Below are 72089 nucleotides of genomic sequence, written 5' to 3' on the forward strand. Positions count from 1 at the left end.
CATAAATAGAAACGCTCTTAAACCTAACACTGATTCCTAAAAATAGCATTTGACCTTGTGGGGACCAACAATGTCCCCATTTTGTCAAGTTGTTGGTTTAATGTTCCTGTGGGGAAACTATATATAGAAAATAATGTGGACACCTCAAATGAGTAGATTCAGCTGTTTAATCCACTGCCGTTGCTGACTGGTGTATAACATCAAGCACACAGCCATGCCATCTCCATAGACAAACATTGTCAGTAGAATGGCCTTACTGAAGACTTCAGTGACTTTCAATGTGGCACCTTCAAAGGATGACACCTTTCCAGTTTGAGACATTTCTGCCCTGCTAGAACAGGGTTAACATGGCGGATCAGCCGGACACAAGCCTAAGATCACCATGCGCAATGCCAACCGTCGGCTGGAGTGGTGTAAAACTCATCGCCATTGGACTCTGGAGCAGTGGAAACGTGTTGTCTGGAGTGATGAATCACGATTCACCATCTGGCAGTTCGACGGACGTTTCTGGGTTTGGTGGATGACAGGAAAACACTACCAGCCCCCCACAAAAAAGTGTCAACTCAAAAGTTTGGTGGAGGAGGAATAATGGTCTGGGGCTGTTTTTCATGGTTCAGGCTAGGCCCCTTAGTTCCAGTGATAGGAAATCTTAACGATACAGTATACAATGACATTCTAGACAATTATGTGCTTCCAAGTTTGTGGCAACAGTTTTGGGGAAGGCACTTTCCTGTTACAGCACGACAATGCCCCCGTGGATAAAGCGAGGTCCATACAGAAATGGTTTGTCGAGGAGGAAGAACTGACAGAGCCCTGACCTCAACCACATTGAACACCTTTGTGATGAATTGGAACGCCGACTGCAAGCCAACCCAATTCCCCAAACATCAGTGCCCAACCTCACTAATTCTCTTGTGGCTGAATGGAAGCAAGTCCAAGCAGCAATGTTTGAACATCTAGTGGAAAGCCTTCCCAAAATAGTGTAGGCTGTTATAGCAGGGACCAACTCCATATTAATGCCCATGATTTTTTAATTAGTTGTTTGATGAGCAGTTGTCCACATACTTTTGGTCATGTAGTGTAGCTACCCTGCATCTGTAGTGAAGATCCATAAGGCCAATGGAGTCTGTATCAAAGTCTAGAGAGCTGGTTGTTATGGATGTAGAAAAGTTAAAACACACATCCTACACAGTATAGATGTCAACTCTACTCCCTATCAGTCTGGTCTTGAAGAGCTCTCAGATAAACCCACTGTGTCACACGCAGACACACACACAGGCCCACGTGCAGTGTTACAATGTTTGTTTGCATGTCTTTTTACCCTAGTTAATCATCTCATCCCTGTGTAGATCAGCACTCCGACACTGAGACACTTTATGAATACTTGCCCTGGTGTAACAACCAAAACACAGCTCAAAACATAACAATAAGTAAAATGATACATTACCCTCAAGAATATGACTAATGACTAAAATCCAATAACCCAAAACTATATTTCAAGATATTGTCAAGAGTACTTAGAGTGAAGGGGAGAGGTCTTGTACAGTGAGTCAGTGTGAATTCTGTGGTTGACACACATTTAACTGTCCTCTCCTTCCTCTTTAAGTCATTAACACGCATGATAACCAAACCAGCATGTCAGAAAAGGGATGTTACTGCATTTCAATAGAAATTGTGCAACAGACTGCATATCTAGTTGCCTTTCTTCATTTGAGGAGTGGGACTACATTTTTTAAATAAGCTAAATGTGTCATTTTTTTCAATGTGATATTTTGACTACACAGAGAATCATTTAAACAATGTGTCGACTACAGAGGGCTTGGTGTGGTTTCTAGGTGATTTCTGACACAACGGTAAGCCCTCTTTACTATTTAGAATGTTAACCATTTCTTAGAATGTGCTGCCTTGCCCTTCTGAGTTCTGTATATACAGGTCAAAGTTCCATGATGTCATTCAATTAGAACCCATTCCATTTAAAACCCATGACCATCACTCCTCATCAGATGAATCAAAGTAGTACTGAAGGTTCCAGTGTTCTAGACTAGAGATCTCCCTACTGGCATCTCAACATTACTACAATCTCCTAAAAAAAAATTCTAAGTAATGATGGGCTAATAAAACATAACAAACTGACAATAAATCTGAATAGTGAAACAGAACACTGTCTACTACTTCACACATTCACATTTAAGCAAAAAAACACTGTACAACATGGCACTGTCATATTCTGTTACATTGTTGACCCTTGTGTAAATTGCAGTAGTAGCCTTAGCTAGCAGTATTGAATGCTGCTGTTCATATTGTATAGTCTAATGTAGCCTGTTATCCATATATAGTCTAATGTAGCCTGTTATCCATATATAGTCTAATGTAGCCTGTTATCCATATATAGTCTAATGTAGCCTGTTATCCATATATAGTCTAATGTAGCCTGTTATCTATATATAGTCTAATGTAGCCTGTTGTCCATATATAGACTAATGTAGCCTGTTGTCCATATATAGTCTAATGTAGCCTGTTGTCCATATATAGTCTAATGTAGCCTGTTGTCCATATATAGTCTAATGTAGCCTGTTGTCCATATACACAGTGCATTTGGAAAGTATTCAGACCCCTTGACTTTTTCCACATTTTGCCTTATTCTAAAATGGATTAAATAGTTTTTTTCCCTCATCAATCTGCACACAATACCCTATAATAACAAACTGAAATATCACTTTTACATAAATATTCAGACCCTTTACTCAGTACTTTGTTGAAGCACCTTTGGCAGCAATTACAGCCTTGAGTCTTCTTGGGTATGACACTACAAGCTTGGCATACCTGTATTTGGGCAGTTTCTCACATTCTTCTCTGCAAATGTTTTATTTTACCTTTATTTAACTAGGCACGTGAGTTAAGAACAAATTTTTATATACAATGACAACTTAAGAACAGTGGGTTAACTGCCTTGTTCAGGAGCAAAACGACAGATTTTTACCTTGGCAGCCTTGACAGCTCGGGGATTCAATCTAGCAACCTTTCGGTTACTGGCCTAGCGCTCTAACCACTAGGCTACCTGCCGCCCCAGCAGGTAGCCACTGAAAACAAACCACTAGGCTACCTGCCACATGATGCTGCCACAACGATGCTTCACCGTAGAGATGATGCCAGGTTTCCTTCAGACTTGGTTTCATCAGACCAGAGAATTGTGATCCTCATAGTCTGAGAGTCCTTTAGGTGCCTTTTGGCAAACTACAAGTGGGCTGTCATGTGCCTTTCATGGAGGAGTGACTTCTGTCTGGCCACTCTACCATGAAAGCCTGATTGGTGGACTGCAGAGATGGATGTCCTTCTGAAAGGTTCTCCAATCTCCACAGAGGAACTCTGAAGCTCTGTCAGAGTGAACATCGGGTTCTTGGTCACCTACCTGACCAAGGCCCTTCTCCCCTGATTGCTCAGTTTGGCCGGGCGGCCAGCTCTAGGAAGAAACTTGGTGGTTCCAAACTTGCCTTTCTAAATCATGTCCAATCAATTGAATTTACCACAGGTGGACTCCAATTAAGTTGTAAAAACATCTCAAGCATGATCAATGGAAAGAGGATGCACCTGAGCTAAATTTCGAGTCTCATAGCAAAGGGTCTTAATACTTATGTTAAATAAGGTATTTCTGTTTTTTAATACATTTCTAAAAACCAGTTTTTGCTTTGTCAATATGGGGTATTGAGTGTAGATTGACGAGGAAAACAAATAATATAATCAATTTTGGAATAAGGCTGTAACTTAATAAAATGTGGAAAAAGTCAAGCGGTCTGAATACCTTCCGAATGCACTGTAGTCTAATGTAGCCTGTTGTCCATATATAGTCTAATGTAGCCTGTTGTCCAAATACTATTCTGTGAATGTAAAGTGGTAATGAAGTATAATGTCCATATAAATAACTCTGATATGGTTCAGGCTGTAGAGGTCTATGGATGACAGGAAGGTGATGCTGAGTCAGTTCATCTAAACCAACAACACTTACTGGTAGTGCAGAGAAACAAGAAGTAGCCTACTGTAAGTGTGAGTTCTGTGGTTGATACATCTAAAAGTAGTCTAGTCAGGGTTTTAAGAAATGTAAGACTTCGGCGATCTCATTTACAAAATAATCTCCAATACCCTACTCAATAAATTAGATGCGGTCTCTCACTGTGCCATCCGTTTTGTCACCAAAGCCCCATATACTACCCACCACTGCGACCTGTACGCTCTCGTTGGCTGGCCCTCGCTTCATACTCGTCGCCAAACCCATTGGCTCCAGGTCATCTACAAGACCCTGTTAGGTAAAGTCCCCCTTATCTCAGCTCGCTGGTCACCATAGCAGCACCTACCTGTAGCACGTGCTCCAGCAGGGATATCTCTCTGGTCACCCCCAAAGCCAATTCCTCCTTCGGCTGCCTCTCCTTCTAGTTCTCTGCTGCCAATGACTGGAACGAACTACAAAAATCTCTGAAACTGGAAACGCTTATCTCGCTCACTAGCTTTAAGCACCAGCTGTCAGAGCAGCTCACAAATCACTGCACCTGTACATAGCCCACCTATAATTTAGCCCAAACAACTACCTCTTCCCCTACTGTATTTATTTATTTATTTTGCTCCTTTGCACCCCATTATTTATATTTCTACTTTGTACTTTCTTCCACTGCAAATCTACCATTCCAGTGTTTTACTTGCTATATTGTATTTACTTCGCCACCATGGGCTTTTTTGCCTTTACCTCCCTTATCTCACCTCATTTGCTCACTTTGTATATAGACGTATTTTCCTACTATATTATTGACTGTATGTTTGTGTTACTCCATGTGTAACTCTGTGTTGTATGTGTGAAACTGCTTGCTTTATCTTGGCCAGGTCGCAATTGTAAATGAGAACTTGTTCTCAACTTGCCTACCTGGTTAAATAAAGGTGAAATAAAAAAATGAACATGCATGAACAACATGTCAGAAAATATATTTTTAAAAGAGGCAAGATATGACCCATTCCCATTACTCCTGGTACTGAAGGTTCTAGTGTTCTAGACTAGAGCTCTCCCTACTGGCATCTCAACATTACTGCACTCTCTAGTCCTCATATGAGGTCCTCATTCATTTGTGCAGTAATGGGAACAAAATGAAATGGAGGGTGTTCCTTCGTTCCAGCCAATACCATGAGTCCATCCTCCTATTTATCCGCTCACCAGCCTCCTCTGTTGCACAGTACTGGTAGTAGCTATATCTAGCAGAGGCATCAATGAACATCACCATAGTCTGCTGTATTGACTTACAGCCATGTGCATATATTTTACATATGGGTGGTCCTGGGAATAAAACGCATAACGTTGCATGTGCCACGTTCTACCAACTGAGCTACAGAGAACCATATTCTGTATAGTCTAATGTGTATATACAGATTTCTGATATAATTCAGGAGGCCTGTCAGAGGACAGACAGGAAAGTAGAACAGGGAAGTGACACTGAGTGTGTGCATCTAAACCAACAAAACACAACCCACCATCACTGTGTCTCATGTTAATACTACTCCTAAACACAACCCACCATCACTGTGTCATGTTAATACTACTCCTAAACACAACCCACCATCACTGTGTCTCATGTTAATACTACTCCTAAACACAACCCACCATCACTGTGTCTCATGTTAATACTACTCCTAAACACAACCCACCATCACTGTGTCTCATGTTAATACTACTCCTAAACACAACCCACCATCACTGTGTCTCATGTTAATACTACTCCTAAACACAACCCACCATCACTGTCTCATGTTAACACTACTCCTAAACACAACCCACCATCACTGTGTCTCATGTTAATACTACTCCTAAACACAACCCATCGTCACTGTCTCATGTTAATACTACTCCTAAACAAACAAACCAAAAAATAAATGCACATGAATAAACTAAACTAAACGCATCAACAGAGGCCAGGGCCATATTCAGGAAGTGTCTTAGAGTAGGAGTGCTGTTCCAGGATCAGATTTGCTTTTTAGATCATAATTTTATGGATCCTAGATCACCTCTCCTACTGAGGTTGTTCATGAATATGAACCCTGAAGTAACAGGCAAAACACAGGTCAAATTAAAACAAAAAGTTAAACGATACATTACCCTGAAATACTTGATGTATGACTAAAAACAAATTACCAAAAACAATATTTCAAGATATCTTCAAGTGTACTTACAGAGTGAAGTGAAGGGGAGAGGTCTTGAACAGTAGGTCAACTTCTTGGTAATGGTTGGAAACAAGAAGTAGTCTACTGTAAGTATTAGTAGAAGCAGGCGTAGCCTGTGTGAGTTCTGTGGTTGACACATTTTAAAAGTAGCCTAGTCAGGGCATTAACATGCAGCAACAGCATGTCACATAAGGGATGTTACTGTATCTAAATAGAAAATGGTCTAAAGTCAGCATACTGTAGTTGCATTTCTTTATTTGAGGAGTGGGCCTACATGTTTTACAAGAGACAAAATGTGACCCATTCCCATCACTCTTCATCAGCTGCATCAATGTGCTACTGAAGGTTCCATCACAAATTAACCCTTGTGTAGTCTTAACATTCTGTATACTCCCCTTGTCCTAAGGGTACAAAATTACCTGCCTTCACTAATCCCCTAAAATAAAGCAGCTTAATTGAATTTTAAACCCCAAATCTATTTTGCATTAACCTGTTATGGCTAGGGGGCAGTATTTTCACGGCTGGATAAAAAACGTACCCGATTTAATCTGATTATTAGTCCTGCCCAGAAACTAGAATATGCATATAATTATTAGCTTTGGATAGAAAACACTCAAGTTTCTAAAACTGTTTGAATGGTGTCTGTGAGTATAACAGAACTCATTTGGCAGGCCAAAACGTGAGAAGATTCTGTACAGGAAGTACCCTGTCTGACCATTTCTTGAACTTCTTTGCCATCTCTATCCATTAAAGGATCACTGCTCTAACGTGACACTTCCTACGTCTTCCATAGGCTCTCAGTGCCCGGGAAAAACCTGAATGTCGTCATTCCAGCCCCAGGCTGAAACACATTATCGCCTTTCTCAAGTGGCCGATCAAGGGACTGTGGGCTTAGGCGCGTGCACTGGCCGCCCCCGTCTTTGTGTTTTTTCCTCTGTTTACCGAAAAGGAGATTCCCGGTCGGAATATTATCGCTTTTTTACGAGAGAAATTGCATAAAAATTGATTTTAGACAGCGGTTGACATGCTTCGAAGTACGGTAAGGGAATATTTAGCGCGCGACCCTGATTTACCATTTCGGATAGTTTCTGGAACGCAACGAACAAAAACGCCGCTATTCGGATATAACGATGGATTTTTTGGACCAAACCAACATTTGTTATTGAAGTAGCAGTCCTGGGAGTGCATTCTGACGAAGACAACAAAAGGTAATCAAACTTTTGTAATAGTAAATCTGATTTTGTTGAAGGCTAAACTTGCCGGGTGTCTAAATAGCTAGCCCGTGGCTGGGCTATGTACTTAGAATATTGCAAAATGTGCTTTCACCAAAAAGCTATTTTAAAATCGGACATATCGAGTGCATAGAGGAGTTCTGTATCTATAATTCTTAAAATAATTGGTATTCTTTTTGTGAACGTTTATCGTGAGTAATTTAGTAAATTGTTAGTAAATTCCCTGGAAGTTTGCGGGGGGTATGCTAGTTCTGAACGTCACATGCTAATGTAAAAAGCTGTTTTTTGATATAAATATGAACTTGATTGAACAAAACATGCATGTATTGTATAACATAATGTCCTAGGTGTGTCATCTGATGAAGATCATCAAAGGTTAGTGCTGCATTTAGCTGTCTTCTGGGTTTTTGTGACATTATATGCTAGCTTGAAAAATGGGTGTCTGATTATTTCTGGCTGGGTACTCTGCTGACATAATCTAATGTTTTGCTTTCGCTGTAAAGCCTTTTTGAAATCGGACAGTGTGGTTAGATAAAGGAGAGTCTTGTCTTTAAAATGGTGTAAAATAGTCATATGTTTGAAAAATTGAAGTTTTTGCATTTTTGAGGTATTTGTAATTCGCGCCACTCTATACCATTGGATATTGGTGAGGCGTTCCGCTAGCGGATTACTTTGTTGATAGACCTTTGGCAGCGATTACAGCCTCAAGTCATCTTGGGTATGACATTATAAGCTAGGCACACCTGTATTTGGGGAGTTTCTTCACTGCAGATCCCCTCAAGCTGTGTCAGGTTGAATGGGGGAGCATTGCTGCGCAGCTGTCTCTCCAGAGATGTTCGATCGGGTTCATGTCCGGGCTCTGGCTGGGCCACTCAAGGACATTCAGAGACTTGTCTTGAAGCCAATTCTGCATTGTCTTGGCTGTGTGCTTAGGGTCGTTGACTTGTTGGAAGGTTAACCTTCGCCCCAGTCTGAGGTCCTGAGCTCTCCCGGAGCTGGTTTTCATCAAGGATCTTTCTGTACTTTGCTCCATTCATCTTTGCCTCGATCCTTCCTAAACTCCCAGTCCCTGCGACTGAAAAACATCCCACAGGATGATGCTGCCACCACCATGCTTCACTGTAGGGATGGTGCCAGGTTTCCTCCAGACGTGACGCTTGGCATTCAAGGCCAAAGAGTTCAATCTTGGTTTAATCAGACCAGAGAATCTTGTTTCTCATGGTCTGAGAGTCCTTTAGGTGCCGTTTGGCAAACACCAAGCGGGCTTTCATGTGCCTTTTACTGAGGAGTGGCTTCTGTCTGGCCACTCAACCATAAAGGCCTGATCTGTGGAGTGCTGCAGAGATGGTTGTCCTTCGGGAAGGTTCTTGGTCACCTCCCTGAGGTGCTCCCCCGATTGCTCAGTTTGGCTCAGGGCGGCCAGCTCTAGGAAGAGTCTTGGTGGTTCCAAACTTCTTCCATTTAATAATGATAGATACCACTGTGTTCTTCGGGACCTTCAATGCTGCAGAATGTTTTGGTACCATTCCCCAGATCTGTGCCTCAACACAATCCTGTCTCTAAGCTCTATGGACAATTCCTTCGACTCCTGTCTTGGATTTTGCTCTGACATGCACTGTCAACTGTGGGATCATATATAGACAGATGTGTGTCTTTCCAAATCATGTCCAATCAATTGTATTCACCACAGGTGGACTCCAATCAAGTTGTATAAACATCTCAAGGACGATCAATGGAAACAGGATGCAACTGAGCTCAATTTCAAGTCCGATAGCAAAGGCCCTGAACACTTATGTAAATAAGGTATTTCTGTATTTGTTTTTTATAATTGACAAAACATTTCGCTTTGTGAATATGGGGTATTGTGTGTAAATTGATGAGGGAAATAATCAATTTAATCCGTTTTAGAATGAGTCTGTAATGTAACAAAATTTGGAAAAAGTCCAGAGGTCTGAATACTTTCCGAATGCACTGTAAATGGTTAAACATATTTCTATGTGGTGTTTTCTTTCTGAAATTAAGCGGAGCCAGTTCAGAAAATTAACCTGAGTGCCCGTCTCAGCTGACGCATCAGCAGAGATTGCACCAATTAGAGGCTAGTATCATTTACGTCCACCATATTTGGTGGTCTATTTAGGCTGACCAGGTCTGCTCACTCATCCTGCTGCCACTTGCTGCTACTATGAGCTGGCTTCTAGCTCCTCCCACCACCCCAGCCTCCACCAGTTAGGTTCTGTGTTCCTGCTGGGGGAGTGGTATAGCTTACTGCTACCCTGAAGGAGCAGAGCTAATGAATGGTTCAACATATTTCTACGTGAAATGTAATCAAATCTGGAAATGGCAAAATCTTATAGAAAAAGAGCAGAAGCATAATCTATCCCATTTATCATCTATATACATACTGTATTGATCATCTATATACATACTGTATTTATCATTAGGAGAACAATCTAAATTCCAGCATTTACTCAAAAGTTAAAGCTCATTGTCTGGTAAACCTAATAGATAAGAAAGTATTATGATAGTAAGAGAATAGTATTGTGAAGCCTCGCTTTGGTTTGATGCTGTAGCTCTTCAGGTTATGTGGTGGTTCTCTTCAATCCAGGTTCTGTGATGGTTCTCTTAAGTTATCATAATCAGAGGGCTAAGTATCTATCTGAGGGGCTGTGTCACTGGGGAGTCCCTCACATTCTGAAAGAAGACACATTGAATGAGAACTTGATGAACCAGTCCCTCTAACATTTTTATGTACACGGACACACAAACTGCATTATAACAGACTTACTGCCAGGGTGTCATACTCTTCATGTCCAGAGCTGTGTACGTCTCACTGTTAGGATCAGGATGGAGACACTGTCGAGAGAGAGAGACACAGAAACAGAGAGAGACACAGAAACACAAATACTCATACATACATGTATTTGCTTCCTGCCTGTGTCTGCTGCATTGGTATTGAAATAACTTTGGTTGTTGACATTATTACCTGTGTGTCTGCTGTGGCATCACTTCCTCCTGTGTGTCTCCTGTAATGAGGGACAGAGTGAGCTCTGCTCTCTACTGACCTCTAGTGGAGGTTGATGTGTAACTAACAGTATATCTCAATGAAAGACTCACCTCTTCAGAGTACAGTAGATGGTGAGTAGAAGAGCTCCAGCAGTCAGGACAGCCCCCCACCCCCACCACAGGAACCCAGGGAAACACTGCTGCAGTATCATGGGTTTATAAATGCATGATGTCAGAATGAAATCTGTAAAATTACAGAGCACCAACAATGGACAGAATGTGACATACTTACATATAACATTAACATGGACAGGGATAGTATCTCTCCCTATAATGTTCAGAGCCTCACAGTAGTATCCCTCTCTGTCCTCAGAGCTGATGTTAGTGATGCTGTAACTCTGTCCTGATGGTTTTGGTGAGGCTACATTCTTCTTGTACCAGGTGTATTTGTCCACAGGTGGGTTGGCATCACTGCTGCAGGTCAGAGTCACTGAACTGCCCTCCACTATTTCACCAGAGGGACTGACTGACACTGAGGTGCTCTTTGGGCCGTCTGGTGGACAGTATGTAGCAAAACGGTGTTTTAAAACAGTGTTTAACATGAGGAACATCATGACATTTGGACTTATGATTGTATGAGTGAAATAAAATATAAAATGTGTCAATCTCAGATCAAAAGAGAAGGATTGGTGTACTTACAATGAACATCTACATGCACAGAAGTAGAGTTGAGACGTCCATATTTATTCTCAGCCTCACAGTAGTATTCTCCTCTGTCCTCGGAGATGATGTTAGTGATGCTGTAACTCTGTCCTGATGCTTTTGGTGAGGCTGCATTCTTCTTGTACCAGGTGTATTTGTCCACAAGTGGGTTGGCATCACTGCTGCAGGTCAGAGTCACTGAACTGCCCTCCACTATTTCACCAGAGAGGCTGACTGATGCTGAAGTGTTCTTTGGGCCATCTGATGAAGGACCATTAAAAATACATTTACATCTTGGTTGTATTATATATTATCTTGGCTTTCTGGAGACATTAGATTTAGCAAATAAAGTACATCGGGGCATTTTACAAGATAGATTAAAATAATTACATTGAGAAAAATGAAAAGCACATGCTCTGAGGTTCCAACATGATGTCACTTAATAAAGAATACAACTGGAGATAGATCAAAAATAATTACAATGTTAATGTACCAAACTAATGATTTAAACCCCATGTACTTACATCTGACACAGAGTCTCTTCAGCAGAGGAGAGATCCTCATGGCTTTCTACAGCACAGGAGTATCTGCCTGTATGCTCACTGCTGACTGAGAATAGGATATAGACAGGAGAGTAGGTGTTGCTGTTTGGTATAGGCTGTCCATTCTTATACCAACTGTAGGCTGTGATGGGGTCCAGTGTACATATGGTTCTATATGTCAGTGTGACATTCTCCCTCTCTGACACAGATGTAGGATCCATCTCCAACACAACATCTGGAGTAAAAGGAAACAAGGCATTAATATACTCCGGAATATACAATATATACGAAGGTATGTGGTCACCCCTTCAAATGAGTGGATCCAGCTATTTCAGCCACACCTGTTTCTGACAGGTGTATAAAATCAACCACACCGCCATGCAATCTCCATAGACAAACATTGGAAGTAGAATGGCCTTACTGAGGAGCTCAGTGACTTTCAACATGGCACCGTCATAGGATGCCACCTTTACAACAAGTCAGTTTGTCAAAGTTTTTCCCTGCTAGAGCTGCCCGGTCAACTGTAAGTGCTGTTATTGTGAAGTGGAAACGTCTAGGCGCAACAACGGCTCAGCCGCGAAGTGGTAGGCCACACAAGCTCACAGAACGGGACCGCCGAGTGCTTAAGCGCGTAAAATTTGTCTGTCCTCGGCTGCAACACTCCCTACCGAGTTCGAACTACCTCTGGAAGCAACATCAACACAACAACTGTTCGTCGGGAGCTTCATGAAATGGTTCCCATGACAGAGCAGCCAAGAGTCGGCTGGAGTGGTGTAAAGCTCGCCACCATTGGACTCTGGAGCGGTGTAAACACGTTTTCTGAAGGGATGAATCACGCGTCACCATCTTTCAGTCTGAAGGACGAATCTGGGTTTGGCAGATGCCAGGTGAACGCTACCTGCCCAAATGCATAGTGCCAACTGTAATGTTTGGTGGAGGAGGAATAATGGTCTTGGACTGTTTTTTATGGTTCGGGCTAGGCCCCTTAGTTCCAGTGAAGGGAAAACTTAACACTACAGTGCACAATGACATTCTAGATGATTCTATGCTTCCAACTTTGTGCTAACAGTTTGGGGAAGGCCCTTTCCTGTTTCAGCCTGACAATGCCCCTGTGCACAAAGCGAAGTCCATACAGAAATGGTTTGTCGAAGTTTGTGGAAGAATTTAACTGGCCTGCACAGATTCCTGACCTCAATCTCACCTTTGGGATGAATTGGAACGCACACTGCGAGCCAGGCCTAATTGCCCAACAACAGTGCCGACCTCACTAATGCTGTTGTGGCTGAATGGAAGCAATGTTCCAACATCTAGTGGAAAGTCTTCCCAGAAGACAACCCGTCCTGGCTGGATGGAACTAGTAGCCCTGCACGAGCGGGGTGCTTGTACAGGGCGGACTAGGCTGTGCAGGGGCCTGATGGTAGCCGTGCGTAGAGCGGGAGTTGGGTAGCCTGGTCCTCGGAGGCGTACCGGCGACCAGATGCGCTGCGCAGGCATCCTCCTACCAGGCTGGATGCCCGCTCTAGCACGGCACCTGCGAGGGGCATGTTGTCCATATACTATTCTGTGAATATAAAGTGCTAATGAAGGACATACAGTATAATGTCCATATAAATAACTCTGATATGGTTCAGTCTGTAGAGGTCTATGGATGACAGGAAGGTGATGCTGAGTTAGTTCATCTAAACCAACAACACTTACTGGTAGTGCAGAGAAACAATAAGTTGCTTACTGTAAGTGTGAGTTCTGTGGTTGACACATTTTAAAAGTAGCCTAGTCAAGGCATAAAGACATTAACATACATTAACAGTATGTCAGAACAGGGTTGCCTTTCTTATTCTTCTGAGGAGTGGGCCCTACATTTTTAAAAGAGGCAAAATATGACCCATTCCCATCACTCCTCATCAGCTGCTTCAAAGTGTAACTGAACGTTCCAGTATCTAGACTAGAGTTCTCCCTACTGGCATCTCAACAATTACTGCAGCGTCTCTTCATACGATGGCCAGTTATATAATGCCACTTTCATATTCAGTTACACTGACTGTGTCCCAAATGGCACCCTATGTGCCCTGGTCAATAGCAGTACACTATTAAGGGAAAAGGGTGCCATTTGGGACACAGACACTGTTGGCCATTATGTATAGTACCGGTACCTAATAATAATGTCCTCAATAATGTTGGGCTAATAACAACATAATAACAACATAACAAACTAATGAAACGTGACACTGGCTTGAAAAAGTCACATTTAATAAGCACACAAACATTGATGTCTGTACCTCAGAACATGCCACTATCATATTATGTTACAGTGTTGGCCCTTGTGAACAGCAGATGGAGCTGCAGTGGATGGCAGCTGAATTACAGGCTTTTGACCTACTCTGCTGTTTTGTGTATTTTTACGCTAATCTTAATAACTTTCCTCTGACCGAAAACATCTTCCGGACATCAGCACAGTGATCACTTATCTTGATATGGACAAACATTTCTACTTCAACGAGATGGCAATTATTGACGTTCTGCTTACTCCGGACCAGGCCCTAATCCCCCGGGACTCGAAAGAGGAGATGGGGGCGATAGAGAGGCAAGCGAGCAGGCATCCTGATGAGATTATTCGGCGATCAAATAGAACGCCATTGCCCTCTGTTGTATTGTAAATAAGAATTAGGTTAAAACTGACTTGCCAAGTTAAATAAAGGTTAAATAGAAAATAAATAAATATTGGCAAACGTGCAATCACTGGAGAACAAACTGGATGAGCTATGTTCTATCCTATCACCGGGACCTGGAAAACTGTAATATCATACGTTTTTCTTGAGTTATACATCTTGCTGGTTTGTCTACACAATAAAATTCTGCTTTCTAGAAACTTAAAGGGTTATTTGTCTGCCGCCATCGGAGAACCCTTTCAAGAAACCTTTTGGTTCCAGGAAGAACCTTTTTGAATTACAGGTAGAACCTTTTGGGGTTCCATGTAGAACCCTTTCCACAGAGTGTTCTACATGTAACTGAAAGGGGTTCTACCTGGAACCAAAGAGGGTTCTATCTAGAACTTAAAAGGAACCCTTTTGGAACCCTTTTCTCTAAGAGTGTATGCATCTTCAAGAATGGATGGTAGACTCTGGTAAGTCGAAGGGAGGAGGGGTGTGTCTCTTTGTTAAGGAAGTCTCAAGGTTTTGCTTGCCTGAGTTAGAATACCTTGTGATAAACAGTAGAAAATTCTGTTTACCAAGAGAGTTGTCATCTACACTGAAAAAAACAACAACATTTTACTGACTTACAGTTCATATAAGGAAATCAGTCAATTGAAATGAATGTATTAGGCCCTAATCTATCGATTTCACATGACTGGGAATACACATATGCATCTGTTGGTCACAGATACCATTAAAAATAAGTAGGGGTGTGGATCAGAAAACTAGTGTGACCACCATTTGTCTCATGCAGTGCGACACATCTCCTTCGCATAGAGTTGATCAGGCTGTTGACTGTGGCCTGTCGAATGTTGTCCAACTAATCTATAATGGCTGTGCGAAGTTGCTGAATATTGGCAGGAACTGGAACACGCTGTCGTACTCATCGATCCAGAGCATCCAAAGCATTCTCAAAAGGAGACTGGTGAGTATGCAGGCCATAGAAGAACTGGGACATTTTCAGCTTCCAGGAATTGTTTACAATCCTTGCGACATGGGGCCATGCATTATGATACTGAAACATGAGGTGACAGTGGCGGATGAATAGCACAACAATGAGCCTCAGGATCTCATCACAGTATCTCTCTGTATTCAAATTGACATCGATTGTTGTCTGTAGCTTATGCCTGCCCATACCATAACCCCACCGCAACCATGGGACACTCTGTTCACATGTTGGCATCAGCAAAACGCTTGCCCAGACTACGCCATACACGCTGTCTGCCATCTGCCCAGTACAGTTGAAACCGGAATTAATCCATGAAGAGCACTCTTCTCCAGCATGCCAGTGGCCATCGAAGGTGAGTATTTGCCCACTGAAGTCGATTACGATGCCAAACAGCTGTCAGGTCAAGACCCTAGTGAGGACGAAGAGCATGCAGATGAACTTCCCTGAGACAGTTTATGACAGTTTATGCAGATATTCTTCAGTTGAGGAAAGCAACAGTTAAATCAGCAGTCCAGGTGGCTCTTCTCAGCCCATCCTGCAGGTGAAGAAGCTGAATGTGGAGGTCTTGGGCTGGTGAGGTTTCACGTGGTCTGCGGTTCTGAGGCCGGTTGGACGCACTGCCAAATTCTCTAAAACGGCGTTGGTGGCGGCATATGGTAGAGAAATTAACATTCAATTATCTGGCAACAGTTCTGGTTTACATTCCTAAAGTCAGCATGCCAATTGCACGCTCCCTCAAAACTTGAGACATCTTTGGCATTGTGTTTTGTGACAAAACTGCACAATGTAGAGTGGCCTTTTAATTGTCCCCAGCACAAGTTGCACCTGTGTAATGATCATACTGTTTAATCAGCTTCTTGATATGCCACACCCATCAGGTGGATGGAATATCTTAGCAAAGGAAAAATGCTCACGAACAGGGATGTAAACAAATTTGTGCGGAAATGTTTTTAAGAAATAAGCTTGTTGTGTTTATGGAACATTTCTGGGATCTTTTATTTCAGTTCATGAAACATTGGATCAAAACTTTACATGCTCCGTTTATATTTTTGCTCAGAATATATTTTTCATAATTTTCTATTTACCATCACAAATCCATGCTGTCACTAAGACCTCACTCAACAAGCTATGAAGAGCCATAAGCAAACAAAAATTACACATTTAGAGGCAGAGTTTCTCATGGAAGGTGATTTTAATGCAGGAAAACTGAAAACACTTTTACATAATTTTTACCAGCATGTCACCTGTGAAACTAGGGGCGACAAAACTCTGGATCACTTTTACTCCACACACGTATAAAAGGCCCTCCCTTGCCCTCCCTTTGGCAAAACCGCTTTCAAGTAGTGGGACACTAATCCGGACACTTATACGAAATCTCGCTGCGACCTAGGTTAAGCAATCAAACCGTTAAAGCGTCAATACAGGACTAAGGTTGAATCCTACTATGCTGGCTCTGAAGCTTGAAGGATGTGGCAGGGCTTGCAAACTATCACGGATTCCAAAGGGATATCCAGCCGCGAGCTGCCCAGTTACACAAGCTTATCAGACGAGCTACAGTAAATGCCTTCTATGCTCGCTTCGACGCAAGCAACACTGAACCACGCATGAGAGTACCAGATGTTCCAGACGACTGTGTGATACAATCAGACATATGCCAACACACACATAACATGAGCACACATGTATACTGATACTAACACCACACACACAAAAACACACAGACACACGCACACACACACACACACTTTCACCACATATGCTGCTGCTACTACTCCACATAAGCTGCTGCTACATCTTAATCTATTATCTGTCCTGATGCCTAGCCACTTTGCTCCTACCTATGGGGTGGCAGGTAGCCTAGAGGTTAAGAGCGCTGGTTCGAATCCCTGAACAGGCTAGTTGGAAAAATATGCAGTTCTGTCCTTGAGCAAGGCAGTTAACCCCCAACAACAACTGATCCCTGGCGCCGATGACGTCGATTAAGGCAGCCCCCCCGTGCTGCTCTGTTTCAGAGGGGTTGGGTTAAATGTAGAAGACACATTTCAGTTGAATGCCTTCAGTGGTGCCTTCAGTCATGCAACTGACTAGGTATCCCCCTTGCCCTTATATGTATGTACATAAACACCTCAATTACCTCATATCCCTGCACATCAACTAGGTACTTGATTTGATTTGGTAAATAGACATGTTATTTTTACTTGTTATTCACTGAGTATTTATTCCTTGTGTCACTATTTACATTGTTTTACTCTGCATTGTTGGAAATATACCCATTAGTAAGCATTTCAATCCAGCTTCACAGTAATATTCTCCAATGTCTTCAGATCTGATGTTGGTGTTGCTGTAACTTTGTCCTGATACTATTGGTGAGGCTACATTCTTCTTGTACCAGGTGTATTTGTCTACAGGTGGGTTGGCATCACTGCTGCAGGTCAGAGTCACTGAACTGCCCTCCACTATTTCACCAGAGGGACTGACTGACACTATGGTCTTTGGTTTATCTGATGTAAAATACAGTGGATTTAGTCAACATAATATTAACAATGAGGAAAATAAATATATTTTTTATCTATAATGATGATTGGTAAGTAAGACCTGTCTCTTTTGCTTGAATGTAGAATACTGAACTATTGTACTGTATATCCCCACAGTGTATATACTCACACACTGCAGGAGAGCTGAGATCCTCATGGCGTTTTACAGCACAGGAGTAACTGTCTTCATCCTCACTGCTGATGGAGTACATGGAGTTGCATCTACAGATGTACTATCCAGACCATCCAATTAAAGTGTGACCAAAAAACAATTTCACTGTAAATCCCTTTATCACTGAGTTATCACTGTAATACACAGATGGAATCAAATCAAATCAAATCAAATTTATTTTTATATAGCCCTTCGTACATCAGCTGATATTCTCAAAGTGCTGTACAGAAACCCAGCCTAAAACCCCAAACAGCAAGCAAAGCATGTGAAAGAAGCACGGTGGCTAGGAAAAACTCCCTAGGAAAAACTCCCTAGAAAGGCCAAAAACCTAGGAAGAAACCTAGAGAGGAACCAGGCTATGAGGGGTGGCCAGTCCTCTTCTGGCTGTGCAGGGTGGATATTATAACAGAACATGGTCAAAATGTTAAAATGTTAAAATGTTCATAAATGACCAGCATGGTCAAATAATAATAATCATAGTAGTTGTCGAGGGTGCAACAAGCACGTCCGGTGAACAGGTCAGGGTTCCATAGCCGCAGGCAGAACAGTTGAAACTGGAGCAGCAGCACGGCCAGGTGGACTGGGGACAGCAAGGAGTCATCATATCAGGTAGTCCTGAGGCATGGTCCTAGGGCTCAGGTCCTCCGAGAGAAAGACAGAAAGAGAGAAAGAGAGAATTAGAGAGAGCATATTTAAATACACACAGGACACCGGATAAGACAAGAGAAATACTCCAGATGTAACAGACTGACCCTAGCCCCCGACACATAAACTACTGCAGCATAAATACTGGAGGCTGAGACAGGAGGGATCAGAAGACACTGTGGCCCCATCCGATGATACCCCGGACAGGGCCAAACAGGCAGGATATAACCCCACCCACTTTGCCAAAGCACAGCCCCCACACCACTAGAGGGATGTCTCCAACCACCAACTTACCGTCCTAAGACAAGGCCGAGTATAGCCCACAACGATCTCCGCCATGGCACAACCCAAGGGGGGGCGCCAACCCAGACAGGAAGACCACGTCAGTGACTCAACCCACTCAAGTGACGCACCCCTCCCATGGACGGCATGGAAGAACACCAGTAGGCCAGTGACTCAGCCTCTGTAAAAGGGTTAGAGGCAGAGAATCCCAGTGGAAAGAGGGGAACCGGCAAGGCAGAGACAGCAAGGGCGGTTCGTTGCTCCAGCCTTTCCGTTCACCTTCACACTCCTGGGCCAGACTATACTTAATCATAGGACCTACTGAAGAGATAAGTCTTCAGTAAAGACTTAAAGGTTGAGACTGAGTCTGCGTCTCTCACATTGGTAGGCAGACCATTCCATAAAAATGGAGCTCTATAGGAGAAAGCCCTACCTCCAGCCGTTTGCTTAGAAATTCTAGGGACAATTAGGAGGCCTGCGTCTTGTGACCGTAGCGTACGTGTAGGTATGTACGGCAGGACCAAATCGGAAAGATAGGTAGGAGCAAGCCCATGTAATGCTTTGTAGGTTAGCAGTAAAACCTTGAAATCAGCCCTTGCCTTAACAGGAAGCCAGTGTAGGGAGGCTAACACTGGAGTAATATGATCAAATTTTTTGGTTCTAGTCAGGATTCTAGCAGCCGTATTTAGCACTAACTGAAGTTTATTTAGTGCTTTATCCGGGTAGCCGGAAAGTAGAGCATTGCAGTAGTCCAGCCTAGAAGTAACAAAAGCATGGATTAATTTTTCTGCGTCATTTTTGGACAGAAAATTTCAGATTTTTGCAATGTTACGTAGATGGAAAAAAGCTGTCCTTGAAACAGTCTTGATATGTTCTTCAAAAGAGAGATCAGGGTCCAGAGTAACGCCGAGGTCCTTCACAGTTTTATTTGAGACGACTGTACAACCATCCAGATTAATTGTCAGATTCAACAGAAGATCTCTTTGTTTCTTGGGACCTAGAACAAGCATCTCTGTTTTGTCCGAGTTTAAAAGTAGAAAGTTTGCAGCCATCCACTTCTTTATGTCTGAAACACAGGCTTCTAGCGAGGGCAATTTTGGGGCTTCACCATGTTTCATTGAAATGTACAGCTGTGTGTCGTCTGCATAGCAGTGAAATTTAACATTATGTTTTCGAATGACATCCCCAAGAGGTAAAATATATAGTGAAAACAATAGTGGTCCTAAAACGGAACCTTGAGGAACACCGAAATTTACAATTGATTTGTCAGAGGACAAACCATTCACAGAGACAAACTGATATCTTTCCGACAGATAAGATCTAAACCAGGCCAGAACTTGTCCATGTAGACCAATTTGGGTTTCCAATCTCTCCAAAAGAATGTGGTGATCGATGGTATCAAAAGCGGCACTAAGATCTAGGAGCACGAGGACAGATGCAGAGCCTCGGTCTGACGTCATTAAAAGGTCATTTACCACCTTCACAAGTGCAGTCTCAGTGCTATGATGGGGTCTAAAACCAGACTGAAGCGTTTCGTATACATTGTTTGTCTTCAGGAAGGCAGTGAGTTGCTGTGCAACAGCTTTTTCTAAAATTTTGGAGAGGAATGGAAGATTCGATATAGGCCGATAGTTTTTATAATTTCTGGATCAAGATTCGGCTTTTTCAAGAGAGGCTTTATTACTGCCACTTTTAGTGAGCTTGGTACACATCCGGTGGATAGAGAGCCGTTTATTATGTTCAACATAGGAGGGCCAAGCACAGGAAGCAGCTCTTTCAGTAGTTTAGTTGGAATAGGGTCCAGTATGCAGCTTGAGGGTTTGGAGGCCATGATTATTTTCATCATTGCGTCAAGAGATATAGTACTAAAACACTTTAGTATCTCCCTTGATCCTAGGTCCTGGCAGAGTTGTGCAGACTCAGGACAATGGAGCTTTGGAGGAATACCCAGATTTAAAGAGGAGTCTGTAATTTGCTTTCTAATGATCATGATCTTTTCCTCAAAGAAGTTCATAAATTTATTACTGCTGAAGATGGAAGACATCCTACGTTATACAGACTATACAAACCAAGACAATTCTCCATAACTAAATGTAATTCGACGGTTTAGCTATATTGAATGTAACTGTCCCTGTGACAGACAGAGAGACTCCAGGATCACCAGTATATAGAATGTAACTGTACCTGTGACAGACAGAGAGACTCCAGGATCACCAGTATATAGAATGTTACTGTACCTGTGACAGACAGAGAGACTCCAGGATCACCAGTATATAGAATGTTACTGTACCTGTGACAGACAGAGTGACTCCAGGATCACCAGTATATAGAATGTTACTGTACCTGTTACAGACAGAGAGACTCCAGGATCACCAGTATATAGAATGTTACTGTACCTGTGACAGACAGAGAGACTCCAGGATCACCAGTATATAGAATGTTACTGTACCTGTGACAGACAGAGAGACTCCAGGATCACCAGTATATAGAATGTTACTGTACCTGTGACAGACAGAGAGACTCCAGGATCACCAGTATATAGAATGTTACTGTACCAGTGACAGACAGAGTGACTCCAGGATCACCAGTATATAGAATGTTACTGTACCAGTGACAGACAGAGTAACTCCAGGATCACCAGTATATAGAATGTTACTGTACCTGTGACAGACAGAGTGACTCCAGGATCACCAGTATATAGAATGTTACTGTACCTGTGACAGACAGAGTGACTCCAGGATCACCAGTATATAGAATGTTACTGTACCTGTTACAGACAGAGAGACTCCAGGATCACCAGTATATAGAATGTTACTGTACCTGTGACAGACAGAGTGACTCCAGGATCACCAGTATATAGAATGTTACTGTACCTGTGACAGACAGAGTAACTCCAGGATCACCAGTATATAGAATGTTACTGTACCTGTAACAGACAGAGTGACTCCAGGATCACCAGTATATTTCCCTCCAGTCTGATCTGTTATAAATCTTTAGAGTCTTTCTCTCTCAGGTCTGTGATTGTCAGAGTGTGACCATTCTTATTATCTCTATGGTAAATCACACAACCTTTGTGGTCTGGGTCATCACTCAGAGTCACGGTATAAAGTTTGGTAAACCAGAATTTTTTGTGACTGTATAACCTCTGGGATATGTGTAAGAGCAGGACAGCTCCACTGTTGAGCCCTTCAAGGTACAGATAGTCTGAGTGGTGTAAGTCACACTCCAGACATACTGACCCAGTACCACTGAAACACAGTCACACATTATAGTGATTATACATTACAGACCCATTTGCTCACACTAACAGCGTTTGTCCATACTTTGTTGCCGTACAGTAGTTGTTGAGTTGAGTGTGAATGGAAACCACAGAAAGGGCCTAAGCATCACTCAGTGAGGTGTGAAAGACAACTATTCCAGAAAAGAAGAAGCCCCTAACAGATGATGTCACTGAACACACCAGAATAACATTAAGATAACATTACTAAAACAGTTATGAATGAGACCTTACCTGCTACAGACCAGAGAAAGACCACCAACACACTTCCTGCTGTTCTCAAGGCCATTGTTGCATCTCCCACCCTGCAGTCTTAGAAACATAAACAACAACTCACTCTATAGCTGGTGAATAACTCCACCTGATACATTAAAACAGTCCAGGGTCCATATTCTCAGAGTAGACTAGGAGAGCTGATCTAGGATCAGTTTAGCCTTTTAGATCATTATTATATGAACCGGTAGGACCTGATCCTACATCAGCACTCCTACTCTTAGACACTTCATGAATACTGGCCCTGATGTAACAACCAAAACAGAGGTAAAAAATGTAAGTAAAAATAAAATGATACAGTACGTATACACAAGTATATGATTTAGTGATTTTAGTGATTGATTGACACGTTGTGAAAGTAGTCAGGGATTTAAGACAATCACATGCATCAACAGCATGTCAGAAAGGGATGTACTGCTAAAGACTGCATAGCTATTTGCATTTCTTCATTTGAGGAGTGGGTCTACATTTTTTTAAAGAGGCTAAATGCAGCCCATTTTCAATGTAGTGTTTTCTTTCAATACAGATCCATAACAAAGTGTTGACTGTTCTATATGGTCTCTTAATGTGTTTACTCACATAATGTGTGTCACGTCCTGACCAGTAAAGGGGTTATTTGTTCTTATTAGTTTGGTCAGGACGTGGCAGGGGGTATTTGTTTTATGTGGTTCAGGGTGTGTTTGAGTAAGTGTTCATGTAGAGGGGTATTTGATTTATTAGTCCGGGGTTTTTTGGTTAGTTCTATGTTGTTAGTTCTATGTCTGTGCTAGGGTATTGTATTTCTATGTTTAGGTATGGGGATTGGGGCCTTCAATTGGAGGCAGCTGTCTATCGTTGCCTCTGATTGAAGGTCCTATATTTAGGAGTGTGTTTGTTTTGGGAATTGTGGGAGATTGTTTCTTGTTTTGCTGTATGCCTGACGAGACTGTCTAGTTCGTTTGTTTTTGTATACCTTGTTTGTGTTTTCCTTCTTCACTAATAAAAAGAAGATGAGTATACATTTACCCGCTGCGTTTTGGTCTACACCCTACGACACCCATGACAATGTGACCCATCCCTCATCATCTCCATCAAAGTGCAACTGAAGGTTCCTGTGTTCTAGACTAGAGCTCTCCGTACTGGCATCTCAACATTACTGCAGCCTCCTGTCTCTCTTCATATGTCCCAATCATGTCCTCATCCATTTGGATCAAAAACAGAATAACAAACTGGTAATAAGGTCCCTGAGACTGAGGTCCCGATTCCCAACCCTTTCCCAAGTGTGTTCTAACATGCAGATAGAAACATAGATACTGAACTAAAACAGATAGAAATGGGGCATGATGGTCATACGTTTTGAAGAGGTCCAACATGTGTTTCTCAGTGAGGTCCATGGTGACGTACCCCACCCAGAGACAGGGACAGGGGGACCTGAGGATGAGAGGAAGGGAGGGGACCATGGTCAGAATAAATCCACGACAGCAACCTTACAACAACAGAACATTATGAATGTGACCTAAATGGCACCCTATCCCCTACACAGTGCACTGTTTGACCAAGACCATGAGGCTCTGGTTGAAAGTAGTGCACTATGTAGGAATAGGGTGCTATTCTGGACAGTCTATAGAACCTATAACTGTAGGTATATATACACTCACGTTAAATTATGTATAATTTAGATATGGAATAACCAAACAACAGACTCGGTGTGATTTCAGTGAACTTAGCCGGTCTGTAATGATGAGAACCTTGTCTTAGACCTGGAGATTCATGTTAGCTCCTGGAGCTAATGCCTAGACTTTAGCTCAGTGGGATAACATGGTCTAGAGTCTCACTAACAACCCAGGTATGACACCCAGAGATAAACATACACACCCAGTAGAGTCCCGAGGGGAGGAGAAGTCCACCACTGGAGTCCCGAGGGGAGGAGAGGTCCACCACTGGAGTCCCGAGGGGAGGAGAGGTCCACCACTGGAGTCCCGAGGGGAGGAGAGGTCCACCACTGAAGTCCCGAGGGGAGGAGAGATCCACCACTGGAGTCCCGAGGGGAGGAGAGGTCCACCACTGGAGTCCTGAGGGGAGGAGAGGTCCACAACTGGAGTACCGAGGGGAGGAGAGATCCACAACTGGAGTTCTGAGGGGAGGAGGGGTCCACCACTGGAGTCCTGAGGGGAGGAGAGGTCCACCACTGGAGTACCGAGGGGAGGAGGGGTCCACAACTGGAGTTCTGAGGGGAGGAGGGGTCCACAACTGGAGTCCTGAGAGGGGAGCCGAGAGCAGCCTGCACCGTGGTAAACTTCTCCAGCAGCAACTATCTCTGCACCTCCTCAAAACCCAGATCCTACAGGAGAAAGAGAGAGACAGAAAACCAAACCTCAGCTTCAGACACATTGCGTTATCCAACTCTACTACCACCAACTCCATTACGCTGGAGTCTGACCCCTGTCTCCCCTCACCATGAGCTGCAGGACCTTGCAGTTGAAGACCTCAGTGGAGGACTCATCTCAGTCCTGATCCAGCTTTAACTCCTGATCCATGGCCTGTTCTGCCTCACCATACAGCTGGAGAGAGAAGATGGGAGGGATGGGAGGAGGGGTGAGTGAGAGGAGGTAGAGGGGAGGGAGAGAGGATGGGGGAGAGAGGGGAGATGAAGCGAGAGAGAGCAGGGGGAAGAGAGGGGAGATAAAATGAAGGAAAAGAGATTGAGAGTCAGATTTCACCGACAGACACACACACTGTCAGCAATTTCCACTTTCACAGTAGAGAGCTCAGACACTGACCTTTAACCCCATCAGTGCACTTCCCTTGAGGAAGTATCCCTTTGGCCAATCAGGGGCGAGCTGGATGGACTTCTGAGCGTCTGATAGGGCAGAGGGGTAGAGCTCCAGACACCATTAGGAGTACAAACCATTCCCAAAGAAATAAGATCAAAGTAGAAATAGTCCATCCAGATCTTTACCACCCAGGAAATCTGTTTGACAACTTACATTAGAGTACTCCTGCAGTAGTCTAGGGAGCAACATACCCGTACCACACGAATCTGGCAAGGTCTAGACGTGTGTGTGTGTGTGTGTGTGTGTGTGTGTGTGTGTGTGTGTGTGTGTGTGTGTGTGTGTGTGTGTGTGTGTGTGTGTGTGTGTGTGTGTGTGTGTGTGTGTGTGTGTGTGTGTGTGTGTGTAGCCACTCATGGTTATTTGGTTCAATGGCACCATCATGTGTCCAACAGGCAGAAATACAAGAAACAAGCTGAATGGATAGTTATGATTCAATGTAAATTAACAAAAGAATCAATTATTTGTTGTCTATATTTGAGCTTATTTACAACATGTAGTCAATATATCTAAAATACGTAATAATTAATAATATTATGACACTGAACAATATGGTATTACATAATATAAAATATAAAATGCCCAATAATATCTGACAGCAATACGAAGTAAAACGTATTTAACACATCAGGAGCAACTCGAGAGCTACAAATATTTAAAATCTCCTGTCAATATAATTCCTTTTTGTGTCACTAAGACAAGCCAAAACTTTATATGTTATAAAAATCTGGAATTGATAAAATCCCATGAAAAAAGATAAGCAATACAATCTATAGACAGTAAACAGATAAGTTGACATTTTGAGCCTGTAATCGAACCTACAAATGCTGATGCTCCAGATACTCAACTAGTCTAAAGAAGGCCAGTTTCATTGCTTCTTTAATCAGACAACAGTTTTCAGCTGTGCTAACATAATTGCAATATGGTTTTCTAATGATTAATTAGCCTTTTACAATTTTAAACTTGGATTAGCTAACACAACGTGCCATTGGAACACAGGAGTGATGGTTGCTGATAATGGGCCTCTGTGCACCTATGTAGATATTCCATAAAACATCTGCCATTTCCAGGTACAATATTAATTTACCACATTAACAGTGTCTACACTGCATTTCTGATCAATTTGATGCTATTTTAATGGACAACATTTTTTGCTTTTCTTTCAAAAACAAGTACATTTTAAGTGACCCCAAACTTTTGAACGGTAGTGCACATACTGTATTTATCATTAGGAGAACAATCTAAATTCCATCATTTACTCAAAAGTTAAAGCTCATTGTCTTAAACATTCTAGATTAGAAAGCAATATGATAGTAATAGAATAGCATTGTGAGGCCTAGCTTTGGTTTGATGCTGGAGCTCTTCAGTCCAGGTTCTGTGGTGGTTCTCTTCAGTCCAGGTTCTGTGGTGGTTCTCTTCATTTCTCATAATCGGAGAGCTCAGTATCTATCTGAGGGGCTGTGTCACTGGGGAGTCCCCTCACATTCTGAAAGAAGACACATTGAATGAGCACTTTACACAGCACTCCCTCTAACACTGTTATGTACATGGACACACAAACTGCATTATAAGCGACTTACTACAAGGGTGTCATACTCTGATGACCTGGTCTTCATGTTCAGAGCTGTGTACGTCTCACTGTTAGGATCAGGATGGACACTCTGTTGAGAGAGACACAGAAACACAAACACTCAATACGGCATAAAACACAAATACATGAATCCATTCACTTACTGTCTATGTCTGTGGTATTATAGGATTGAAATAACTTAGGTTTTTGACATTATTACCTGTGTGTCTGCTGTGGCATCACTTCCTCCTGTGGATCTCCTGTAATGAGGGACAGAGTGAGTTCTGCTCTCTACTGACCTCTTGTGGAGTTTGATATGTTACTAATACAGTATATGTAGATGGCTGTCTCACCTCTTCATATAGCAGTAGATGGTGACTAGAAGAGCTCCAGCAGTCAGGACAGCCCCCACCACCACCACCACCACAGGAACCCAGGGAAACACTGCTGTAGTATCATGAGATTATAAATGCATGGTGGAGATACGACAGAGGAAACCAGGGAAACACTGCTGTAGTATCATGAGATTATAAATGCATGGTGGAGATATGACAGAGGAAACCAGGGAAACACTGCTGTAGTATCATGAGATTATAAATGCATGGTGGAGATATGACATAGAGGAAACCAGGGAAACACTACTGTAGTATCATGAGATTATAAATGCATGGTGGAGATATGACATAGAGGAAACCAGGGAAACACTGCTGCAGTATCATGAGATTATAAATGCATGGTGGAGATATGACATAGAGGAAACCAGGGAAACACTGCTGTAGTATCATGAGATTATAAATGCATGGTGGAGATATAAGGGAAACCAGGGAATAACAAAATGAAACAATATTTATTTAATTCTATGTCATATGGTCTGATAAGTGTGTAATATTACTAATTATATGCCTATTCATTCTATGTCATATGGTCTGATAAGTGTGTAATATTACTAATTATATGCCTATTAATTCTATGTCATATAGTATGGTAAGTGTGTAATATTACTAATGATATGCCTACTAATTATATGTCATATGGTCTGATAAGTGTCTAACATTGCTAACTATTATTTATTGTTGTTAACCTGTGTGATAACCAATGAAGAGATGAAGATTAGGTGTACTCACAGTGAACGTCCACAAACACAGAAGAAGAGTTGAGACGTCCATATTTATTCTCAACCTCACAGTAATATTCTCCTCTGTCCTCAGAGATGATATTAGTGATGCAGTAACTCTGTCCTGATGCTTTTGGTGAGGTTACATTCTTCTTGTACCAGGTGTATTTGTCCACAGGTGGGTTGGCATCACTGATGCAGGTCAGAGTCACTGAACTGCCCTCCACTATTTCACCAGAGGGACTGACTGATATTGAGGTGGTCTTTGGTTTATCTGATAGAAAAGTGTGTCACAATACTTTCCTTTTGAGTTCAGAAGATATTTCTGTAAAATCACAATTAAAGTAAAATAGAGTAGAAAATGGAGATGATATGCAATACTTACACAAAACATTTACAGGAACAAGCTTTGATATTTTTGCTCCAACTTCATTCTGGGCCTCACAGTAGTATTCTCCACTGTCCTCAGAGCTGATGTTAGTGATGCTGTAACTCTGTCCTGATGCTTTTGGTGAGGTTACATTCTTCTTGTACCAGGTGTATTTGTCCACAGGTGGGTTGGCATAACTGCTGCAGGTCAGAGTAACTGAACTGCCCTCCACTATTTCACCAGAGGGACTGACTGACACCGAGGTGTTCCTTTGGCCATCTGGTAAAGAGGATGACAGAAAAGGTAAGAGTACACATAGTATAATGCAACAATGTGTACTCTTACCTTGCTCAGAAAACTTGTGGGGGGCCAAATAAAACCACCCGCAAACCAAATTCGGCCTATGGACCGCCAGTTGTGGACAACTGGTCTATGTCAAGGAAAAAGCAGGTGTTCTTAATGTTTTGTATACTCAGTGTATAGTTCTAGAATTATATCCCACATACTCACATGTGACAGTGAGAGACTCTTCAGGAGAGTGGAGATCCTCATGGTTTGCTACAGCACAGGAGTATCTGCCTGTATCCTCACTGCTGACCGGCTTTAAGTACAGGTACTTAGTCTCATGACCGATCAGACGTTGTCTGTTCTTGTACCAGATGTAAGAGAGGTTGTCCTGCAGAAAGCATATGGACTCACAGAACAGACAAAGATCCTTTCCCTCTATGATGTTGGTTGGATCCTTAATCCGCACCTGAAGACCTGGAATAAAAAACATCATTAAAACCCTGACTCACCTGATCTCTATTACAATAAACAAATACTTTCCTACGCAGATGGTTCCTATTGTATCAATGTAAAATAAGACATTAATTAACACCCACTGCTGCATTGTCACTGTAGCAGGAACAGGGTTAAACAATTATGGTAACTCTCCCAAAATCCCCATGTTTTCCAGAATATTCCCAGAATCAGAAGGAATTAATCCTCCAACCAGGATTTCTGGAATTTGGGGAAAGTTCCCAAAGTGTTGCATCACCAGTGTCATGACGTTGCAATCTTTGGGTACATCGAGCACTATACCCCCCCTCCCTCTGCACCAGCCCTTTGCTATGCACCATCCCCTTACCTCTGTCTCCCACACCCAGGCTGCTGTGGTCAGAAGAGGTCGTAAATTCCTATGAGGAGACCCTCTCCTCATGGCCACATTATAGAGAGAGAGTGAGTTTTCATAGAGAGGACAAAGGAATTTCTTCCTCCTCACAGAACTGGAGAACCTGTAACGATCGTCGTCGGGTGACGAGGAAGCGGACCAAAACGCAGCTGGGAGCGAACACATGTTTATTCTTTACACTGAAAATAAACTCGTACACAAAACCAAGACAATGCCGATATGTTACTTGCTCAAACACAAAGAGACAACACCCCACAAACAGCGTGGGGGAAAGAGGAACTTAACCTCTTAGGGCTAGGGGACAGTATTTACACCGCCGGATAAAAAACGTACCCGATTTAATCTGGTTACTACTCCTACCCAGTAACTAGAATATGCATATACTTATTAGATATGGATAGAAAACACCCTAACGTTTCTAAAACTGTTTGAATGGTGTCTGTGAGTATAACAGAACTCATATGGCAGGCAAAAACCCGAGAGATTCCTTTACAGGAAGTGGCCTGTCTGACCATTTATTGGCTTTCTTTGACATCTCTTTCCAAAACAAAGGATCTCTGCGGTAACGTGACACTTCCCACGGCTCCAATAGGCTCTCAGAGCCCGGGAAAAAGCTGAATGTCGTCATTCCAGCCCCAGGCTGAAACACATTATCGCCTTTCTCAAGTGGCCGATCAGGGGACAGTGGGCTTAGGCGCGTGCACTGGTCGCCCCGTCTTTCTGTTTTTTCCTCTGTTTACCGAAACGCAGATTCCCAGTCGGAATATTATCGCTTTTTACGAGATAAATTTCATAAAAATAGATTTTAAACAGCGGTTGACATACTTCGAAGTACGGTAATGGAATATTTAGATTTTTTTGTCACGAATTGCGCCATGCTCGTAACCCTGATTTACCATTTCGGATAGTGTCTAGAACGCATCGAACAAAACGCCGCTATTTGGATATAACGATGGATTATTTGGGACCAAACCAACATTTCTTATTGAAGTAGAATTCCTGGGAGTGCATTCTGATGAAGAACACCAAAGGTAATAACATTTTTGTTATAGTAAATCTGATTTTGGTGAAGGCTAAACTTGCTGGGTGTCTAAATAGCTAGCCCGTGATGGCTGGGCTATGTACTTAGAAAATTGCAAAATGTGCTTTCACCAAAAAGCTATTTTAAAATCGGACATATCGAGTGCATAGAGGAGTTCTCTATCTATAATTCTTAAAATAATTGTTATGCTTTTTGTGAACGTTTATCGTGAGTAATTTAGTAAATTGTTAGTAAATTCCCCGGAAGTTTGCGGGGGGTATGCTAGTTCTGAACGTCACATGCTAATGTAAAAAGCTGTTTTTTGATATAAATATGAACTTGATTGAACAAAACATGCATGTATTGTATAACATAATGTCCTAGGGTTGTCATCTGATGAAGATCATCAAAGGTTAGTGCTGCATTTAGCTGTGGTTTGGGTTTATGTGACATTATATGCTAGCTTGAAAAATGGGTGTCTGATTATTTCTGGCTTGGTACTCTGCTGACATAATCTAATGTTTTGCTTTCGTTGTAAAGCCTTTTTGAAATCGGACAGTGTGGTTAGATTAACGAGAGTATTGTCTTTAAATAGCTGTAAAATAGTCATATGTTTGAGAAATTGAAGTAATAGCATTTCTAAGGTATTTGAAAATCGCGCCACAGGATTCAACTGGCTGTTACGTAGGTGGGACGATTTGGTGCCACCTAGCCCAGAGAGGTTAAATGTGATCCCAATCAGAGACAACTAGCGACAGCTGTCTCTGATTGGGAATCGACAGAACCCAACATAGAAATAAACCCCATAGAGCTAACACAAGGCTATAATGCAAACATCGAAAACAAACCAAGGAAAAATACCCAACATGACACACCCTGACCCAAAATACCCGAGTTCACCTGGTCAGGGCGTGACAGAACCGAACAACATTTATGTTCTGGAGAAGGTATAAAAGATCGGTGAAGAATCCAGCTACAAACTGGTCCATTTGGTACAATTTGTGAAACTCATGAGAGACAATACCGCCACATTACCATAACCATGTTTATAGAAGAGTCTCAGGTATGAGACTGGTTGTATAAAATGAATGAAAAAGGATGAAGCTATTTGTGAGATGATGGGATGCTATGTAATGATAATGTGAGAGAATTGTATTTCTGTTTAACCTGTTTAGGATAGGGGGCAGTATTGACACGGCTGGATAAAAAACATACCCGATTTAATCTGGTTACCACTCCTACCCAGTAACTAGAATATGCATATACTTATTACATATGGATAGAAAACACCCTAAATTTTCTAAAACTGTTTGAATGGTGTCTGTGAGTATAACAGAACTCAAATGGCAGGTCAAAACCTGAGAGATTCCTTTACAGGAAGTGGCCTGTCTGACCATTTCTTGAACTTCTTTTCCATCTCTATCATTTACTAAGGATCTCTGCTCTAACGTGACACTTCCCACGTCGTCCATAGGCGCTCAGAGCCCGGGAAAAAACAGAATGTCGTCATTCCAGCCCCAGGCTGAAACACATTATCGCCTTTCTCAAGTGGCCGATCAAGGGACACTGGGCTTATGCTCGTGACCCCGACCGCCCCCGCCTTTGGGATTTTTTCCTCTGTTTGCCGAAAAGGAGATTCCCTGTCGGAATATTATCGCTTTTCTACGAGAAAAATGTCGTAAAAATTGATTTTAAACAGCGGTTGACATGTTTCGAAGTACGGTAATGGAATACTTAGAATTTTATTGTCACTAATTGCGCCATGCGCGCGACACTTCTTTACTATTTCGGATAGTGTCTGGAACGCACGAACAAAACGCCGCTATTCGGATATAACGATGGATTATTTTGGACCAAACCAACATTTGTTATTGAAGTAGCAGTCCTGGGTGTGCATTCTGACGAAGACAACAAAAGGTAATCAAACTTTTATAATAGTAAATATGATTATGGTGAGTGCTAAACTTGCCGGGTGTCTAAATAGCGAGCCCGTGATGCCTGGGCTATGTACTTAGAATATTGCAAAATGTGCTTTCACCAAAAAGCTATTTTAAAATCGGACATATCGAGTGCATAGAGGAGGTCTGTATCTATAATTCTTAAAATAATTGTTATGCTTTTTGTGAACGTTTATCGTGAGTAATTTAGTAAAATGTTAGCGAATTCCCCGGAAGTTTGCGGGGGTATGCTAGTTCTGAACGTCACATGCTAATGTAAAAAGCTGGTTTTTGATATAAATATGAACTTGATTGAACAAAACATGCATGTATTGTATAACATAATGTCCTAGGGTTGTCATCTGATGAAGATCATCAAAGGTGAGTGCTGCATTTAGCTGTCTTCTGGGTTTTGGTGACATTATATGCTGGCTTGAAAAATGGGTGTCTGATTATTTCTGGCTTGGTACTCTGCTGACATAATCTAATGTTTTGCTTTCGTTGTAAAGCCTTTTTGAAATCGGACAGTGTGGTTAGATTAACGAGAGTCTTGTCTTTAAATGGCTGTAAAATAGTCATATGTTTGAGAAATTGAAGTAATAGGATTTTTAAGGTTTTGAAAATCGCGCCACAGGCTGGCAGTGGCTGTTACGTAGGTGGGACGAATTCGTCCCGCCTAGCCTAGAGAGGTTAAAGTTTCACTAAGTCCTTGGCATGCCCCCAGGGGCACAGACAGGACCTGGCGTCATGAGACAGCCTTTTCGATGTTCCGAATAAAACCCTCACCAAGGTTTTCTATCACCAGACCAGCTTACCTCGATAACGAGAGGGCCAAGGTTTGAGAGCAGACCAGCTTACCTCGATAACGAGATGGCCAAGGTTTGAGAGGAGACCAGCTTACCTCGATAACGAGGGGGCCAAGGTTTGAGACCATGCATTTCTCTTGATGAACTTTTAACCATACCACGTGGTTAAACTCTTAGACTAATGATACCGACAGAATAAGAACAAGTCTTTGATATTAATTACTAGTCTGCAGCTAGGAATTCGGTATCATTGAACGCGAAGACCGACAACCGCCGAAACAGCTATTCTATAACGACATGAATGTTACTCTGAACTATCCATTCTAACCACGACAGAGAGAGAGAGAGAGAGAGGGCGGACAGACTCTCCAACAGAAACAAACTTTTCAACAGAGATGCCGACGACACACTGAGCGTAAATATATATATTGATAGCAATTGTTCCCGAATGAGTGAGCGTTCATGTGCAAAGGCTTAGCATTTCAATTGTTATAATATTCAACTTTGTAGTGTCTCCTCAGTTGACCCCCCCACTCCCCTTTCGTCTAACAAGCCACCATGCCGGTTTAGCCCACTAGGGCACATTCTCCTATCATTTCCTTGTAAACATATCTACTGTTTGTTATGCATTTCTGTGAATTACCTAGTTCGTAAATAAATGATTTTAAGACAATTGATGTATGGATGACTCATAGTGAAGACTGGGTTTGTGCAGATAACCAACAATTTAGGATGTTTGGAATGAGACTAACGTGACGTAAATAATAATTCATTAATTTGAAGACTAATTGATCAGATATTAAAATATCTGAAAGTTATATTAGGAAAATTATAACTTTGTAATCTGAATATTTTCCTTGATGCCCCGACTTCCTAGTTAATTACAGTTACAAGATTAATCAGTTTAATCGCGTAATAATAATTACAGAGAGTTATTTGATAAATAGGTCTTCAGTTTTAATGATGCCAAAGACACGACACCAGACAGGAGTCACATTCACCTGTAGATTGTGAGTTCACTGTTACCTGTGACAGTCAGAGTTGTTCCAGGGAAGCTGTACCCCCATCCTGAGGTTTCTGTGTTGAATATGAACTTGTACTCAGCAGAGTCCTCCTCTCTCAGATCTGTGATTCTCAGGGTGGAGCGACCGCTCTCCTTCTCTCCAGCATACTCCACACGACCTGCATACCCTGGGTCTGTGGCTAGGTCCTCAGGGATCAACTTATCACTCCAGCTGGCATTATGTTTAGGACTAAACCAGAGTGATGATGTGATCGTATCATAACCACTGTCATACGTGGAGGATATATCCACTGATGACCCCTTCAAGGCACAGACTCCCTGATGGGGGTAAGTCACACTCCAACAGTTCTGACCACGAACACCTTAAAATAACATGACAATATAGTGTTTTCTGTATTCTTTTCAGATCTTTGTGTGATGAGTGTTTCAGATGTGTAATTCACCAACTGAATGAATATAGCCTAATGAGGAGGAATACTGTAATTGAATCTGCACTCACACACTGCAGGAGAGTGGAGATTCTCATGGCCTTTTACAGCACAGGAGTAACTGTCTGCATCACTAATGTAGTCTGAGTACAGGCTGGATGTGTCCTCTTTTACTTTGTATCCGTTCCTATACCAGATGTAGGTGGGGTTGTCAGTCAGAGTACACGTGCCACAGTTCAGGGTCACCCATCTTGAAAACAGTAAAGTTGTAATCTTTACCTGAAGATCTGGAGAGAAATACAACACATGAAAATACTGTATGAATTTACTGAGTTCTCTTCTGAAGAAATGATGCAAGCCATTCCTATTACAGTCTGTACAGACTATCATCCTGATCTTAATACTGAATAAACACAAATCAAGATATGTGTTGAACTAGCCTACAATACCTAGACTATTCATTTTCTTTGAATTCAAATTACGTTAGTCCGTAGATTGATGAGGCACATTTATATCGAATCTTGATCTAGTATTTAACACGGTATTACCTGTGACAGACAGAGTAACTCCATGTCATACTGCCCTCCTGGATCTGAATAAACTATTTTAGAGACAATAATGACAGTCATTCTCTATCTCGGGTCTCTGTTTCAACTACACCAAAAAGAAATATAAACACAACATGTAAAGTGTTGGTTCCATTTTTCATGAGCTGAAATAAATCCCAGAAATGTTCCATATGAACAAAAAGCATATTTGCCTCATGCAGCGTGATACATCTCATTCACATAGAGTTGATCGTGCTGTTGATTGTGGCCTTACACGTGGTCTGCGGTTGTGAGGCCAGTTGGACGTACTGCCAAATTCTCTAAAATGACGTTGGAGGCGGCTTACGGTAGATAAATTAACATTAAAATATCTGGTAACAGCTCTGGTTGACATTCCTGCAGTCAGCATGCCAATTGCACACTCCCTCAAAACTTGAGACATCCGTGGCATTGTCTTGTGTGACAGAACTGCACAATTTATAGTGGCCTTTTATTGTCCCCAGCACAAGGTGCACCTGTGTAATAATAAGGCTGTTTAATCAGCTTCATAATATCCCACACCTGTCAAGTGGATGGGTTATCTTGGCAAAGGAGAAATTCTCACAAACAGGGATGTAAACAAATTTGTGCACATCATTTGAGAGATGTACATTTTTTGTACATATGGAACATTTCTGGGATCTTTTATTTCAGCTCGTGAAACAAACACATTACATGTTGCATTTATATTTTTGTTCAGTGTCCAGTATGTCCTCTTATGTGAAATAGTACATTTGGTATCACATACCACTACTGTGTCTGTATGACTGCTGTTTGGGATGTATATCCCTGTTTGGGATAGGGGGCAGTATTTTCACGGCTGGATAAAAACGTACCCGATTTAATCTGGTTACTACTCCTGCCCAGAAACTAGAATATGCATATAATTAGTAGATTTAGATAGAAAACACTCAAAAGTTTCAAAAACTGTTTGAATGGTGTCTGTGAGTATAACAGAACTCATATGGCAGGCCAAAACCTGAGAAGATTCCATACAGGAAGTGCCCTGTCTGACAATTTGTTGTCCTTCTGTTGCATCTCTATCGAAAATACAGCATCTGTGCTGTAACGTGACATTTTCTAAGGCTTCCATTGGCTCTATAAAGCCGCCAGAAAGTGGAATGGGGTGTCTGCTGTCTCTGGGCAAAGAACAGCAGCAGGATTTGTGAGTGGTCAGCCTGGGGACAGTTAGACTGAGATGCGCGTTCACGAGACTACTCCATTTTTTTCTTTCAGCCTTTGAATGAATACAACGTTGCCTGGTTGGAATATTATCGCTATTTTACGAGAAAAGTAGCATAAAAATTGATTTTAAACAGCGTTTGAAATGCTTCTAAGTACGGTAATGGAATATTTAGACATTTTTGGTCACGAAATGCGCTCGCGCATCACCCTTTGGATAGTGACCTCAACGCACGAACAAAACGGAGCTATTTCAATATAACTATGGATTATTTCAAACCAAAACAACATTTGTTGTTGAAATAGAAGTCCTGGGAGTGCATTCTGACGAAGAACAGCAAAGGTAATCCAATTTTTCTTATAGTAATTCTGAGTTTAGTGAGCACCAAACTTGGTGGGTGTCAAATTAGCTAGCCTGTGATGGCCGAGCTATCTACTCAGAATATTGCAAAATGTGCTTTCGCCGAAAAGCTATTTTAAAATCTGACACCGCGATTGCATAAAGGAGTTCTGTAACTATAATTCTTAAAATAATTGTTATGTTTTTGTGAACGTTTATCGTGAGTAATTTAGTAAATTCACCGGAAGTTTGCGGTGGGTATGCTAGTTCTGAACATCACATGCCAATGTAAAAAGCTGTTTTTTGATATAAATATGAACTTGATTGAACAAAACATGCATGTATTGTATAACATAATGTCCTAGGAGTGTCATCTGATGAAGATCATCAAAGGTTAGTGCTGCATTTAGCTGTGGTTTTGGTTTTTGTGACATATATGCTTGCTTTGAAAATGACTGTGTGATTATGTTTGGCAGGGTACTCTCCTGACATAATCTAATGTTTTGCTTTCGCTGTAAAGCCTTTTTGAAATCGAACAATGTGGTTAGATTAAGAGTGGCTGGGCCGATGATGAAGTTTGTTTAAGAAATGTGGAGAGTCAACACCTTTACTTGATTCTCCCTTACTGATTTCTGGAAAAACAATTCTTTATCTTCTCTGCTTTTGTTTTGCTCCACTTTTTGGTTTGCTTCCTGTCTTCACGTTTGGTGTAGGTTTTTACTTTTTTCTTATCGGGCAAATATTGTGGGCGCTCATGTCTCTGGTTCCAGTTGTTGTTGCTAGTCAACTTTCAATGAACACCCCCATGAGTGTCTTGCACAACCTTTCCTAGAAACCGGTCTCATTTTGGTCTTTGTTAGTGACTCTTTGGTATTTTCCCCTTCTGTTTGAGTGACTTTTGGTTTTCTTGCAGGTGAACATAACAACATAAGTGTATTGGTAATATAAAGGTGTTCTATTTTCTTTTTGTGTTTCAGGTAAGAAGTGTTGGAGTGTGACTTACTCCCATCAGAGTATCTGTGCCTTGACGGGGTCAACAGTGGACATATCCTGCTCTTACACATATCCCAGTTATCATGAGATCAAAACAGCTTTCTGGTTTACTAAATGGTCTGGTATGGATGCTGAAGATCTGAGCTCAGTGCCAGGGCATGAGGGTCATACAGAGTACCTTGGGGATAAGAAGAGTGACTGTACCCTGAGAATCACAGACCTGAGAGTGAGTGACTCTGCTGTGTACAGGTTCAGATTGATAACATCTGGAGAAAAGTTTTCTGGCTCACCTGTCTCCCTGACTGTCACAGGTAATCTGTCACACATCTCACATCTATTATTGTAATTACCTTATTAACCTTTTAGGGACAGACATTCCGCTAGCGGAACGCCTCACCAATATCCAATGGTAGAGCGTGGCGCGAAATACAAATACCTTAAAAATGCAATAACTTAAATTTCTCAAACATGTGACTATTTTACACCATTTTAAAGACAAGACTCTCGTTAACCTGTTATGGCTAGGGGGCAGTATTTTCACGGCTGGATAAAAAACGTACCCGATTTAATCTGGTTACTACTCCTGCCCAGTAACTAGAATATGCATACAATTATTGGCTTTGGATAGAAAACACCCTAAAGTTTCTAAAACTGTTTGAATGGTGTCTGTGAGTATAACAGAACTCATATGGCAGGCAAAAACCTGAGAAGATTTCATGCAGGAAGTGGCCTGTCTGACAAGGTGACGTTCTTCTTGTCTCTGTTTATTGAAGAGTGAGGATCTTAGCTGTCCCGTGACACTTCCTAATGCTGCCATAGGCTCTCAGAAGGCGGCAAAATGCTGAATCGTGGCTTTGCAGGCTCTGGCTGAAAAAAAGTAGCGCGTTTGGGTAGTGGCTGGTTACAGTACTGTGAGACTCAGGCTCGTGCCCGCGTCGACCGAAAGCTTTGTTTTCTTTCCTCTGTTTAGCTAAATGGACATTCCCGGTCGGAATATTATCGCTTTTTTACGAGAAAAATTACATAAAAATGGATTTTAAACAGCGGTTGACATGCTTCGAAGTACGGTAATGGAATATTTAGATTTTTTTTGTCACGAATTGCGCCATGCGCAAGACCCTGATTTACCATTTCGGATAGTGTCTGGGACGCACGAACAAAACGCCGCTATTCGGATATAACGATGGATTATTTTGGACCAAACCAACATTTGTTATTGAAGTAGCAGTCCTGGGAGTGCATTCTGACGAAGACAACAAAAGGTAATGAAACTTTTATAATAGTAAATCTGATATTGTTGAGTGCTAAACTTGCCGGGTGTCTAAATAGCTAGCCCGTGATGGCTGGGCTATGTACTTAGAATATTGCAAAATGTGCTTTCACCAAAAAGCTATTTTAAAATCAGACATATCAAGTGCATAGAGGAGTTCTGTATCTATAATTCTTCAAATAATTGTTATGCTTTTTGTGAACGTTTATCGTGAGTAATTTAGTAAATTGTTAGCAAATTCCCCAGAAGTATGCTAGTTCTGAACGTCACATGCTAATGTAAAAAGCTGTTTTTTATATAAATATGAACTTGATTGAACAAAACATGCATGTATTGTATAACATAATGTCCTAGGTGTGTCATCTGATGAAGATCATCAAAGGTTAGTGCTGCATTTAGCTGTCTTCTGGGTTTTTGTGACATTATATGCTAGCTTGAAAAATGGGTGTCTGATTATTTCTGGCTTGGTACTCTGCTGACATAATCTAATGTTTTGCTTTCGCTGTAAAGCCTTTTTGAAATCGGACAGTGTGGTTAGATAAAGGAGAGTCTTGTCTTTAAAATGCTGTGAAATAGTCATATGTTTGAAAAATTGAAGTTTTTGTATTTTTGAGGAATTTGTAATTCGCGCCACGCCTATCATTGGATATTGGAGCAGGTGTTCCGCTAGCGGAACGTCTAGATGTAAGAGGTTAACCTGTTGGGGATAGGGGGCAATATTGACACGGCTGGATAAAAAACGTACCCGATTTAATCTGGTTACTACTTCTGCCCAGTAACTAGAATATGCATATAATTATTGGCTTTGGATAGAAAACACCATAAAGTTTCTAAAACTGTTTGAATGGTGTCTGTGAGTATAACAGAACTCCTATGGCAGGCCAAAACCTGAGAAGATTTCAAGCAGGAAGTGGCCTGTCTGAGAAGTAGTGTTTCATCTTGGCTCTTTTTATTGAAGACTCAGGATCTGTGCAATAACGTGACACTTCCTACGTCTTCCATAGGGTCTCAGAGCCCGGGAAAACGTTGAACGATATCGAGGCAGGCTCTGGCTGAAACACTTTATCGCTTTTGGCAAGTGGCCACTCAGAGTACTATGGGCTTAGGCGCATGCCCGCTTCGACCGAATGCTTTGTTTTCCTTTGTCTGTTTACCTAAACGCAGATTCCCGGTCGGAATATTATCGCTTTTTTATGAGAAAAATGGCATAAAAATTGATTTTAACCTGTTAGGGCTAGGGGGCAGCATTTGCACGTCTGGATAAAAAAAATGTACCCGATTTAATCTGGTTACTAATCCTACCCAGTAACTAGAATATGCATATACTTATTATATATGGATAGAAAACACTCTAAAGTTTCTAAAACTGTTTGAATGGTGTCTGTGAGTATAACAGAACTCATTTGGCAGGCAAAACCCTGAGACATTTTCTGACAGGAAGTGGATACCTGATGTGTTGTATTGACTTTAAACCTATCCCATTGAAAAACACAGGGGCTGAGGAATATTTTGGCACTTCCTATTGCTTCCACTAGATGTCACCAGCCTTTACAAAGTGTTTTGAGTCTTCTGGAGGGAGATCTGACCGAACAAGAGCCATGGAACGATGATGTCCCATTAGACACCTGGCGCGCGAGTTCATGTTGGGTACCCTCGTTCCAATACGTTATAAAAGAGTATGCATTCGTCCACCTTGAATATTATTCATGTTCTGGTTAAAAAGGCCCTAATGATTTATGCTATACAACGTTTGACATGTTTGAACGAACGGAAATATATTTTTTCCCCTCGTTCATGACGAGAAGTCCGGCTGGCTTAGATCATGTGCTAACAAGACGGAGATTTTTGGACATAAATGATGAGCTTTTTTGAACAAAACTACATTCGTTATGGACCTGTGATACCTGGAAGTGACATCTGATGAAGAGAATCAAAGGTAATGGATTATTTACATAGTATTTTCGATTTTAGATCTCCCCAACATGACGTCTAGTCTGTATCGCAACGCGTATTTTTCTGGGCGCAGTGCTCAGATTATTGCAAAGTGTGATTTCCCAGTAAGGTTATTTTTAAATCTGGCAAGTTGATTGCGTTCAAGAGATGTAAATCTATAATTCTTTAAATGACAATATAATATTTTACCAATGTTTTCTAATTTTAATTATTTAATTTGTGACGCTGACTTGACTGCCGGTTATTGGAGGGAAACGATTTCCTCAACATCAATGCCATAGTAAAACGCTGTTTTTGGATATAAATATGAACTTGATAGAACTAAAAATGCATGCATTGTCTAACATAATGTCCTAGGAGTGTCATCTGATGGAGATTGTAAAAGGTTAGTGCATCATTTTAGCTGGTTTTATGGTTTTGGTGACCCTGTCTTTGACTTGACAAAACATTACACACAACTCTTGTAAATGTACTGTCCTAACATACTCTAAATTTATGCTTTCGCCGTAAAACCTTTTTGAAATCGTAAAACGTGGTTAGATTAAGGAGATGTTTATCTTTCAAAGGGTGTAAAATAGTTGTATGTTTGAAAAATTTGAATTTTGACATTTATTTGGATTCAAATTTGCCGCTCTTGAAATGCACCTGCTGTTGATGGAGTGCACCACGGGTGGCACGCTAGCGTCCCACCTAGCCCATAGAGGTTAACCTGTTAGGGCTAGGGGGCAGCATTGACACGGCTGGATAAAAAACATACCCGATTTAATCTGGTTACCACTCCTACTCAGTAACTAGAATATGCATATACTTATTACATATGGATAGAAAACACCCTAAATTTTCTAAAACTGTTTGAATGGTGTCTGTGAGTATAACAGAACTCAAATGGCAGGTCAAAACCTGAGAGATTCCTTTACAGGAAGTGGCCTGTCTGACCATTTCTGGAACTTCTTTGCCATCTCTATCATTTACTAAGGATCTCTGCTCTAACGTGACACTTCCCACGTCTTCCATAGGCTCTCAGAGCCCGGGAAAAAACAGAATGTCGTCATTCCAGCCCCAGGCTGAAACACATTATCGCCTTTCTCAAGTGGCCCATCAAGAGACACTAGCTTATGCGCGTGACCCCGACCGCCCCGCCTTTGGGATTTTTTTCCTCTGTTTGCCGAAAAGGAGATTCCCTGTCGGAATATTATCGCTTTTCTACGAGAAAAATGACGTAAAAATTGATTTTAAACAGCGGTTGACATGCTTCGACGTACGGCAATGGAATACTTTGAATTTTATTGTCAGGAATTGCGCCAAGCGCGTGACACTTCTTTACTATTTCGGAAAGTGTCTGGAACGCACGAACAAAACGCCGCTATTCGGATATAACGATGGATTATTTTGGACCAAACCAACATTTGTTATTGAAGTAGCTGTCCTGGGTGTGCATTCTGACGAAGACAACAAAAGGTAATGACATTTTTATAATAGTAAATATGATTATGGTGAGTGCTAAACTTGCCGGGTGTCTAAATAGCGAGCCCGTGATGCCTGGGCTATGTACTTAGAATATTGCAAAATGTGCTTTCACCAAAAAGCTATTTTAAAATCGGACATATCGAGTGCATAGAGGAGGTCTGTATCTATAATTCTTAAAATAATTGTTATGCTTTTTGTGAACGTTTATCGTGAGTAATTTAGTAAAATGTTAGCGAATTCCCCGGAAGTTTGCGGGGGTATGCTAGTTCTGAACGTCACATGCTAATGTAAAAAGCTGGTTTTTGATATAAATATGAACTTGATTGAACAAAAAATGCATGTATTGTATAACATAATGTCCTAGGGTTGTCATCTGATGGAGATTATCAAAGGTGAGTGCTGCATTTAGCTGTCTTCTGGGTTTTGGTGACATTATATGCTGGCTTGAAAAATGGGTGTCTGATTATTTCTGGCTTGGTACTCTGCTGACATAATCTAATGTTTTGCTTTCGTTGTAAAGCCTTTTTGAAATCGGACAGTGTGGTTAGATTAACGAGAGTCTTATCTTTAAATGGCTGTAAAATAGTCATATGTTTGAGAAATTGAAGTAATAGGATTTTTAAGATTTTGAAAATCGCGCCACAGGCTGGCAGTGGCTGTTACGTAGGTGGGACGAATTCGTCCCGCCGGTCCCATAGAGGTTAAACAGCGGTTGACATGCTTCGAAGTACGGTAATGGAATATTTCAAAAAATTTTGTCACGAATTGCGCCATGCTCGTCACCCTTATTTACCCTTTCGGATAGTGTCTTGAACGCACAAACAAAACGCCGCTGTTTGGATATAACTATGGATTATTTTGAACCAAACCAACATTTGTTATTGAAGTAGAAGTCCTGGGAGTGCATTCTGACGAAGACAGCAAAGGTAATAACATTTTTCTTATAGTAAAGCTGACTTTGGTGAGTGCTAAACTTGCTGGGTGTCTAAATAGCTAGCCCTGTGATGCCGGGCTATCTACTGAGAATATTGCAACATGTGCTTTCACCGAAAACTATTTTAAAATCGGACATATCGAGTGTATAGAGGAGTTCTGTATCTATAATTGTTAAAATAATTGTTATGCTTTTTGTGAACGTTTATCGTGAGTAATTTAGTAAATTCACTGGCAGTGTTCGGTGGGAATGCTAGTCACATGCTAGTCACATGCTAATGTAAAAAGCTGTTTTTTGATATGAATATGAACTTGATTGAACAAAACATGCATGTATTGTATAACATAATGTCCTAGGGTTGTCATCTGATGAAGATCATCAAAGGTTAGTGCTACATTTAGCTGTGGTTTGGGTTTATGTGACATTATATGCTAGCTTGAAAAATGGGTGTCTGATTATTTCTGGCTCGGTACTCTGCTGACATAATCTAATGTTTTGCTTTCGTTGTAAAGCCTTTGTGTGGTTAGATTAACGAGAGTCTTATCTTTAAAATGGTGTAAAATAGTCATATTTTTGAAAAATTGAAGTAATAGCATATCTAAGGATTTGAATAACGCGCCACAGGATTCAACTGGCTGTTGAGTAGGTGGCAAGCGTCCCACCTAGCCCATAGAGGTTAAATATCACCTGGGCCAACACCTTCCCACTAACCAGATGGACAAGCGAGCACCTGGGTAACACATACTGACTAACGAGGTGATCCCATCTCGAAAAATAAACAAAGTCAACACTGTTGATTAAGTAGGAAAACTAGTTTTCACCAGTTAAAATCTGTCACGACTTCCGCCGAAGTTGGTGCCTCTCCTTGTTCGGGCGGTGTTCGGCGGTAGACATCACCGGCTTTCTAGCTACCACTGATCTTCCTGAAGGGGGGACCGGTGCGACTGCAGTGGTCAGCTGGGGCGGACGGGGCTTTTGGTCACCTGAAGGTTCTGTTTACCTCGGCTCCTGTGCTGGCTCATCCTGATCCTTCCTTGGCATTCATAGTAGAGGTGGACGCGTCCGAGGCTGGGATAGGAGCTGTGCTGTCTCAGCGCTCGGGTACGCCACCAAAGCTCCGCCCCTGTGCTTTCTTTTCGAAGAAGCTCAGCCCGGCAGAGCGAAACTATGATGTGGGGGACCGGGAGCTGTTGGCTGTTGTCAAGGCTCTGAAGGCCTGGAGGCATTGGCTTGAGGGGGCTAAACACCCTTTCCTCATTTGGACTGACCACCGCAATCTGGAGTAATTCCGGGCGGCGAGGAGACTGAACCCTCGCCAGGCAAGGTGGGCCATGTTTTTCACTTGTTTTGTTTTCAGCCTATCCTACAGACCAGGTTCCCAGAACGCTACGGCAGACGCACTGTCCCAGATGTATGACAGAGGAGCGGTCCACGGATCCCACTCCCATACTTCCGGCTTCTTGCCTGGTGGTACCGGTGGTATGGGAGGTTGACGCGGACATCGAGTGGGCGTTGCGTACGGAGCCCACTCCCACCCAGTGTCCAGTTGGGCATCTGTACGTTCCGTCTGATGTCCGCAATCGATTGATCTGTTGGGCCCATACGTCACCCTCCTCTGGTCATCCTGGCATCGGTCAGACAGTGCGCTGTCTTAATGGGAAGTACTGGTGGCCCACTTTAGCTAAGGACGTGAGGGTTTATGTTTCCTCCTGCTCGGTGTGCGCCCAGCGCAAGGCACCTAGACACCTGCCCAGAGGGGAAATTACAACCCCTACCTGTTCCACAACGGCCGTGGTCACACCTATCGGTGGATTTCGTGACGGATCTTCCTCCGTCACAAGGAAACACCACGATCCTGGTCGTTGTGGATCGGTTTTCTAAGTCCTGCCGTCTCCTTCCTTTGCCCGGTCTCCATACGGCCCTACAGACTGCGGAGGCCCTGTTTACACACGTCTTCCGGCACTACGGGGTGCCTGAGGATATAGTGCCTGATTGGGGTCCCCACTTCACATGGGACGTCTGGGGGTCTCGGTCAGCCTGACCTCAGGGTTTCATCCTGAGAGTAATGGGCAGGTGGAGAGAGTTAACCAGGATGTGGGTAGGTTTCTGCGGTCCTATTGCCAGGACTAGCCGGGGGAGTGGGCGGCTTTCATCCCCTGGGCAGAGATGGCCCAAAACTCCCTCAGCCACTCCTCCACTAACCTGTCTCCATTTCAGTGTGTACTAGGTTATCAGCCGGTCCTGGCAAAGTGGCATCAGAGCCAGATCGAGGCACCTGCGGTGGATGAATGGTTTCGGCGCCTGCAACGGGCCATCAGGCGACAGAAGGCGAGCGCCGACCGCCACCGCAGTGAGGCCCCGGTGTATGCACCGGGGGACCGGGTCTGGCTCTCGACCCGAAACCTGCCCCTTCGCCTGCCCTGCCGGAAGCTGTTTGTGGGGCCATTTAAAGTCCTGAGGAGACTGAACGAGGTATGTTATAGGTTACAGCTTCCCCCTGATTACCGTATTAACCCCTCATTCCATGTGTCTCTCCTCAGTCCGGTGGTGGCTGGTCCGCTCCAGCAGTCCGAGGTGTGGGAGGTTCCTCCGCCCCCTCTGGACATCGAGGGGAACCCGGCGTATACTCTGCGAGCCATCATGGACTCAAGGCGTTGGGCGAGGGGCCTTCAGTACCTCGTGGAGTGGGAGGGGTACGGTCCGGAGGAGAGATGCTGGGTGCCGCTGGAAGACATCCGGGACCCTTCCTTACTGCAGGAATTTCACTGTCTCCACCCGGATCGCCCTGCGCCTCATCCTCCGGGTCGTCCCCGAGGCCCTTGTCGGCGCGCTGCTAGAGCCGCGCGTCAAGGGGGGGTACTATCACGACTTCCGCCGAAGTTGGTGCCTCTCCTTGTTCGGGCGGCGTTTGGCGGTCGATGTCACCGGCTTTCTAGCTACCACCGATCTATGTTTCTTTTTCCATTTGTTTTGTCTTGATTGTACACCTGGTTCCCATTACATTATAATTTATTCCCTATTTAACCCTCTGGTTCCCACATGGTTTTGTGCATGTTTGTTCTTTGTTTAGTGTTCTAGACTTCTGTGCGCTGGTGTGTTTTTCCCTGCGTGGAAATTATTGTTGTTTCTTTTCGAGTAAAGTACGTCTTTTACTCAGTTCTGTGTCCTGCGCCTGACTCCATCCTACCACTGCACACTGACACCTGACAAAATCATATGCTGTGAAAGTAACAAGGATGTGACTACTTGTCACGCCCTGACCAGGTGAACTCGGGTATTTTGGTCAAGGTGTGTCATGTTGGGTATTTTTCCTTGGTTTGTTTTCTATGTTTGCGTTATAGCCTTGTGTTAGCTCTATGTGGGTTATTTCTATGTTGGGTTCTGTCGATTCCCAATCAGAGACAGCTGTCGCTAGTTGTCTCTGATTGGGATCACATTTAAGTTCCTTTTTCCCCCACGCTGTTGGTGGGGTGTTGCCTCTTTGTGTTTTGAGCAGTTAACGTATCGGCATTTTCTTGGTTTTGTGTACGTGTTTATTTCAGTGTGAAGAATAAACATGTGTTCGCTCCCAGCTGCGCTTTGGTCCGCTTCCTCATCACCCGACGACGATCGTTACACTACTCCCTCAGCTTTGTAGTTTTTTTCATTTTTCTTTTTTTTCATTAGTTAAAAAAGTAGTGCAAGTGTATACAAGTGCAAAAACATAATGAAAGGTATCTGGTAGAAGTAAATTCATCCATTGACTGCATTTTCATGAATTTGATTATATATCTTGTAGCCCATTCAACACTGCGTGGCAAAGCATACGGACCTAAAGCAGAAGTGAACATCACATTCACAGAAAATTAAATAATGATCGTCTGACAACCTGAAGCAAATTTTTGATAAAAAAGTCCACACTTACACACTGCAGGAGTGCGGAGATCCTCACGGCCTTTTACAGCACAGGAGTAACTGTCTGCATCACTAAAGTAGTCTGAGTACAGGCTGGAAGTGTCCTCCTTTACTTTGTGTCCGTTCTTGTACCAGATATAGGTGGGGTTGTCAGTCAGAGTACAGGTGGTGATACAGGTCAGTGTCTTATCCTGATGTCTACCAGTCACCTTCACCTGAAGACCTGGAGAAAAAACAATATCACTGTAAATCCCTTTATGAGAGACTTATCACTCTAACACAAAGATGGAAGAAATCCAATGTTATAGCGACATAAATCCAAACCAAGACAATTTTCCCGATGTAAATGGAATTCAACAGTTTAACTATAATGAATGTTACTGTACCTGTGACAGACACAGAGACTCCAGGAGTGCCAGTATATCTCCATCCTCCAGTCTGATCTTTAAATCTGAATTTGTACTCAGCTGAGTCACTCTCTCTCAGGTCTGTGATTGTCAGGGTGTGACCATTCTCTTTATCCTTACGGTATGTCACACGTCCTTTGTAGTCTGGGTCATCACTCAGACTAACAGGACCCGCAGCATCATTTTTAGTGAACCAGAAGGTTGTTGTGATTGTATGAACACTGGGATATGTGTAAGAGCAGGACAGCTCCACTGTTGACCCATTTAAGGTACAGAAACTCTTCTTGGTGTAAGTCACACTCCAGCCAGTCTGACCCAGTACCACTGAAACATTCACACAACACAAGGGCATTACCTATTGGTTTACACTAACAGTAGGGTTTGTCCACACTTTGTGTCTGTAGTTGCTGAGTTAACTGTAAATGGTAACCACAGCTACACTTATTGAGGTGTGAAATGCAGCTATAAAAGTGAAGTGGAGATTCCTAACAGACAACACCACTGAACACACCAGAATAATATTAAGATCTGTATGCTTTTAGAAATGTCTAAGGATGCTATAATACAATTATGAATGATAACATACCTGTCACAGACCAGAGAAAGACCACCAACACACTTCCTACTGTTCTCAAGGCCATTGTTGCATCTCCCACCCTGCAGTCTTAGAAACATAAACAACAACTCACTCTATAGCTGGTGAAAAACTCTACCTGATACATTGAAGTAGAAACTGTAAATGGGGTACAGGGCCTCATTACTGAAAATGAACCAGGCTCATATTGTGTTGTGTTGAATTGTGCTATATGGTTGTCTATGTGAATACTGTCTGTCTGGAAGTCTATTGCACTATGTATGTAATGTGTGTGACGTGTTGCATGTCTGTCTTCGTCTGTCTATTTAAGCTGACATGATGTATGATGCAACAATTATTTCCTCATGAATTCAATAAAGTCATGATCATCACCATCATCAACAACAACTTATTGAACAGATCTGTAAACACATATTTCTACATTGATTGTTCTGAAGCTGTTTTATCCTCAGAACCCCAAATATAGGAGGATAAATGTTCATTTCTCTACGGTCCGTCAAGCTGTACAGCTGACTGACCACCAGGTTCAATGACAGCTCCTATCCCCAAGCTGTTAGGATAAACAGCAAGTGACACACACACACACACACACACACACACACACACACACACACACACACACACACACACACACACACACACACACACACACACACACACACACACACACACACACACACACACACACACACACACACACACACACCATCAGTAGTGAAGACCCATAAGGCCCATGGAGTCTGTATCAAAGTCTATAGAGCTGGTTGTTATGGATGTAGAAAAGTTAAAACACACATCCTACACAGTATAGATGTCAACTCTACTCCCTATCAGTCTGGTCCTGAAGGGCCCTCAGATAAATCCACTGTGTCACACACATTTTAAATACTTTATTTGAATCCACAAAAATCTAATTTTAAATAAAAAGCATCCAAACATTTCGAAGGCCCCTGTATGCATGACACTCAAAGGTACAGAAAGCACCTCCTTCTCCAAACAGCTAGACTTCCCGCGACAGCTGAAACTGAGCAGTATCTAGCCAGTTGCTTTGTCCTAGTTTTTGTCAGGTCCTCACTCTGGAGGCCACAAACTGCAAGCCTGTGAGAGTGTCTCAGACTACCAATTATCAGCTCCACCAGCTTGCACCTCCACCCACGCTGTCCAAGAACCACAAGGGCTGGTATTTAAGCAGATTCTCTGTAGAAACCTGCTCCATGTAGTCATCAAATGAGCAGCTCACTTCCAAAATGAGCACCTCAACCTGCCCCTGGCACAAAAATATCTGGCAGATTTGGCACACAGGAAAACACATCATAATGAACATCAAACCAGCTTCCCCTTACACAAGAATGTTTATGCGCTGTTTATGTGCTGTTGGTGAGACTACTTTTCTCACCTCGCTGGCTGTCTGGTCAACAAGGTGGTCATGTCTAGCAATGTACAAATCCCCCGCACACAGACAGACAGACAGACAGACAGACAGACAGACAGACAGACAGACAGACAGACAGACAGACAGACAGACAGACAGACAGACAGACAGACAGACAGACAGACAGACAGACAGACAGACAGACAGACAGACAGAGACAGACAGACAGACAGACAGACAGACAGAGACAGACAGACAGACAGACAGACAGACAGACAGACAGACAGACAGACAGACAGACAGACACTGCAGTGTTACAATGTTTGACTGTATGTATTTTTTACCCTGGTTAATCGTCTCATCCCTATGTAGAGCAACACTCCTACACTCAGACACTTTATGAATACTGACCCTGATGTAACAACCAAAACACAGCTCAAAACATAACAAGAAGTAAAATGATACATTACCCTCAAGAATATGACTAATGACTAAAAACAAATAACCCAAAACTATATTTTATATTGTACTTACAGAGTGAAGTGAAGAGGAGAGGTCTTGTACAGTGAGTCAACTGACTGGTAGTGAGTGGGAACTGTTAGTAAGTGTCAGTTCTGTGGTTGATACATATTTATAGTAGTCAGAACACAAGTAGCTGATACAGAACTGTTCTTTCCTTCCTCTTAAAGACATTAACATGCATGACTACCAGAACAGCACATCAGAAAAGGAAGATTACTGTATTAGAGTGGGCCCTATATTTCTGAAATGTACAAAATGTCCCACATTTCCACTTTTTATTCAATACAAAACCATGTTAACAAAATGTTGACTATTCTATATGGAATGTTTATAATATCTTAGAATGTGTTGCCTTGTCCCTCTGAATTCTACATGGAACAGGTCAAAGTTCCATTTATATTTGGTCAGTTCCATGATGTCATTCATTCTATTCTACAAACACATTAAATTTACACTCCTCATCAGCTGCATCAAAGTGGTACTGAAGGTTCCAGTGTTCTAGACTAGAGCTCTCCCTACTGGCATCTCAACATTACTGCACCATCCTAATAATAATGTCCTCAATAAAGTTGGGCTAATAACAACATTACAAACTGACAATATATCAGATAGAATGGTGAAGCTCAACACTGTCTACTTGACAAAGTCACATTTAATCACACAAACACTGATGTCTGTAGTATTACAACATGCCACTATCATATTATGTTACACTGTTGACCCTTGTGTACAGTACTGGTAGTAGCATTAGTTAGCAGAGGAATCAGTATCATCATCACCATAGCCTTCTGTATTGACTGCTGCTGTCCATATACTGTATAGTCTAATGTAGCCCGTTATCCATATATAGTTTAATGTAGCCTGTTATCCATATATAGTCTAATGCAGCCTGTTATCCATATATAGTCTAATGTAGCCTGTTATCCATATATAGTCTAATGTAGCCTGTTATCCATATATAGTCTAATGTAGCCTGTTATCCATATATAGTCTAATGTAGCCTGTTATCCATATATAGTCTAATGTAGCCTGTTATCCATATATAGTCTAATGTAGCCTGTTATCCATATATAGTCTAATGTAGCCTGTTATCCATATATAGTCTAATGTAGCCTGTTATCCATATATAGTCTAATGTAGCCTGTTATCCATATATAGTCTAATGTAGCCTGTTATCCATATATAGTCTAATGTAGCCTGTTATCCATATATAGTCTAAAATAGCCTGTTATCTATATATAGTCTAATGTAGCCTGTTATCCTGTCACGTCCTGACCACCAGAGGGAGTCGTGGTGTAGTATTTTGGTCAGGACGTGGCAGAAGAAGTCTGTATATGTTGTCTAGTATGTCTGTTTCTGTGTTGGTCTTGTGACTCCTGATCAGGAACAGCTGGGGATCGTTGTTCCTGATTGGGAGTCATATATTTAGGAGTATGTTTGTCACTTGGGTTTGTGGGTGGTTGAGCTAGCACTGCTATTATTTTGTAAGTATAGCCTGGTAGCCTGTCTGAAGTCGGTCATTGTTTATTGTTTTCTGTGTATGCGTTCCTCGTCTATATTAAAAAGATGAGTATCCACATTCCGTCTGCAGTTTGGTCCATACAACACGGCTTCAACTATTGTGACAGAACCACCCACCACAACAAGACCAAGCAGCGGAAAAAGGAGCAGGACGCTGAATATATGGACTATTCTGAGGAAATAGACTTCAACATGGACACTCGTGAGAAATGGACTTGGGACCAGATTCTGGCCGGAGAGGGCCCGTGGTGAAAGTCTGGTGAGGACCGGGAACGCTACCGGGGTACACGACTGGCGAGGAAGCCGGAGAGGCGCCCCCAATAATTATTTTGGGGGGGGCACATGGGTAGTTTGGCTAGGCCAAGGAAGAGCAATCAGCCAGCTACCCGTGATTATGTGCAGGAGCGTATGGAGTGGAGGGCGTCGTGTTTTGCTGAGGTGCGCACTCTCACCCATACGCACGCACAGTCCGGTGCGCGCCATTCCAGCCCCTCGCAGATGCCGTGCTAGAGTGGGCATCCAGCCTGGTAGGAGGATGCCTGCGCAGCGCATCTGGTTGCCGGTACGCCTCCTAGGACCAGGCTACCCTACTCCCGCTCTATGCACGGCAACCATCAGGCCCCTGCACAGCCCAGTTCGCCCTGTACCAGCACCCCGCTCGTGCAGGGCTGCTAGTTCCATCCAGCCAGGACGGGTTGTGCAGGCGGTGCGGTCAAGGCCACCTGTGCGCCTCCATGGCCCAGTCTTTCCGGTTCCTGCCTCTCGTGCTATCCCGGAAGTGAGTACCTCCAGTATGGCACGACCAGTACCAGCAACCCGGACCAAGCTTCCCATGAGTCGGCCTAGTCCTATTCAGCCTGTTCCCGCTCCTCGCACTAGCCCTAGGGTGCGTGTCTTCAGCCTGGTACCACCTCTACCAGCCCCACGCACCAGGCCTCCAGTGCGACGGCCCAGCCTCAAGAGCCCGGCACCAGTGTGCAGTCCAGAGTATCCGGCACCAGTGTGCAGTCCAGAGTATCCGGCACCAGTGTCTAGTCCGGAACCGAGGGAGACTGCCTGCGACCCGGAACCAGAGGGGTCTGCCTGCGACTCGGAACTGAAATTGACTAACTGTGTTGTAAATGAGTCTGCCTACAGAGTGGAGATGAGGGAACCTGCCCACGAGCCACAACAACTTGAGTTTGTCTACGACCCGGACCCCAATGAGTCTGCCTACAACCTGGAGGGCAGGAGGCCGGAACCAGAGCCACCTCCAGGATAGGTGGGTTGGGGAGGGAGGGTGTAGCACAGTGCCGTCGTTGACGGCAGCCACCCTCCCTTCCCTCCCTTTTTTGTTTAGGGAATATTCTTTTTTGTGTAAAGGTGCATTCTGGGGTCTGCACCTTTAGGGGGGGGTACTATCATGTCCTGACCAGCAGAGGGAGTAGTGGTGTAGTATTTTGGTCAGGACGTGGCAGAAGTCTGTATGTGTTGTCTAGTATGTCTGTTTCTGTTGGTCTTGTGACTCCTGATCAGGAACAGCTGGGGATCGTTCTTCGTGATTGGGAGTCATATATTTAGGAGTGTGTTTGTTACTTGGGTTTGTGGGTGGTTGAGCTAGCACTGCTATTTTGTACGTGTAGCCTGTCTGAAGTCGTTCATTGTTGTTTTTCTGTGAATGAGTTGCTCGTCTATATTAAAAAGATGAGTATCCACATTCCGTCTGCAGTTTGGTCCATACAACACGGCTTCAACTATTGTGACATATCCATATATAGTCTAATGTAGCCTGTTATCCATATAGTCTAATCTATCCATATACAGTTGAAGTCGTAAATTTACATACACCTTAGCCAAATACATTTAAACTCATTTTTTTCACAATTCTTGACATTTAATCCGTGTAAAAATGCCCTGTCTTAGGTCAGTTAGGATCACCAGTTTATTTTAAGTATGTGAAATGTCAGAATAACAGTAGAGTGATTTATTTCAGCTTTTTCTTTCATCACATTCCAAAGTGGGTCAGAAGTTTACATTCACTCAATTAGTATTTTGTAGCATTGCCTTTAAATTGTTTAACTTGGGTCAAATGTTGCGAGTAGCCTTCCACAAGCTTCCCACAATAAGTTTGTTGAATTTTGGCCCATTCCTCCTGACAGAGCTTGTGTAACTGAGTCAGGTTTTCAGGCCTCCTTGCTCGCACACGCTTTTTCATTTCTGCAAACAAATTTTTCTATTGGTTTGAGGTCAGAGATTTGTGATGGCCACTACAATACATTGACTTTGTTGTCCTTAAGCCATTTTGCCACAACTTTGGAAGTATGCTTGGGGTCATTGTCCATTTGAAAGACCCATTTGCGACCAAGCTTTAACTTCCTTTAACTTGCTTCAATATATCCACGTAATTTTCCCTCCATGATACAATCTACTTTGTGAAGTGCACCAGTCCCTCCTGCAGCAAAGCACCCCCACAACATGATGCTGCCACCCCCGTGCTTCACGGTTGGGATGACGTTCTTTGGCTTGCAAGCCTCCACCTTTTTCCTCCAAACATAATGATAGTCATTATGGGCAATTATTATGATGCTAGCGTCCCACGTAGCCCATAGAAGTTAATGCAACCACTGTGTCAGATTTCAAAATAACTTTACGGAGAAAGCACAATGTTCAATATTCTGAGTACAGAGCTCAGCCATCAATGAAAGCTATACAGCTACCCGCCAAGTCATGGCATCAACAAAACTCTAAATTAGTGTTAAATCTTTCCTTACCTTTGCTGATCTTCGGCGGAATGCACTCGCAGGACTCCCACAAGAAATGTTCGATAAGGTTCATCATTTATGTCCAAATACCTCCGTTTTGTTGGTGCATCCAGAACACTATTCCAAAGGCACGATGCGGGAGCGCAAATCAACAGACGAAAAGTTCAAAAGTTCCATTACCGTCTGTAGAAACATGTCAAACAATGTTTACAATCAATCCTTAGGGTGTTTTTAACGTAAATAATCAATAATATTCCAACTGGACAATAGCGTATTCATTACAGAAGAAAAATGTAAAATGCTAGCCATGCATGATCGCGCATGAAGTAACTAAATGACCTCAGCCAGTCCACTGCTTGAACCGGCTGTTATTCCCTCAAAATTCACCATAGAAGACTCAAACAACTTTCTAAAGACTGTTGACATCTAGTGGAAGCCTTAGGAAGTGCAAAATGACCCCACAGACACTGTAGTTTCAATAGGCAATGGTTTGAAAGACTACAAGACTCAGATTTCCCACTTCCTGGTTGGATTGTTCTCAGGTTTTTGCTTGCCATATGAGTTCTGTTATACTCACAGACATCATTCAAACAGTTTTAGAACCGTCAGTGTTTCCTATCCAAATCTACTAATAATATGCATATCCTAGTTTCTGGGCCCGAGTAGTAGGCAGTTTAATTAGGGTACGTTTTTCATCCGGCCGTGAAAATACTGCCCCCGATACCTTAACAAGTTAAGGGCTTTTAAGTAAGCATTTCACTGTAAGGTCTACACCTGTTGTATTCAGTGCATGTGACAAATGTCAAATACACGCCATTTTCAAAATGTCTCCACAACAATCTATTGCTCTCAGAGCTCTTAAAATAGCATGCACAAGTTTTTATGTGAAACATGTACAATTTACATCCCATCTTTTGTATCACACAATATATAGCTCAGTATTTGTCAAGTGTGCCAATAATTTTGGTCGTGACTGTATATCCAACCATCAGATGAAGATGTAAAAATACATTTATATATACACACACACACACACACACGCGCGCACACACACACACACACACACACACACACACACACACACACACACACACACACACACACACACACACACACACACACACACACACACACACACACACACACACACACACACACACACACACACACACACACACCACACTTACACAGTTATACTTGACTCTGTTATACTTTGACAGTGAACTTGACCCTATTGAATGGAGATCTGGGTATTACTGGCATACTCTACTCTACTGAACATGTTTTAAACATGCAAATGAATAAACAGAACTAAACACATAAAACCACAGTCCAGGGTCCGTATTCACAAAGTGTATCAGAGTAGGAGAGCTGATCTGGGATCAGTTTAGCCTTTTAGATCATAATAATATGGACCGTCTGAGACACTTTATGAATACAGGCCCTGATGTAACAACCAAAACACAGTTCAATATAAACCAACAAGTTCAAAGATACAGGGAGTCATGTGATGTATGGCTAAAAACATCAAAACAAAAACTATATTCCAACATATTGTCAAGTGTACTTACAGAGTGAAGTGAAGGGGAGAGGTCTTGAACAGTCAGTCAACGTACTGTCAGTGCGCGGAAACAAGAAGTAGTCTACTGTAAGTATTAGTAGAAGCAGGCATAGCCTAAGTGTGAGTTCTGTGGTTGACACGTTTTAAAGTAGCCTAGTCTGGGCATTAACATGCATGAACAGCATGTCACATAAGGGATGTTACTGTATCTAAATAGAAAATGGTCTAAAGTCAGCATACTGTAGTTACATTTCTTTATTTGAGTGGGCCTACATAATTTACAAGAGACAAAATGTGACCCATTCCCATCACTCCTCATCAGCTGCAACAAAGTGGTACTGAAGGTTCCAGAACAGATGAAAGGGGAGTGTCTTTGGTACCAGTGTTCTAGACTAGAGCTCTCCCTACTGACATCTCAACATTACTGCAGCCTCCAGGCTTCATATGTCCCTACTAGACCGATGTAAATATACAAAATAGAAGGTCAAATAACATTTGAAAATATTAAAAATATATATAGAATAAACCAGGCATGCACGTAAAAATACTGTGTCATTGGGACTTATGTTGAACTGGCATTTGAACTGAGTGAACTAGGGAGCTCAGCTAGCTTGTTAGCTACACGAAGAGGCTGTTATTCAGTGATAAACAAGCATTTTTGTGCATCACACAGCTACTCTGAATGTACTGGATTGTCAACAATACGATAAGCTGCCTCTGAATATCATCAAGACCCCATAGTTAGCTAGTGAGCTAGTTAGTTAGCTAACTTTTATATATCAACGTTAGCTAGCTAGCTAGAAACAACAGACAACAGTGAGCTGACATTATGCCAAGGCCAAGGCAAGCTGCTCTGAATTTCCAGTGTGTTCTTGTGTGAAAGAGATGTGTTCAGCTCACTAATCTTCAGAGCAATGGACCCAAAGTGAACCCTGACATGCTCATAGCTAAGTCTGTCTGTCTGTCTGTGATTATTGTGTCCTATTGTGTCCTATTGTGTCTGCATGATGCGGTTTTTTGAAAATGACATTGAATAATCTTTCATGTAATTGTTTATTGCTGCTTCGTTATTGCTATTTTACTGTGTAATTCATTTTTTTTAGCATTTTTATAATTTAAAAAATCGAATATTTTCTTACATAAAAACAACTGCATTGTTGCTTAAGGGCTTGTCAGTAACCATTTCACAGTAAGGTCTACACCTGTTGTATTCGGTGCATGTGACAAATACAATTTGATTTGATTTGTGTGTTTAGGTGCTGGACATTGCTCCCTCTGACACTGGGTTTCTGAACATCTAAAAGTCTAAGCCGTTTGGGGGGGTTCTACTAGCTGACATATGGAATTGTTTTAAGGTGGTCGTACCACCTTATTTGATTTTGAATTATAGTACCCCTTTAGGTAAAAAAATTAAATATACTGCTCCAAAAAATAAAGGGAACACTTAAACAACACATCCTAGATCTGAATGAAAGAAATAATCTTATGAAATACTTTTTTCTTTACATAGTTGAATGTGCCGACAACAAAATCGAACAAAAATAATCAATGGAAATCCAATTTATCAACCCATGGAGGTCTGGATTTGGAGTCACACTCAAAATTAAAGTGGAAAACCACACTACAGGCTGATCCAACTTTGATGTAATGTGAGTTTGGACAAGTCAATATGAGGCTCAGTAGTGTGTGTGGCCTCCACGTGCCTGTATGACCTCCCTACAATGCCTGGGCATGCTCCTGATGAGGTGGCGGATGGTCTCCTGAGGGATCTCCTCCCAGACCTGGACTAAAGCATCCGCCAACTCCTGGACAGTCTGTGGTGCAACGTGGCGTTCGTGGATGGAGCGAGACATGATGTCCCAGATGTGCTCAATTGGATTCAGGTCTGGGGAACGGGCGGGCCAGTCCATAGCATCAATGCCTTCCTCTTGCAGGAACTGCTGACACACTCCAGCCACATGAGGTCTAGCATTGTCTTGCATTAGGAGGAACCCAGGGCCAACCGCACCAGCATTTGGTCTCACAAGGGGTCTGAGGATCTCATCTCGGTACCTAATGGCAGTCAGGCTACCTCTGGCGAGCACATGGAGGGCTGTGCGGCCCCCCAAAGAAATGCCACCCCACACCATGACTGACCCACTGCCAAACCGGTCATGCTGGAGGATGTTGCAGGCAGCAGAACGTTCTCCACGGCGTCTCCAGACTCTGTCACGTCTGTCACGTGCTCAGTGTGAACCTGCTTGCATCTGTGAAGAGCACAGGGCGCCAGTGGCGAATTTGCCAATCTTGGTGTTCTCTGGCAAATGCCAAACATCCTGCACGGTGTTGGGCTGTAAGCACAACCCCCACCTGTGGACGTCGGGCCCTCATACCACCCTCATGGAGTCTGTTTCTGACCGTTTGAGCAGACACATGCACATTTGTGGCCTGCTGGAGGTCATTTTGCAGGGCTCTGGCAGTGCTTCTCCTGCTCCACCTTGCACAAAGGCGGAGGTAGCAGTCCTGCTGCTGGGTTGTTGACCTCCTACGGCTTCCTCCACGCCTCCTGATGTACTGGCCTGTCTCCTGGTAGCGCCTCCATGCTCTGGACACTACGCTGACAGACACAGCAAACCTTCTTGCCACAGCTCGCATTGATGTGCCATCCTGGATGAGCTGCACTACCTGAGCCACTTGTGTGGGTTGTAGACTCCGTCTCATGCTACCACTAGAGTGAAAGCACCGCCAGCATTCAAAAGTGACCAAAACATCAGCCAGGAAGCATAGGAACTGAGAAGTGGTCTGTGGTCCCCACCTGCAGAACCACTCCTTTATTGGGGGTGTCTTGCTAATTGCCTATAATTTCCACCTGTTGTCTATTCCATTTGCACAACAGCATGTGAAATGTATTGTCAATCAGTGTTGCTTCCTAAGTGGACAGTTTGATTTCACAGAAGTGTGATTGACTTGGAGTTACATTGTGTTGTTTAAGTGTTCCCTTTATTTTTTTGAGCAGTGTACATTAAAAAGTGATTTGATAAAATATTGAATTTGGCCTTGACTGCTATAGACAATACAAACGTATGGAACAACACATTCATAAATGGTTCTAAAAAAAAGACAGTGAAAAAATGTATCATAAGGACTAATGTTTTGAAGTGACTGTCCTATATCTAGGGGATATAACAAAGCTCAGGAAATGTGTTTTTTTGGACACATACACTATATATACAAAAGTATGTTAACCTCTTATGGCTAGGGGGCAGTATTTTCACGGCTGGATAAAAAACGTACCCGATTTAATCTGGTTACTAATCCTACCCAGTAACTAGAATATGCATATACTTATTATATATGGATAGAAAACACCCTAAAGTTTCTAAAACTGTTTGAATGGTGTCTGTGAGTATAACAGAACTCAAATGGCAGGTCAAAACCTGAGAGATTCCTTTACAGGAAGTGGCCTGTCTAACCATTTCTGGAACTTCTTTGCCATCTCTATCTTTTACAAAGGATCTCTGCTCTAACGTGACACTTCCTACGTCGTCCATGGGGGCTCAGAGCCAAGGAAAAACCTGAATGTCGTCATCCCAGCCCCAGGCTGAAACACATTATCACCTTTCTCAAGTGGCCGATCAAGGGACTGTGGGCTTAGGCGCGTGACCTGGCCGCCCCCGTCTTTGTGATTTTTTTCCTCTGTTTGCCGAAAAGGAGATTCCCGGTAGGAATATTATCGCTTTTCTACGAGAAAAATGGCATGAAAATTAATTTTAAACAGCGGTTGACATGCTTCGAAGTACGGTAATGGAATATTTAGAATTTTTTTGTCACGAATTGCGCCATGCGCACGACCCTTATTTACCATTTCGGATAGTGTCTGGGACACACGAACAAAACGCTGCTATTCGGATATAACGATGGATTATTTTGTACCAAACCTACATTTGTTATTGAAGTGGCAGTCCTGGGAGTGCATTCTGACGAAGACAACAAAAGGTAATCAAACTTTTATAATAGTAAATCTGATATTGGTGAGTGCTAAACTTGCCGGGTGTCTAAATAGCTAGCCCGTGATGGCTGGGCTATGTACTTAGAATATTGCAAAATGTGCTTTCACCAAAAAGCTATTTTAAAATCGGACATATCGAGTGCATAGAGGAGTTCTGTATCTATAATTCTTAAAATAATTGTTATGCTTTTTGTGAACGTTTATCGTGAGTAATTTAGTAAATTATTAGCAAATTCCTCCGGAAGTTTGCGGGGGGTATGCTAGTTCTGAACGTCACATGCTAATGTAAAAAGCTGTTTTTTGATATAAATATGAACTTGATTGAACAAAACATGCATGTATTGTATAACATAATGTCCTAGGTGTGTCATCTGATGAAGATCATCAAAGGTTAGTGCTGCATTTAGCTGTCTTCTGGGTTTTTGTGACATTATATGCTAGCTTGAAAAATGGGTGTCTGATTATTTCTGGCTTGGTACTCTGCTGACATAATCTAATGTTTTGCTTTCGCTGTAAAGCCTTTTTGAAATCGGACAGTGTGGTTAGATAAAGGAGAGTCTTGTCTTTAAAATGCTGTGAAATAGTCATATGTTTGAAAAATTGAAGTTTTTGTATTTTTGAGGAATTTGTAATTCGCGCCACGCCTATCATTGGATATTGGAGCAGGTGTTCCGCTAGCGGAACGTCTAGATGTAAGAGGTTAACACCCCTTCAAATTAGTGGATTAGGTTATTTCAGCCACACCCGTTGCTGACAGATGTATAAAATCGATCTTGAATGGCCTGCACAGAGCCCAGACCTCAACCCCATCGAAAACCTTTGGGATGAATTGGAACGTCGACTGCAAGCCAGGCCTAATCGCCGAACATCAGTGCCCAACCTCACCAATGCTCTTGTGGCTGAATGGAAGCAAGTCCCTACAGCAATCAAATCAAATCAAATTGTATTTGTCAAATACACGTGTTTAGCAGATGTTATTGCGGGTGTTAGCCAAATGATGTAGCGAAATGCTTGTAGCATCTAGTGGAAAGCCTTCCCAGAAGAGTGGAGGTTGTTATAGTTGCAATGCACAACACATTAGCTGTATGTGACCTGGCAAAAAAACCTTTCCAAGTCAAACCACTACACACACCCTATATCGTTGTCACCATATTAGCTAAAGTAACGTCATAGTCAACATAGTGTAATGACCTGGCTAGATCATAAAGGAACAATTTTCCAGACAGAGGATTGAGTTAACGAATTTACGTTTTATTAATCCAGGCATTCCCGTGATTGGCAGGTTGATTGGCATGTCGGACCCCGCGAACACTGGGTACTGGTAAGTACAACACAACCAACTAATAGCCTAACACATAACACACAGCTGTCTGTGCGGGTCGCTACAATAGCTAATAGAACTAACCCTTTAGTAATCCCGCTAAAATCATGCAGTAAAGTTACTGTGTACAGTCAGTAAGCAGTTTAGCACTTACACAGGCGAGCCCTGATGGCAATAAATTGGTAAAACCAAAAGCCTACCTTGAGTTGGAAGAGTTCCAGTGTTCTGTTGGATAGTCATAGACATCTAGCTAACATAGCATCCCTCTGTTTGAGCAGGGTGTTTGAGTAGGCTAAACTAGATAGCTGCATTTGCTGGCTAAGTAAGTGAAAGTGAAAAAGAATTACGAAATCTCTCTCTATCGCTCTCTATCTTGCTTCTCCTTCATTTTGGAAGAAATGTGTTTGTTTTGTTCAAAACTGTTCAACTATTGTCTTTCTCTTTGAGTCAACTACTCACCACATGTTATGCACTGCAGTGCTATCTAGCTGTAGCTTATACTTTCAGTACTAGATTCATTTGCAGATCCTTTGATTGGGTGGACAAAATGTCAGTTCATTCTGCAAGAGCTCTGATAGGTTGGAGGACATGCTCTGGAACTTGTCATAATTACTGTGTAAGTCAATGGAAGGGGGCGAGAACCATGAGCCTCTTGGGTTTTGTATGAAATTCAATGTACCAGGGGACGGAAGCTAGCTGTCCTCCACCTACACCATGGTGCTACCCTACACAGTGCTGTTGAGGCTACTATAGACCTTCATTGCAAAATAGTGTGTTTTAATCATTTATTTGATTACATAATTTCATCTAAAAAGGATAACTTTTTAAATGTTTAACATAAAAAAAAAAATGAAATTCACTAAGGGGGATGGCCCTCCCCTTCCTCCTCTGAGGAGCCTCCACTGTGTTACATGGCCCTCTCTGCCTCACCATACCGCTGGAGAGAAGAGAGGAGGGGGAGGAAGAGAGATGGCGAGATAGTCCGAATTCTGACAGACAGACACACACACAAAGCATTGTGCACGTTCACAGTAGATAGCTCAGATAGTGACCTTCAACTCTGTTAGTGCACTCCCTTTGTGGAAGTATCCATTTGGCCAATCAGGAGCAAGCTGGATAGACTTCTGAGCATCTGATAAGTCAGAGGAGTAGATCTCCAAACACCCGTAGCTGTATCAATTATTCCCAAAGAACCAGAGAGAGAGAGAGACAGAGACAGAGACAGAGAGAGTTTGGACAAGATTACACAAATCTAATTTCAGGTGGGAGTATAGTGATATTTTATGTTGTGTACCTGTGGTGTTTGGGGTCATAGGTTAGAGGACAAGCTTTAAGGTGTACCTGTGGTCTTTGGGGTTACAGTGGATAGCCTCAGAGAACATGTCCACATCCTGAGAGTACTGGCCCTGCTTAAACAACTGAATACCCTTCTCTGGAGGAGAACACACACATACAGTGTTAAACTGGGGTCATTTCAGTGAATAGAAATAATCATTCTGAGACAATTGTATTAATGTCACCTGTTAGTGAAGCTCTCTTTCTCTTCACAGGGTCTGAACTCTCCACCTGAAATGAGACAACTCAGTTAACACTGCCTTTGTGTGTGTGTGTGTGTGTGTGTGTGTGTGTGTGTGTGTGTGTGTGTGTGTGTGTGTGTGTGTGTGTGTGTGTGTGTTTGTGTGTGTGTGGTGATTAATTGTTAGTGCACACTTCGGGAAGGTGGAGAAAAGGGACGCAGACAGAAAGGATTGGGGCCAGGGGCAGAGAGAAACAGTCAAAGCCTAAATCGTTTTCCTAGATATGGTCTATGTCTTTGCCAGGGTAGAGGGATTCACATCTTTCATCAATGTAGTTTTTTTCTTTAAATTGTCACTCGACGAGTGAATTCAGACAATCCAATCAGAGAGTGAAACGTAAATATACGCCACGTGGCACCGGGTAAAGATACAGATAAAAATTACATTTAATAATGAAACTTCATCTGATTTGATAAAACTGTATTTTATTATGAATGAATACAACTGATTGACAGTCATTCTGTACTCCTCATATTGTCACTTTAGTCAACTTCAATTGTATTAGTCCACTGAACAGACACTGAGTGTACATAATATTAGGAACACCTGCTATTTCCATGACATTAACTGACCAGGTAAAAGCTTTGATCCCTTATTGATGTCACTTGTTAAATCCACTTCAATCAGTGTAGATGAAGGGGAGGAGACAGGTTAAAGAAGGATTTTTAAGCCTTGAGACATGGATTGCGTATGTGTGTCATTCAGAGGGTGAATGGGGGAGACAAAAGATTTAAGTGCCTTTGAATGGGGTACAGTAGTAGGTGCCAGGCGCACTGGTTTGAGTGTGTCAAGAACTACAACGCTGCTGGGTTTTTCATGCTCAACAGTTTCCCGTGTGTATCAAGAATGGTCCACCACCAAAAGGACATCCAGCAAACTTGACACAACTGTAGGAAGCATTGGAGTCAACATGGGCCAGAATCCCCGTGGAACGCTTTTGACACCTTGTAGAGTCCATGCCCCGACGAATTGAGGCTTTTCTGAGGGCAAAAGGGGGTGGAGCAACTCAATATTAGGAAGGTGTTATGGGTCTTGTTCCAATATCCACAGTAGCACACTACTTGTTTCATTTAAGGTGGTCTAGTGTGGATGTTAGAACACCCCATGGACACTGGAGACGTTCCAGGCTGACTCATGGTTGTGTGCCACGCCACGGACTGTGCAGTCGTGCATCAGTTTGCTATAACATGATTGGGTTAGCTGACATCTTAAACAAACACCTATCCAGGTGTTATGAGAGAAGGCAGGTGACTGCAATTTAGTCTGCCTGGAACATGCCCCATATTCAATTAAAAAGCTTTATTTATTTATCCCATGTCGGGGCAATTACTAGGCACCCTATGGCATCAGGCTGGCAGTGAGTCTCAAAGTGACATCACAAGGGGTCACAGATTTAGGTCACATGTCCAGTCACATGACCATACATACATACACAGTAAAACACATGATAACAACAGATGTCAGCCCCCTTAGTGTTTACAACATGGTCATCATAGAGGAGGTTCACTGGGCAAAGATCCCTTCAAGGTTCTAATGATGACATCATCTCCATCATCTGACATCAATGACGACATGTTTCACTTCTCAGGCCGAGGGAGAGGGGGAAGGAAATCAGAGGTGCACTCCTCTTCACTTTGACAATGATCAGTATTTAGTGATTAATTGACATTAGTCTCACAACCTGAACTAAACTGCATTTATATAACATCTTAATTAAAAATTCCAGACTCACACACAGCAGGAGAGTGGAGATCCTCATGGCCTTTTACAGCACAGGAGTAGCAGTCTACATCACTAAAGTATTCTGAGTACAGGCTGGAAGTGTCCTCCTTTACTTTGTGTCCGTTCTTGTACCAGATGTAGGTGGGGTTGTCAGTCAGAGTACAGGTGGTGCTACAGGTCAGTGTTCCCCTTCCTGCCTCTGTTCCAGGAGTCATCTTCACCTGCAGGTCTGAATGCAGGGTCAATGACAATAACGTAATTAAACCAATCAGGTATTATGGATGGAATAAAAATAAATAGGGTGCCTTTGAAAGTTATGAAAGAACAATGGAGAACATCTGTCAGTCAGCACCATCCCAAGGTTCTCACTGTAGAACTTCTGCTGGTGTTACCGTAAATGTAACCAAAACAACAACAATAAAATGACAGTCCTTATTTCTTTTCAACTAGGTCTGCTGCTCCAAACAAACACTAACACCATGAGTCGCTCAGTCTCAACTACAGAGTTAGTCTTACAGGAGGCTTGTGACTACGTTGTGATCTGCGCAGTACTCCTGGTGTGCTACGAGACACAGGTAAGGCGTGTCCCAGTGGAGCTCGGTCTGAGGGCACAGGAGCGGGTTGGGTGTTTGTGAGAGAATGTCCATCACCCTCTGCTGGAACCACTGAATGCCCCTGTTCCTCAGATGCTGTTTCCTGTGGGATTTCAACTTGTATACTACCACCCACAGCTGTTCCGTCTGAAAACATGGTCTTGTCTTTGTCATAGCGCAGGCGGAGATGGTCCTGGTGTCTGCGCATGACTCGCCCATCAGTCAGTTTGACCACAAAGGAGACGGGACCACTCTGACTCTGATACCTGGCAACCAGCGTTGGCTGCTTGTGAAGTTGCGGATGTAGACAGTGTCATTGGGTTTTAACTGTCTCTCCCTTGCGTGGTGGTCATGTCTCTCTTTTTGTTTCTCCTGCTTCCGTTCCACTCGTGCTCTGATGTTCGGACGCAGTAGATCCAGGTGAGCTTTTGGCTTCCTGCCCATTAACATCACCGCTGGAGCCTGTCCTGTTGTTGTTTGTGGCGTGATGCGGTACTGGAACAAGAACCGAGAGAGCTTAGTTGTGATGGTTCCCCCAGTCATCCTTTTGAGCCCCTCTTTCAGTGTCTGCACAGCCCGCTCCGCTAAGCCGTATGAGGCCAGGTGAAACGGGGCGCTGCGGACATGGCGGATCCCGTTTCTCCGCATGAATTCTTGGAACAAGTCACAGGTAAACGTTGTTGCGTTGTCGGACACCAGAGAGTCCGGCAGACCATGGGTTGAAAACACCTGCCGAAGCTTTTCGATGGTTGTGGTCACTGTGATGTTGCTCATGATGTGCGCCTCCAGACACTTGGTGTGTGCGTCCACCATGACAAGGAACATGTGACCCATGAAAGGGCCTGCAAAATCTATATGCAGCCTGGACCATGGGAGGTCAGGCCACTCCCACAGATGTAGTGGCGCAGGCGGCGCCATCTTCTGGTTGATCTGGCACTCAGAACATTATTTAAATTTGTCTTCTACCTCCTGATCCATGTTAGGCCACCAGATGTAAGATCTGGCTAAACTTTTCATCCGGGAGGCACCCAGGTGAGCCTCATGGACCTCATCCATAACTTGTGCACGGCCAGGGGGTGGAACAACCACTCTGGACCCCCAGAGTATGCAGCCATCCTGCACACTCAGCTCAGTTTTGTGCTTTGCATAAGGTCTTAGTCCATCATCCTCTATGACAGGAGGCCAACCCTGCATCAGGAATCTTTTCACTTGGGACAGGATAGGATCCCGGTCTGTCCACTGTTTGATCTGTTTGGCATTCACAGGTGAGTTTGACAATCTCTCCATTAGGAAAATTGTCTCGGGAGGCACCACAGTTGTGGCAGGCATCTCTGGTAGGCTGAGCGCATCTGCATTTGCATTGTGCTTCCCCGCTCTATACACTATCGTGTACTGGTAAGCTGACAGTGTCAGGGCCCAGCGCTGTAACCTTGCTGAAGCCATGGGCGGAATGCATCTTGATTCACTAAAAAGGCTCATCAGTGGTTTGTGGTCAGTGCATATGGTGAAATGACGACCGTAGAGGTACTGATGGAAGCGTTTCACAGCAAAGACTATGGCCAGACCTTCCTTGTCTAACTGTGAATAACCCTTCTCAGCACTCGTCAGCGTACGTGATGTGAATCCAATGGGTCTCTCTGACCCGTCCTCCATCTGATGAGAGAGTACTGCCCTGACGCCATAGGGTGAGGCGTCGCATGACAGGATGATCTATTTGTCTTGGTCAAAATTAACCAGAAGTTGTGCTGATTGTAGTAGTGCTTTCACTTCCTTGAAAGCTTTCTCTTGTGCTGGCCCCCACTTCCATTTATAGTCTTTGTGGAGCAACTGATAAAGTGGAGCCAACACTGTTGACAGCTCTGGGAGGAACTTACCATAGTAGTTCACCATGCCCAGGAACAACCTGAGCTCTGACCCATTCTTGGGGTTTGGAGCATCCTTGATTGCCCTGACTTTGTCCTCCACAGGACACAGACCCTGCGCTGTGATCTTTTGACCTAGGTATGTCACACTCTATGCTTGGAATGTGCACTTGCTACGCTTCAGGCGCAGCCCTGCCTCAGAGAATCTCTTTAACACCTGGTCCAGATGGTGGAGGTGCTCCTCCTCCGTCTCCCCTGTAACCAGGATGTCATCCAGGTACACTGCTACATGAGGGATCCCCTGCAGCAGATTGTCCATTGTCCTCTGGAAAATGGCTGGGCTGGACGCCACTCCGAAAACCAAGCGGTTGTACCTGAACAAGCCTTTGTGCGTGTTCACTGTGACATACTCTTTTGAGTCCTCGTCCAGGAGGAGCTGTTGGTAGGCGTGACTCATGTCAAGCTTTGAGAACGTCTGGCCTCCTGCCAGTGTCGCGAACAAGTCCTCCACCCGTGGCAGCGGGTAAGCGTCTAGCTTAGAGGCCCTGTTGATGGTGAATTTGTAGTCCCCACATATACGCACCGTGCCGTCACTTTTCAGAACGGGAACGATAGGAGCTGCCCAGCGGGAGAACTGAACGGGAGTAATGACGTTTGCTTCCTGCAGCCGCTCCAACTCATCTTCCACTTTCTTTTTCATGGCGTAAGGCACTGTCCTGGGCTTGAAAAAGCGAGGCTCGGCCTGAGGATCCACGAACAGCTTAACTGCAGTGCCCTGCAGTGTGCCCAGTTCATCTTTGAAAATCTCTGGGTACTTTTGAATGACATCCTCAGTCACTCGGGTGTGTTTTATCTCACCCCAGCTCAGTTGTATTTTGTTTAGCCAGTCACGCCCTAGTAAACTAGGCCCATTCCCTTTCACCACCAGGAGCCGTGCTCTCGCTTCCTGGCTGTTGTATGCAATGTCCACCTCTAGAGCCCCCAGCAATGGTATGGTCTCCCCGGTGTACGTACACAGTCTGATCCCTGCCGGTGTGAGGGCAGAAACCTGTCTTGAGACCCATTTTTGTTTGTAGGTCTCCTCCCTTATGACAGAGGCAGAGGCCCCCGTGTCAACCTCCATCCTCATCTGCTTTCCATCTACCTCCACTGTAGCATTAAACATGTTGTAGGAACAATGCTCTTCCTCCTCCTCTGTGCTCTCTAGGTGGTGCGTTGCTGACTGAGGCTTTGGTGCTGTGAACTTGCCCAGCCCAGTCCACCCACCCTCTGGCTTGCTCCTAGGACCCCTGCATTTTTTTCTAAATGTCCCTTTTTGTTGCAATTGTGACAGACAGTCTCCATGAACTTACAGTTGTTACCATAATGTGTCCCTCCACATCTGAAACATTCCACTGCTTTTCCCCTTTTTCCTGCCACCTCTTTTGTCACCTGATGCACTGCACAACTTTCACTGTTGGCCTTTTGAATATTTTTCACATTACTAGCGGCCATCTCCATCCCTTGAGATAGTTCCAATGCTCTCTTGAAAGTCAGTGTGGCTTCCCCCAGCAACCGGCGCTGTATGCTGTCCTCATTAATGCAACAGACTAATCTGTCATGGAGCATGTCCTCTAACATAGCCCCAAACTCACAATGTTCAGAGAGTTCACGTAATTCAGCAACAAAGTTAGCAACAGACTGACCTGTTTTCCGAAAATGGCAGTTAAACTTGAACCTCTGGACAATCACTGACGGCTTTGGATTGTGGTGAGTCTGAATGAGAGCAACTAGATCCCCAAAAGGAATTTCTCCCGGTCTCCGTAGTGTAGGCAAATTCCTCATTAGCTTGTAGGTTTTAGCCCCACACACACTCAAGAGAATAGAGCGCTGTTTAGCCTCATCTATGATTCCATTTGCCAAGAAAAAGTGTCCCAACCTTTCCACATATTCCGTCCAGTCCTCGTTCTCTTCCACAAACTCAGTGATAGTCCCAAACATTGCCATTATAACGCCAACTTGTCCTTGATCCTCGTTAGCGATTTTCACTTGCTGCTGATTGTCCCCATCGGTGTTTCCGTCCAGGGGCACCTGCTCTCCGTCGCTCATTAACCTGTTGGGGCTAGGGGGCAGTATTTTCACGGCTGGATAAAAAAACGTACCCGATTTAATCTGGTTACTAATCCTACCCAGTAACTAGAATATGCATATACTTATTATATATGGATAGAAAACACCCTAAAGTTTCTAAAACTGTTTGAATGGTGTCTGTGAGTATAACAGAACTCATTTGGCAGGCAAAACCCTGAGACATTTTCTGACAGGAAGTGGATACCTGATGTGTTGAATTACCTTTAAGCCTATGCCATTGAAACACACAGGGGCTGATTAATGTTTTGGCACTTCCTATTGCTTCCACTAGATGTCACCAGCCTTTACAAAGTGTTTTGAATCTTCTACTATGAGATCTGACCGAACAAGAACCTTGGAACGGTGATGGCCGATTAGACTCTGGCGCGAGGTCATGTTGGGTACCCTCGTTCCAAAACGTTTTAAAAGAGAATGCATTCGTCCACCTTGAATATTATTCATGTTCTGGTTAAAAAAGGCCCTAATGATTTATGCTATACAACGTTTGACATGTTTGAACGAACGTAAATATATTTTTTCCCCTCGTTCATGACGAGAAGTCCGGCTGGCTTAGATCATGTGCTAACAACACGGATCTTTTTGGATATAAATGATGAGCTTTTTTGAACAAAACTACATTCGTTATGGACCTGGGATCCCGGGAAGTGACATCTGATGAAGAGAATCAAAGGTAATGGATTATTTACATAGTATTTTCGATTTTAGATCTCTCCAACATGGCCGTTTGTCTGTATAGCAAAGCATATTTTTCTGGGCGCAGTGCTCAGATTATTGCAAAGTGTGATTTCCCAGTAAGGTTATTTTTAAATCTGGCAAGTTGATTGCGTTCAAGAGATGTAAATCTATAATTCTTTAAATGACAATATAATATTTTACCAATGTTTTCTAATTTTAAATATTTAATTTGTGGTGCTGACTTGACTGCCGGTTATTGGAGGGAAACGATTTCCTCAACATCAATGCCATAGTAAAACGCTGTTTTTGGATATAAATATGAACTTGATAGAACTAAAAATGCATGCATTGTCTAACATAATGTCCTAGGAGTGTCATCTGATGGAGATTGTAAAAGGTTAGTGCATCATTTTAGCTGGTTTTATGGTTTTGGTGACCCTGTCTTTGAATTGACAAAACATTACACACAGCTATTGTCAATGTACTCTCCTAACATAATCTAACTTTATGCTTTCGCCGTAAAACCTTTTTGAAATCGGACAACGTGGTTAGATTAAGGAGATGTTTATCTTTCAAAGGGTGTAAGATAGTTGTATGTTTGAAAAATTTGAATTTTGACATTTATTTGGTTTCAAATTTGCCGCTCTTGAAATGCACCTGCTGTTGATAGGGTGCACCACGGGTGGCACGCTAGCGTCCCACATAGCCCCAAGAAGTTAAGCTAGCTAGCTAACTGACTTCCTCCACTGTTTCTTAGCTAGCTAGCACCTCGCCCTGTACAAGTTGATAAAGTTTTATCCTCGTCGCCAAAAAGTGTAGTAACTTGACAAGGAATGCCCACACGCATTTCGATATTACTTTCCTTTACTTTCAACCCAAACCTAAAGGTGTATTGCCAGGTACAAACGGTACAAATATAGCAGAACTATATAGCCCACTCAACCGGTGGTAGAATCACATTGCACAGAAATCACTCTTAGTGATGACATCATCAAAAGGGAAAGGTCACGGTCAATACCAATAATAACCATGTCATTATTTATATAGTGTCCACGCTAACAATATTTATCTTGGATTTGAGTCCAAGTTAAACTCTTCCGTTTATTCCATGTGGTTGTTGTGACTCTATGACCTCTGGGATATGTGTAAGAGCAGGACAGATCCACTGTTGACCCCTTCAAGGCACAGATACTCTTCTTGGTGTAAGTCACACTCCAACCATATTTCCCGAGTACCACTAAAACACAGTTAGACATCACAAGCACATTACATTAAGCACAAACCTATTGGTTCACACTGACAGTAAGGTTTGTTCACACTTTGTTGCCATATTTGCTGAGTTGAGTGTGAATGTGAAAGATAACTATTTAAAGTGAAGTGGAGACTCCTAACAGAACACACCAGAATAACATTATGATGATTCCTTTTAGAAATGTCTGTAGATTAATAAACAGAGCAACTAAAAGATAAGAGTGCGACCATACCTGCTACAGACCAGAGAAAGACTATCTGCATCAAACATGATGTAGACCTTGTTTGTGAACTGTTTATTGATTCAGTGATTGCAAGCTGAAAAGTGTCAACAGAGATGTTCCTTTGCTGACATCGAGTTAGGAACACAGGCAAAATGCTTACAGAGTTCAAACGTTAGACACTTGTTTTTGAAAAAACTATTATTCCTCTGAATAAGTACCACAGCTTGACTTGCTGAAAGTGTGAGCTACAGTGTTCCGATCATCCTGATTAGGTGGTGAACAGTACAGCAGAAGATGGACTATCAGAGTGCATCAAAAAGACATGATGTTAGACCTTGTTTGTGAAAAACTGTTTTTTTTCTGTATTTCATGATTGCAACTTGCTCGAAAAGTGTCAACAATGTTCCTTTTCATCGAGCTTAAACAGTACAGCAAAATGGTACTCACAGAGTGACTCAAACATGACTTAGACCTTGTTTTCAAAAACTGTTTATTTCTGTTATTACATGATTGCAACTTGCTGAAAAGTTTCAACAGTGTTCGCATCATCCTGATTAAGCAGTCCAGCAAAATGGTACTTACAGGTGACTCAAACATGACTTAGACCTTGTTTTTGAAAAACTGTTTATTTCTGTATTACATGATTGCAACTTGCTG

At 42.8% G+C, this 72089-nt stretch overlaps 1 protein-coding gene and 1 pseudogene across 1 annotated transcript; both read right to left on the bottom strand.

Annotated features, from left to right (window-relative positions):
* Positions 1 to 26466: 26466 nt before the first annotated feature.
* Positions 26467 to 48438, bottom strand: LOC106564177 (sialoadhesin-like). The gene is made up of 12 exons (XM_045712569.1): positions 48364 to 48438; positions 47757 to 48101; positions 47381 to 47593; positions 34822 to 35037; positions 34325 to 34684; positions 28871 to 29122; positions 28376 to 28639; positions 28001 to 28264; positions 27230 to 27323; positions 27097 to 27136; positions 26887 to 26967; positions 26467 to 26792 (listed from the first exon to the last, which is right to left on the bottom strand). The coding sequence occupies exons 1-12, from the start codon at positions 48416 to 48418 to the stop codon at positions 26724 to 26726; spliced, it is 2253 nt and encodes a 750-aa protein (XP_045568525.1). The 5' UTR covers positions 48419 to 48438; the 3' UTR covers positions 26467 to 26723.
* Positions 48439 to 63909: 15471 nt separating this feature from the next.
* On the bottom strand, positions 63910 to 68420 carry LOC106597548 (uncharacterized protein K02A2.6-like; annotated as a pseudogene).
* Between the last annotated feature and the right edge of the window lie 3669 nt (positions 68421 to 72089).

This window comes from Salmo salar, unplaced genomic scaffold, assembly GCF_905237065.1.
Source record: "Salmo salar unplaced genomic scaffold, Ssal_v3.1, whole genome shotgun sequence".
NCBI lineage: Eukaryota > Metazoa > Chordata > Actinopteri > Salmoniformes > Salmonidae > Salmo > Salmo salar.

Bases quoted from the DNA above. Each gene is read 5' to 3' on its own strand.
- LOC106564177 (XM_045712569.1), bottom strand. From the start codon at position 48,418: ATGGCCTTGAGAACAGTAGGAAGTGTGTTGGTGGTCTTTCTCTGGTCT. The intron at 48,102-48,363 runs GTATGTTATCAT...TGAATGTTTCAG, and splicing joins CTTTCTCTGGTCTGTGACAG to TGGTACTGGGTCAGACTGGC. The intron at 27,324-28,000 runs GTGAGTACACCT...ATGATACTACAG, and splicing joins TGTGTTTGTGGACGTTCACT to CAGTGTTTCCCTGGGTTCCT.